This window comes from Asparagus officinalis, chromosome 1 (assembly GCF_001876935.1).
Source record: "Asparagus officinalis chromosome 1, Aspof.V1, whole genome shotgun sequence".
Lineage (NCBI taxonomy): Eukaryota > Viridiplantae > Streptophyta > Magnoliopsida > Asparagales > Asparagaceae > Asparagus > Asparagus officinalis.
This window is the reverse complement of record NC_033794.1, coordinates 39,176,626-39,248,714: the sequence shown is the minus strand read 5'-3', so window position 1 is coordinate 39,248,714 and position 72,089 is coordinate 39,176,626. Positions and strand designations below refer to the sequence as shown.

General features: G+C 37.3%; 2 protein-coding genes across 2 annotated transcripts; one reads left to right on the top strand and one right to left on the bottom strand.

Annotated features, from left to right (window-relative positions):
- Positions 16,600-22,050, top strand: LOC109833427. Its single transcript, XM_020401095.1, has 5 exons — positions 16,600-17,179; positions 17,273-18,514; positions 18,688-19,567; positions 19,703-21,235; positions 21,321-22,050. The coding sequence occupies exons 1-5, from the start codon at positions 16,600-16,602 to the stop codon at positions 22,048-22,050; spliced, it is 4,965 nt and encodes a 1,654-aa protein (XP_020256684.1).
- LOC109823079 (plant cysteine oxidase 4-like) lies at positions 45,674-60,634 on the bottom strand. The gene is made up of 6 exons (XM_020389377.1): positions 60,379-60,634; positions 57,207-57,590; positions 56,138-56,298; positions 55,810-55,957; positions 46,415-46,618; positions 45,674-46,047 (listed from the first exon to the last, which is right to left on the bottom strand). The coding sequence occupies exons 2-6, from the start codon at positions 57,304-57,306 to the stop codon at positions 45,908-45,910; spliced, it is 753 nt and encodes a 250-aa protein (XP_020244966.1). The 5' UTR covers positions 57,307-57,590; positions 60,379-60,634; the 3' UTR covers positions 45,674-45,907.

Here is a 72,089-nt window from a genome sequence, read left to right as displayed (position 1 = left end):
ATCCTGCATATTAAACCTATGAAGTACCATCTCAATGTATTCAACTTGGCTCAATCTCAACGTCCCTTCTGCTTTATCCCTATTGATTCGTATCCCTAGAATCTGCTTTGCTGCACCCAGATCCTTCATTACAAATTCCTTTGCTAGCTGCTTCTTCAAACTGTTTATATCTTCTAAATATGATCCTGCTACTAACATGTCATTAACATATAATAACAAGATAATGAAGCTGGACTCGAACCTTTTGAAATAACAGCATTGATCCGAATTGCATCATCTGTAGCCATTGTTTTGCATGAAATTATCAAACTTCTTATACCACTGTTTCGGAGCATGTTTCAAGCCATATAAGCTCTTCTTGAGCTTGCACACCATCTCTTCCTTTCATTCTTCAATGAAGTCAACAGGCTGATTCATGTAGATTTTTTCATCCAAGTCACCATGAAGAAAGGCAGTCTTCATATCTAACTATTCAAGAAAGAGATCTTCTATAGCGACCAAACTCAAAACCACTCTGATGATTGTGAGCTTCACAACAGGAGAAAATATCTCTGTATAGTCCACTCCTTCCCACTGTTAAAACCCCTTCAATACTAATCTGGCCTTGAATCTATTACTTCCATCACTCTCTTGCTTGACCCGGTAGACCCATTTATTATGTAAGACCTTTTTCTGTACAGGTAGCTGGGCTAACTCCTATATCTCATTAGTGAGTAGAGAATCCATCTCCTCCTGCATTGTATACTCCTACTATTGAGATTCACTCACTTGCATTGCCTCTTCATAGCACTTCAGCTCACTGCTATCTGTCAATAATAAGTAGTTAAGAGATGAAAGATATCTAGGATTTAGTTTGGGTACCCTGGATGACCTCCTAAGCTCTATGCCCTAGGTAGTTTCTTCTGCACCCGGAGCCTCCTATGTTCTGTGATCAGAACAAATATCATCACCCCTATCTGGAAGTTCCTCTATATCCATGTACTCGGATCCACCTGCATCCGAAGTACTGCTCCCACTGTTTTTGCTATCATTGGTATTTTCCATGTTCTTGTACATCACCTTCTCATTGAATATCATGTCACTGCTTCTGATGATCTTCCTGTTCTTCTCATCCCAAGGATGATACCCGAACTCATCAATATCGTATCCAATGAATGTGCACTTTTGTGACTTAGCCTCTAGCTTATCTCTGACGTGGTCACTGATATGAACATAAGCCATACAATCAAATACTCACAGGTGTGAGAGATTGACCTTCTTGCCACTCCAAACCTCTTCTGGAATTCTAAAATCTAATGGAACTGATGGGTCGTGATTAATAAGATAGGCTGTCGTATGCACCGCATCCGCCCAAAAATATCTTAGGCAGACCTACATGTAACCGCATGCTCCTGGCACGCTTTATCAAGGTTCTGTTCATCCTCTCTGCAATGTCGTTCTATTGCGGCGTCCCTGGAGTAGTCCTTTCTAATCGAATCTCATTCGTAGCATAGAACCTCTTGAACTTCTCTAGTTCATATTCTCCACCATTGTCTGATTTCAGACACTTCACCTTCAGATCTGTCTCTTTCTCCACCATGACCTTCCACTTCTTGAAGACTCCGAACACCTCTAACTTGTGCTTCATGAAGTAGACCCACACCTTCCTTCAGTGATCGTCGATGAAGGTGACATAATATCTCGAACTGCCAAAAGAAAACACACTGGCTGGACCTCATACATCTGTATAAATCAACTCTAGCTTCTGAGCCTTAGGTGGCCTTCCACACTTCTGGAAACTAACCCTCTTCTGCTTCCTAAAGATGCAGTCTTCACAAACCCTGACTTTCACAGAGTTAATCTCGGCCAGTTTTCCCTGCGAATGTAAGATCTTCATCCCCTTCTCGCTCATGTGCACTAGCATGTTGTGCCACAGATCTATACTCTCTTTGCTAGCTGCAATTGCGAGGGTGTCACTCGCATGTAAGGTGAGGTAGAGAGTCCCGAGTTTGTTGCCTCGATGAACTATCATCGTACCATTGGAGATTCTCCACGAATCCCCTGTGAATGTCAAAACATAGTCTTCTGCTCCAAGCTGTCCTACCGAAACAAGATTCCTCTTTAGCTTCGGCACGTGTCTCACGTTCTTCAAGGTCCACTTAGAGCCCTTCATCTAAATCTGCACTCACCCTTTCCAACAATATTACATGGCTCGTTATTCCCCAAATACACTTTTCCAAAGTCCCCTGCTACATAATTCTGAAGAAGCTTTCTGTTAGCAGTGGCGTGGAAAGAGGCTCCCGAGTCAATGACCCAAGAATCCGAGTCACTGTCCATAGCAAGAATCAAGGCATTCTGCACGATATGAGCCTGCTGCTCACCCGCATCCTTCTTTGGACTCTTGCAGACTGAAAACATATGGCCCTCCTGGTTGTAGTTCTAACACTTCCCTTTGATAGGCCTAATCTTCGAGTTTGACCTCTTCTTGTTTGACTTTGACTGATTCTCGTTCTAGTTTCCTTTCTTCTGGCTTGTGCCTCTCTGCTTGAAACTTAGAGCCAAATCTTAACCTTTTGATTCCGATGATTTCCTTCTAACCTCCTCGGATAAAATCATGCTAACCACCTCACTCAGTTTTAACTTTTCCTTCCCTGCTGAATTACTGATTGTCGTCACACAACCTGCCTAACTATCTGGCAACTGAGATAGTAACAATAAGGCCTGCACTTCGTCATCAAACGTGATGTCTAAGGAGATAAGCTTATCAACAATCGTGTTGAACTCACTGAGGTGCATCGTGAAGGACCATCCTTCTGCCATCTTGAGGTTGAAAAGAGTTTTGACAAGATGCACCTTGTTTGCTACCGATGGTTGCTCGTACATCTTCGCGAGCGCTTCCATAAGCCCCACCATCATCTTCTCCTTTAATATGTTATGGGCTACTAATTTGGCGAGCGACAACCGGATTTGTCCTAGATCCTTCCTATCCAGTATCTTCCCATCACCATTTGACTCCTCTTTCTTCTGTCCCTTCTCATTGCCCGTCAACGGGCGATACAAGTCCTTCTGGTACAGATAGTCCTCCATCTATGACTTTCAATAGGTGAAGTTTGAACCGTCAAACTTTTCGATCTTTGATTTGTTTTCCTCTGCTATGACTTTCACACAAATTGCTAAACGAAGCTCTGATACCAGTTATTGGAGATTCAAAATAATCAATCGAACCATTGTCCTTCCGGACCTTGTGTTGAAAGTAGGAAAGTAGGAAATTCACAACAAATTAGATTAAAACTTGTAAAATTGTAAAGGAGATGAACACACCAGATTTAACGAGCTTCGGCAAACGTGCCTACATCCTCGGGAGCCACACCACATAATTCTTTTATTAATTAAAGAAGATGTACAAGCTCTTAAATTAGGGTTTTATCTCTCTGATATTCTCTCTCTTTTCTATAGTCAAAAAGCTCTTTTTTCTGTGTTCTTTTAAGCCCTAAAAATATTTAGGTATATATAGAGTTCTGGAAGAAACAGAATCCAAAACAGATAAGGAAACTGGCTGACTGCGTCGCGGTCAACCACACAGGTATCGCGGTCAACCGCGATGATCGACCGTATCAAACGATAGAGCCTAAAAATCCTACAGGGTATCCACGTTCGACCACGACGGTCGACCGAACCAAAAACCCGAGACCAAAATCTATTACAGAGATTTGTGCGGTCGACCACCGTGGTCGACCGCCTTCAACTCTAGGCTCTAACCAGCTCTGTGCACGTTCGCGGTCGATCGCTGTGGTCGACCGTGTAGGCCTCCTTCTGTTTTCTTGATTATTTCATCGTCTTCTTGATTCCAGCTTTTGCTTTGACTTTGGGTCTACACTTTAGACTAACATTATGCTATATCCACTTGCACGGAGATGCTCGCAATGTTCATGGTGGATACCACATGATAAGGGGAAAGATCATCATCGAATCAAGCACCACATTAACAAAACTCTGAATCAACATCTACAATACTCTGAAGGGGATGATGAGTTTAAGTGAGGCCGATGGAGGTTTTATGCCTGATTACATGCCACAATCTTATCTACATTCAAATCCAACCTTTATTGTTAAAGGAGAATGCTTAGATGACAGCAATAACAACAATATCATTTATTTCTAAAATACTGTTAAAATTTTATGTTCTCTTTTTCAGTTAATCTTTCTCTTACAATTCCTAAATCTACAAAAATCCAAACTAGAACTATCAATTTATTTTGTCTCATTGTCTAATTCTTTATTAATTAATACAGCGCGGAAATAATAAACCTTAGAGTCCACCAAGGATTATTCTCTGAATCCACAAAGAATGATATTCGAATCCATGAAGAACTTTGAATTCACCAAAAAATTATAATAAAGAGGAAATTTCATTGATGAATGTTTATGCCTCTAGAGCTTATAATCTTTTGCTTAAATAGAAAACAAACAAGACTCCCTCTAGTACCCGAACTTTACCAAAAATATAAATAATAAAACTTTCCTTAAAAGACTCTCTATGATTGAAAAAATCAGTTAATCAAATTTAGAATCAAATCGGATTTCTTTCCTAATCAAAACGGACTCCTAAAACATTACCTAAAATAGTAAAAAATTAACAAAAACTCTGATATCTGTCAATTCGGAGGGAATTTCCTAAAATGAACAGTGGCAAACCAAACATCAATTGGTTTAGTTGACAGTGTCTCAAAAGAAATATGTGATATTCACATATAATTCTTCCAATTCTGATATATAGTTTGGGAGATATGACATGTTCTTCGTTACAAGTTATTTTCTTCTACTAGTCCCGCATTTTGGTTTCTGGTGATCTAGTTGCTTCATGAATATATACATAGTATATTCTACATCACTAATCTAGATTAATTTTAAGATTAGCAAAGCGATAACGGGAGCTCGAAATTTGTGAAGTGGTGGTGGAGATGGATCTCGAAGCTACAAACTTAGTAAAATGGTGGCGGAAAAGGGCTTTCGAGGTCAACAAAGGGATCTTGATATTGTGCATGTCGACAGTAGGGCAAGTTTTTTTTTTGGTAAATGAAAATTTTTATTCATCTTCTAAAATATAGAAATTTAGCTCTTCAAGATCTCAGTTAACTGAGACTACATAAAGCTACAAGCTACTCAAATCCTCAAAAATTACAAAAAATAACAAATCCAATCTTTATCTTTAGCCGAGAAGGAGGATCCATTGAGGATGATAGTTAGAATGTTGTATTTTATCTCTTTAAACAATTGAGATACAGTCTTCTCTTCTTGTCTAAAAATTCGAGAGTTCCTCTCACACCAAATGCTATAGATTGATGAGGTGAGAGCCAATTTCTTAACTTTTTCCTTGAATCCATTTCCCCTCAAACAAGAACAGTACCAGTTTATAATCTGGTTCCAAGTGCAAGACCTCCATCTAAATTGTAACCAATGCATAACCATGTTCCAAACATCCCTTGAGTAGTAACAATCAAAGAAAAGATGGTCTCTACTCTCAGAACCAGTGCACCATCAACATTTGTTGACAATCACAATGCTTCTCTTGAGTAATCTATCTTAAGTGAGCAATCGATCTTGAACTGCTAAACAAGTGACAAAGGAATGCCTGGGTAGGTTTGAATTTGCCCATACAGTATTGTACCATGGCACAGTTGCAGCAACAGAAGATGATAATGCATTATACAGCACAGATAAACGGATTTTTGAGTGCCTGATACAAATTTGAATCATCCGCAATAGATTATCAACACCCTCATATGTTCTCAGAACCTTATCTCTGACTCTCAACATCTTTTTCCATATCCACGAATCACTGCTTTTAGCTTGAATATGCCAAATATTCCTGTTCTTTAAGTATGAGCCATGTATCCACTTAATCCAAAGACTTTCTTTATCAATATGAATTAGCCAAAGATTTTCAATTGCTTTGAAAAATTCTGCAGTGTATCAGGACTTCAAGCTAATCTGGCCAAATGCTCTGTTTACTTTGGAGGAATTGATGAGAACCTGAAATCTCAACTATGTGCACACCTAAAATTCACAGAGGGGACTTTGCCTGTGAGATACTTAGGATTACCTCTCATCTCGAAAAGACTATCTTGTCTAGAATGCTCACCATTAATAAACAAGATCACAGAGCAGTTCTCTAACTGGCAGAAGAAAAATACCCTGTCTTATGCTGGTAGGCTACAGCTTATCAAATCAGTTATCTTTGGTATACAGACTTTTTGGACAAGTAATTTCATTTTGCCTCTGAAGGTTTTGGAAAAGATTGATAGCTTATGTTCATCTTTCTTATGGAATCAAAAAATTCATCTTATATCATGGGCAAACATCTGTCAAGATAAGGAATCTGGAGGATTGGGATTATTCTCTGCCAAGGCCTGGAATCTGTCTGCAGCATTTAAACTTTTGTGGATGATTTATCTCAAAAAGGATTTACTCTGGATTAGATGGGTCCATGGCAATTATCTGCATCAGTCTAATATTTGGCAAGTTCAAGCTAAATCAACCGATTCATGGATGTGGAAACAACTACTAAGAGTTAGAGATATGGTGATAAGCAAATTTGCCAACATGGCCGACCTGACCAACATTATAAACAGCTGCCAAATCAATGGTAAACTTCAAATTTCCCACATTTACAGGTGCTTAAATATCTCAGCTCCTCAGGTTCCTTGGGCTGAAACTGTTTGGGAGGGTTTGAATTATCCTAAGCACTCGTTCATCATGTGGTTAGTGTCTCATTCAAGGCTCCTAACTCAAGATAGATTGTGTAGAATGAGGCTCCTCAACACTAACCTTTGTGTTCTATGTCAAACACACTCTGAAACCTGTCATCACCTTTTCTTCGAGTGTCAATTCACTGCATATATTTGGAATGAAGTCATGGAGTGGCTGAATTTTACTAGGAGATTTTGCAATTGGGACCATATACTAGACTGGTACTGTGGGAGCCTCAAAGGTAAAAGTTGGTTGAAAAAGATTAAGAGATTGGCCCTGTCTTCAACTGTGTATATAATCTGGAGATAGAGGAACCTCCGTATTTTTCAAAGTAAAGCTTCAACCCAAGCATCTCTGCTTCGAGCTGTGAAACTTTCCATTTTTACTAAGATCCTGAATGTCAATACACCTCCTCAGTTGATAGAAAGATTAGTGTAGTTGTAGTTTGATAACTGTAAATTGTTACTGTTTTTTGTTTTGAGATTTTCCAATATTGTTCTGGAAATCATGCTGTATATATGACTATATTGCTCATTTGGTGATGAATAAAATTCATTTCATTATTGTTCTGGAAATCATGCTGTATATATGACTATATTGCTCATTTGGTGATGAATAAAATTCATTTCATTGACCAAAAAAAAAAATGCTGTATATATGACTATATTGCTCATTTGGTGATGAATAAAATTCATTTCATTGACCAAAAAAAAAAAGTAGCAGCTACATTCCATATAGAGGCTGAATAGATACCGAGACCACCCTGTTTCCTGCTCATACATACTTTATCCCAAGAGACAAGAGACGTTTTATGAGTGTCTTCAGAGTTACAACACAGGTAGTATCTGCACAAATCATCAATTTTCCTAAGGACCTTTACTGGCAGGACATAATTTGATAACCAATATATTTGCACAGCAGGGCAAGTTGCCGCGGATAGGTGCAGGTGCAGGTGAAGGTGAGGTTATTGGGTGAAGAAAAGAGAAGAAGATGAAGGGAGAAGAAGAAGAAGATAGAAGTGGGTACAAAGGAAATTAGAAAATGAGTGATGATGTGTAAAGTTATGTAAAGGGTTAGAAGAACTATCTTTTGAGCCCAAGGAGTTTAGGGGATTTGACCTGTGGTGGAGGATGCATAACTTTTAGATATCAAGTTGTTTCAAGCAATTTTCCCTTAAAATTATGGGGGATCTTTGACGTTGGTAAGGAGCCATGCATGCATGACAAAGTCCCAGGACAATGGATTCTTTTAGATGCAAGAATAGACATTTAAGAAAATATTAATGTGAAAATGAGAGGTATGAAGTATAGTAAACAACTATAACGATTCTCTAACTTATATTAATTTCCAAATTGTTGGTCAAAGACTAATGGAACTATTTAGTGGTCAACTTGTGTGCGTGGGAAAACTTGGTGACTGAGACTGGTTAAGCTCTGACTTCAAACTTTCAAGACCTTAGCTAGTGTTATTGCCAGAAGAAAAGTAGTAGTTTGCCTTCTATTGTTCTTAGACTCTTGGCAAATAATAATAAGAATAATGTGGCTATTAATAAATAGTATTTGATTCTTTATTGCTTGTTGTAGCGAGATAACAATTATAAATGGTATATGTGTTGAAAGATGATGATGACCTTAAGTGGTACTATAGTGGAATGCTCTTTAAAATTTGTTTATATAATATCATCATTTCTCTTGAATCCTATTATTTAAGGCTCTTCGCTTCTAAGAACTTGCATACAAATGTCAGTATGACTGAGTTTTTGGTAGAAATTAGAGCAGATCCAAGATGCTACAAATTATATATGTCAATGTAATAGGTGCTTAATTTGCATCCTTTTGTGATGAACACCTTGTGCATTGTCATGTTTAAACAAATAGATATAACTTGTCAAATAATTAATATTGCATCTTTTGAATTCAAGAAAAGGTCATTTGTTTATTTAAGTATTTTAGATGCAAAAGTACTCATAGTTCTTTCTACTTCATGCAAGGAGAATGTCTCGTGCTGTTAGTTTAATATTTCCCTTCATCCACACACACTCTAAAAACGTTTTTTGAGATTATTAAGCTTTCTCTTCTCCATTTTCTAGATATGTAAGAGCAGTATAACCCATTTTTCTATTGAACAATATTGGAACATAAACCTATATTTTATCTATCACTTCCAATAATGGCATAATCTAGTGGCATCACTACATTAAGTTAGACTCATTAACAAATAGCCGCTTGAGCTACGTACACTTGCATTTAAAATTTTCATACTGACACAAACATTAGGTATCCTTGGGAATAAACATATTCCAACCCTAAGCAAGAGAATTCCCATTGAATGACACATGCAACTCTCTCATGTACACGTACAAACAAAGAAGAAGGAATACTTAGGTGAGGGTGTTGCGGAGATTGTAAACTAAAAAAATAAAAATAAAAAACTCAAAGGAACAAGAGAGAAGGTTTGTTTGCAATTAATTAAAAATTAACAAAACTAGTTTATTGTTAATCATTAGGGCTTTTTGTTTATAAGCCTAAAGTTTTGTCCAAATTTATTTTTAAGCCTACACACTTCTAAAATCATTCTTACACCCAAAATATATATACGCTTCAATTATTTTAAATCCAACTGTATGTAGCATTTTAAATCTAAAGGTAAATTACAATTAACCCCCAAGAACTTTCACCATTTTGTAGTAAATCACTAGTAACTTTCATAATTGTAACAAAGTAACTTTTTGAATAGCAGCTAATCCCCAATAAGTTTTTCATTTTTCAAATAATCTTCATAAATTAGAACAAAAAACTAGCATATAGAAATACATTTTGAACGTTATTGGGGATTTAATGTAATTTACTAAAAAGCAATTTGATTATTTGCAAAACTTATTGGGGTATAATGCGAGTTTGAAAGTTATCGGTGTTTACTGCAACATGCTGCAAGTTCATGGAGGTTAATTTATTGTAATTTATCCTAAATCTCAATGTAGATAATCATACGTCAAATATAGAAACTTTTTAGATATAGCTTCTAAATTCTAATTGACCACATGTAGCAACTCACATTAGCTCCTAGAGTATAAAACTATCGCCCTCATGATAAGTTCAAAGTTTCAGTGTAAAAGAAGAGTTATTTAACATTGTATCACTGCAACCTAGATACAATCTTTGCTAGACACGAATTTAAGGCAGATTGAAAAAAGCATAGTCGCATGTGTCTATATTTTGGCTCATAGTAGGGGTGAGCAACAGTGAGCCATGCTACAATATAAAATTGTAAGCTTTAACCATATTCATAATTGTAAAGTTTTGACATAATGGAAGGGTCCTTTAAAATTAAACTAACAGTAATTGAAAAAAAAAATTCTGAAAATGTAAGAATCCAGTAATTGAAAAAGAATTCTGAAAATGTAAGAATGAGTTTAAAACTGATTTTAGAAATGAGTGGATTAATAATTAAGTCAAAGTAAAACTTTGGGTTTATAACAAAAAGAAACCCTAATTATTATTTTTCACTTCCCATCGTTATCCTAGTCGTCCAGCCATTCACTTTTTCTTGAGAGTAAAAGAGAATTTGAGGGAGTATGTCGTGTTATGAACAAAATTGATCTACTCTTAGTTTTATATACAAGTTTGCGTAGTAATCTAGATTAATTATTATTATTGTTAATAATTAAATAGTTTGTATGTATTTGCCTCGGGAGAAGAAGAAGTCAACTATAGTTTGGAATCAATCAGGGATTAGGTTACAGGCTAAAGACAGCATTAATCCTTTTTAATTAGAGAAGCAAAACCGTCAGAAAATGTACTCAACCACTATTTAATTTGAGCCATTTTTATGCGACTGTTATGTAACAGACAAATCCGGTTGAAAGTTGAAACTTGGATGAATCAATAAGACTGTTTTTCCCCCCTTACTCATTACAGTGAGAGCTTCGGTTGAGAAGATAGAGATAACTAGTGTACTTCCATTTGTTCTTCTTTCGGGGATAGTGTATAGATTTCAAATTTGTCTTGCATAATTGATTAAAAGACAATGTACCAGGGACTAGTTTGGTATTTTCTAGATTGCTGAAAGTAGCAGTTTGGCAATCATATATTATAAGACGCTTCAAAATCTGTTATGGTGTTAAGTAAATGATAAGGACCCTAATTTGATTCCACACTCATTGATAAAGCCTAAGAAATCCAAGACCGACTCCTAGAATCTGATGAAATTCAATAACTTCAAGATTAATGTATTCTACAATGTTTTTCACCAAAATAAAGATAAAAAACCCTAGCTAGGGCCGACCACATATGTTGCCTAAAGAGATTTTGAAATACAATGTTTCCTAATCAAGGTTTCCACATAAAAACAATTTTCTAATGGACTCAAACTTACCATATAAAATGATAATTCTAATAGACTTCTACTTTGACTCAAATTCCTCTCTTGTGCGTACTCTTTTAATCATGAATCACCCTATCTCTGGTACTTTTGTGCAATGTAGCCTCGGGAATCATATCATTCTGTTGGAAATTTATCAAATAATTAAGATTATAGCATGCAGATAAATTCGAAAAATTACAAACAATTAAAACTAGCCTGAACGGGAGCAGTCGTGTATTCACTGCCCTAGAAGATTGAGAACCCGCCTATCGCCCTGGCGCAGATGGTTCCCTCCCCCTAGCGGTAAAAACCCCCGGAAACGGCCGGCCTCTACACTCAGGCGAGAGTGCAGAGCTTCAGCTCAGATGAAGAAAGTTGCCCATAAGATAAAACTAAGATATAATAAAAATAATATATGTAGGGGAGAGAAGAGAAAACAAGAGAGACTTCTTGTTATTTTTCTTATCCTTTTGAGCTCAACATATGGATATATATATATAGGACGTTACAAAACCCGTAATTAATTCCATAACGTTCGTCATAAATTTTATAACGTTCCCCATAATTATATATCTGTTACACATATTTTTAATTACATGTTTTAATTACAATATTTATTATAATTCATGAAGGCAAAATTGCCTTTTGTTAACAAAAAATCTAACAGTCCCCCCCCCCGTTAGTAATCCCTGAAGATTGTTGGATTTGCGAAATAAATATAGGTTGGGCAACCTTTCGTATCGTGAATTCGGGATAGGTAGCTTTCGGCTTTGAACCTTTCCTTAGTGAGTTCATCGCCACCTGAGGGACATAATGGACTAGGCCTTGAATTAGGCCCCGTTAATCAGGTATTGATGAAAACACACACAATATGCTTCATCTATTGAGCAAAGCGGGTTGAGCGTTAAAGGCCATGCTCACAATAAACCGACTCATGAGAGTTTCTAGGGGTTAACCCAGCCCCCCCTAACCGCGGCCATCACGGTTCCTCTCACGTAGGTAAGCCCTCAAAGGGTACTACAGCTGTTTATTTAATACCCCCCACAATACACGCGTTGGACTTATTAAGAGTAAAACTCAGCCTAGCCAGCTGTATCATAAGAGCATCGTCATCATAGAGAAGGGGTAGTAGCAAATGCTACATAATGATATATAAATATATCTAGGTCGATGCTCCACACGAGAGTCACTTGTCCAGCTTGTTTCTACCACATTGAACCGACATTGGGACTACGTCTCCAAATAAGGGTTGGGTTGCCGCTGTCAGTGACCTCATCTATGGGCTTAACCCCATCTCCCTCGATGAATCCAGGACCACACTCCTGGATAATCCCTTAGTCAAAGGGTCATCAAGATTCTTTTCACAGACTTTACAAAGTCTAGAATCATAACTTTGCCTAGCAGGCGTTGTATTTATTTATCAAGTTCTTATTTTGTAATTAGTCCATCATATTGTTTGAAATTGACATTAGGTCATGATCTATGATCATAAAAGATCATAGTCTATGTCTGAAGAGATTGACCTTAATATCTGAACATTTCAAACTAATGTGGAACTAAAAATTCTGCAGTTATGCATAAAACTAATGTGGAACTAAAATTCTGCAGTTATGCATATGCACATACATGAATGAAATTAAAAATAGATACATGCAGAGCATAATAGGATTTCGTATCTTAAAAAATATTTTCGTAGCTTAAAATATATTTCATACTTCATAATTCAAATGCATAAAATTTTTAAATTATTCTATTATAAGAGGTTACAAATTGGTTGCCTACAAAGGAGACCGTCCAAATTTAAATCGGTTGCCTACAAATGAGACCTTCCAAATTTAAATTGGTTGTCTACAAAGGAGACCTTCCAAATTTATGTTGCCATTTTCTAGTACCACCTCTTATACAAATAATAATAATAATAATATTTGTACATACGTGCTTTAAATTTTACAAGTGCATTCTTGCATAAAACCTTGTAATTAATCATGTAAAAAATGCAAGTTATCTAAAAAGATATATGAGCATTTATTGCAATATTCATCAAAATGCAATAAAAATGATGAACTTTACATTTGAATAATATAATTCACCATATAAAATAGAATTTTAAAAGATGCACCTCTTTGATTTGGTTCGCTCATATATTGATCATTTATCATTAGGCAATATATGATGCAAGAAGCGTAATTAAATAAATGCATATGAATTATTCTTATAATTCCGGTCCTCTTATTCCAAAAACTCCTAAAGTGAAAAGATTAAAGTTTTACCCGGGTAGTTAGCCAGGTAAGGATAGTAATAGAGGTTGATCAAAGATCAATTAAGTACCTCGTTCCTTGCAGAGCGCGTTACGCAACCCTTAAACCTTGCCTTAGACACCAACTAATCCAAGAAAACTTGAATCGGTTCACTCAATGAGTTTTTGTTCCTTAACAGTATATAGAAACTTTAAATTATTTCCTGCAATCATTTAAATTGCCTAGCAATTATACTGCAAACATATGATGGATAAGGCCGAGGAGGGGTTTACCTATTGATGTTCGAACCTCATGATTTTCATGTCTTGAGAGTAAAAACTCATCTGCTGCAGACAACTGCCACAGAAGTTGCTGAACAAATTTGCATTCACTTTTACCACCTTCTGTACTAAGCTTATTAGATGCATAAATACACTAAAGTATGGAATTATTAATAATAGAAGGTACCATATTGATAGGTTAAAGAAATGAAAGCATTAAACCATGAAAAAATCCAGATATTTCAAATCGTCTATGCATCCAGAGTTTGTTCACTTTATTCTTGTCAAAACCATGCATATGAAATTTTTAAGAATAAAAATGTGCATTGCTGCAAATTTATAGCATGTTTCAAATGCGTGCATATTCACTAACACAAGGGGATAAGGGTAGGTTTTAGATGATTCTAACAAATATAAACTAGGCTTTTAGAAACCAATAAAGGTTCTTTGATATTCGTAACTTACAATAATTATTGATTATAAAAAAACTATAAGAAAAATGTAATTAACTGTTAAATTAAATTAACAGAAATATTTAGCTATAATTTTTTAATTATTAAATATATTTTTTTATTTAAAAAAAAAACCAAAACTGTTTACATGAACAATAACTTTTTAAATAAAATGAACAGTAACCTTTTTTTTTAATAACTGTTTTCCCGAATTTTAATCAACAACTAATTAATCCTTTGAACATTTATATCTCGGGTGAACAGTAACTGATTTGGATGAACGGTAACCATTATCCTTTTTTAATATATAAAACTGCAACAAATTAATAATAAGCAAATAAATTCTCTAGAAAAAAAATAATTGCATATAAATTCTCTGTAATGTGGTTTAAAAAATAAGAATATTCAACAAAATATGCTCTCTTATTTTAACCACGCGGTTTACAAGAAACAGTTTTGAAATTGTGGAAACTAGATTTATAATATGAGAGCATGTTGTACTAGACTGGTTTTCAAGTTGATGCTTTCCCTGATTTCTTTCTCAATGAAGAGGGTAAATCATCATCGTCTCAGAGACAGGGATTTTTTTTTTTTTAAGGATTCAAAATCAGAATACAAAACTTAAAGCAGGAAATAAGCTCAAAGATATCATCAAATGAATTCTTTCACCACAGAAAGGTATAACTCATGCAAGAAAATTCAACATAGAATAAATAATTAAATAAGCAACAAATAATTAAAGTAATTAGCAGTTTTATGAACAGTAATATAGAATTTTCTGATGAACAGTACTTTCGAACTAATTCTTAGTAACTATTTTCTCAATCTTCTAGATTGTTGGAAATTTACCAATAATTAAGATTATAGCATGCAGATAAATTCGAAAAATTACAAACAATTAAAACTAGCCTGAACGGGAGCAGTCGTGTATTCACTGCCCTAGAAGATTGAGAACCCGCCTATCGCCCTGGCGCAGATGGTTCCCTCCCCCTAGCGGTAAAAACCTCCGGAAACGGCCGGCCTCTACACTCAGGCGAGAGTGCAGAGCTTCAGCTCAGATGAAGAAAGTTACCCATAAGATAAAACTAAGATATAATGAAAATAATATATGTAGGGGAGAGAAGAGAAAACAAGAGAGACTTCTTGTTATTTTTCTTATCCTTTTGAGCTCAACATACGGATATATATATATAGGGTTGGAAAAGACGTTACAAAACCCGTAATTAATTCCGTAACGTTCGTCATAAATTTTGTAACGTTCCCCATAATTATATATCAGTTACACATATTTTTAATTACATGTTTTAATTACAATATTTATTATAATTCATGAAGGCAAAATTGCCTTTTGTTAACAAAAAATCTAACACATTCTCCCCTCCTTCGAGACAGCATTTGTCCTCAAGTGGAAATTTTGAAAACCACTCCTTGATCTCATTATAATCCTGCCAAGTGGCTTCGTCCTTCACTAAGCCTTGCCAGTGCACCAACACCCACCATACCCAATCCCTAATGCGTTGCTTCTTCCAGTTCCGATACAAAATCACCTTTTTAGGAATTAATTACATGTTTCTCCTTGAATCAAATGTAGGTAATTTTTTCATAATCAATTTAGAATCCGTGCAATCAAAATCTCCATTTATTCAAAAATTTTGAATGACAATTTTCCTCCTCAAATAAAGGAAAAGCTTGAAAGAATGTAACTCTTTTCTTCTTCTTGTATACTGCCAGTTATTATTCTGGTGTTAGTGATGTACAAAAACGCTCATACTTGGTTTGATGAATAAAGTTTATTTTCATTGACCAAAAAAAAAATTTAGAATCCCCCCCCTCACCACCCCCTTTCTTTTTCAGTACTGATACATATAAAAGTGACAACTCTTGCAACTCCAACCTATAGGCAACCTCACCAACCCACTACAATACCTTAAAAGGCCCATAATGTCTCTGTGAGAGCTTCACATTAAACCTTTTCTTCAACAATTTCTGACAATATGGTTATAGCTTCAAGTGCCAAAATTCTTTCCCTCAAATATCACATCTTGTTGGCCTTCGTCATAGTACTTCTTCATCCACTTCTAAGCTTTTGCTAATTTCTTCTTCACACCTCATAGAATCTCTTTGCTAGCTAGTAAATCTTGCTCCACTTCAACATTCTTCGTTGTTCCCCCACTCATAAGACTGTAACTTAGGTAGCATTTGACCGTACATCAACTCAAATTGAGTCTTCTAGATTAATGAATGCAAAGTGATGTTGTACCAAAAATCAACCCTGGTAAGGTTAAAGAGTCAATAAAAAACCTTATGAATAACTTCCCTCTATCAGTGACTATATATGCTCCTCGAAATGCCATGCAACTTGTGTAAGACCCTGGTAAGGTGAAAGACTCAATAAAAAATATGACTACTAATGCAGTGACGAGAATATACTAAGATGTACAGAAACAAGGGGCGGTCTGATAGCTAAGTTAGTGGGCGATTTTCGTCATGCTATCTTGCGCTCCCGCCGGGTAATTTGGAGAAAATTTTGAGTTTCTGATGGCTAGGAAGAAGAAAAGTAGTGGGAAAAAGATATTAGAGATTGGATTGAGAGCCTCAAATCTGATTTCTGAGGCATCTGATGATCATTCTGATGTCCGAAGTGATGATGATGATGAAGTTTTCATTGAGATGGGATCTACTGGTCCAAAAGGGGCAAAGAAATCTAGATCAATGGCTGACGTGCTGAATTCAAGCAATTTGCAGTGTGTTCGTGTTGATAGAGTTCCAGTGAATCAATCTGGAGTTCTTGATCTCTCTGCTGGCTCTAGTAAATCTTCTGGACCTAAAGGTGTTCTTGATCGAGTACCTGTGGATGTTCAACTAGGATTTCTTGATCTCAATGCTGGTTCTAGTAAGTTCCAATCTCCTAGATCTAAAGGTGTTCTTGATCTTAGTAAGCTTAAATCTCCTGGATCTAATGGCGATCTCAGCAAGCGTCAATTTTCTGGTTTTCTTGATTCTAATGGAGGTGTTCTTAAATCTCCTGGATCTAATGGCGATCTCAGCAAGCGTCAATTTTCTGGTTTTCTTGATTCTAATGGAGTTCTTGACCGAAATAATCAATCTACTGGGTCTAGTAGTTCGGTTAGAGTCTCCTGGGCAGATGAAGTGGATCTAAGAAAGGATAAGGAGGATTTCTAGTTGAATTCTCCTTTTTCTTTGAATACAGATCAAGCTGTAGAGGAAGCTTCTACTATATTGAATTCTGGTAAAAGAGATGTAGAAACGAGAGCCTCACCTAATGGAAAAGCTGATGGAGTCTTGATTTCAAATGAAACAAAGGATAAAATTGGAAAAAGCTGGATTAGTCTGTTCTCAGATAATAGGAAACTGGGTAGTGGGATGAATCTAAACTATATTCCATCTGAAAACAAAGATACGGTTTCTTTTGATGATAAAGAGTGGAATGAGGATATTTTAATTTGGCAATCTTCTCTAATTGGTCAAGTAATGGGACTGAATGTCAAATTTAAAGCAATGGAAAGTTATGTGCAGAAAACTTGGAAAAAATTGTTGCCAGAAATCTGTCTTCTCAAACCTGGACTGTTTCTGTTCAAATTCAAGAATGTTGATGAGATGAATGAGATTCTATGTAAAGGGCCATGGTTTTTTGGTTCAAGACCTTTGTTATTGAAGCAATGGTCCAATGGTGAGGAGATTGACAAAATTAAGGATTGTGTTTATCCTATGTGGATTCAACTCCCATCTTTAAGGCTTAACCTTTGGAATGCTAAGAGCATTTCTAAAATTGTTAGTACTATAGGTTGTCCTATTGCAACTGATAGACTTACTGCTAATAGACAGCGTTTGGCTTATGCGAGGGTGTTAGTTGAGGTTAAATTACCATCTCCCCTACCTGATCAGATCATCATTCAAGACCCAAAAGGGAAAAAATATTCTCAGAAGGTGATTTATGAGCTAAAACCTAAGTGGTGTGATACTTGCAAGCAGGTTGGGCATGACACAAAAACTTGTAGGAAACTTGTGAAAACACAGAGATGGATACCTAAGCAAAGTCAAAATCATAAACCTGGAAATATTGAGAAGGATGTGAATGCTACTCATGAACAGGGGAGTGTTTCTCAGAAGGGGAATTCTAGTCTGATTGGAGTTGCTGTGCATGATAGCAGTGTACAGGCTGAGCATGTGCACTTTGCTAATACTGGTGAACAAATATTTGGACATGTTAATAATTCACATCTGCTTTCCAAGGAGATGATTGCTGAGGATGGGATAAGGACTGCAATTCAAGCCTCCAGTTCTGGACAGCAGGCTGTGCACAGGTCTGTGCATGTGGTGCATGTCAAAGAGAAATGTCCAGAAGATAATCTGAGTCCAGGTTACTCTACAAAAGGGAATACTCCATGGATTCAAGTTCAAAATGGTAAAAAGAATAAGGATATTATACATGGTAACTCCTTCTCTTATCTAAATACTTTGAATATTGATCCTTCTACATTAGATAGAGGGGGAGGGGGTGATCAATGATGAATCTATCATTTTGGAATATTAGAGGATTAAACAAATCCTCTAAACAACACATGGTAAAGCAATTCTTATCTCAGTACCATCTTTCTTATATAGCCTTGCTTGAAACAAAAATTAAAAGTGATAGGATTCAGAGTGCAGTGCAGAGAATTGCTAGAAACTGGAATTGGATATCCAATGCCAGCAATCAAAGTAAAGCCAGAATTCTGATTATGTGGGATTCAAATGTGTTTGGAGTTCAAATCATCAATATATCTGATCAGAGTGTCACATGCAAAGTCAATTCCTTAGATGGCAGAATGGAATGTATTATTACATCAATCTATGCTTTTAACCAAATGGAGGCTAGGAAGGTGTTATGGGATGAATTGAAGTCTGCTCAACAGTCAATAAGGAATGAACCATGGCTACTATGTGGGGATTTCAACACTGTCATCAACAGTGAGGAGAAGATTGGAGGATCAATAGTCTCTGAATCTGATACTAAGGATTTCAGAGATTTCATTGATGATTGCCATCTAAATCAACTTAAAACTACAGGATGCTTTTATACTTGGAATAATAAGCAGGATCATGATTCTAGAGTGTGGTGTAAACTGGATAGGGCTTTGGTGAATGATACATGGCTTCTTAAGTACAATGCTAGTCAGGTTGAGTTCTTGCTCCCTAATTGCTCTGATCACTCACCTGCATTAGTAACAATTTTTGAGGATTGCTCAAAAGGAAAGAAACCTTTCAGGTATTTCAAAATGTGGTCTAAACATGACTCCTTTATTCCTGTTGTGTCTGCTATTTGGCAGACAAAAGTAGAGGGGTTTAAAATGTATACAGTATGTAAGAGGCTTCAGCTGCTGAGAGGAGCTCTTAAGGAATTAAACAAGAGGCATTATGCTAATATCAGTGAGCAGTTTTTGAGAGCTAGAAGGGCTCTTGAAGAAGCTCAGGGCAGGCTCCAAAATTCCCCTCTCAACCCAGAGTTAATTAAAAATGAAAGGGAATGCATTGCAAATTACAATAAACTTTTGGATTGTGAACTATCTTTTCTGCAGTAAAAAGCTAGAATTAATTGGAGTATTCAAGGAGATAGGTGCACTAATTTCTTTCATTCCAGGATCAAAGCTAATTTTCATCAGAATAAGGTGTTGACTCTATTCAATGCCTTAGGTCAGAGAATTTCTGATCAAGAGGAAATAGCTAAGGAAATGGTGTTATACTACAAGGACCTATTGGGGTCAGATACAGAAACTATCACTCCATACACTCATGTTATTCAGACAGGGCCATGTTTAACTGTTGCTCAAGTTGACATGCTTTCCAAGCCTGTTTCTAGAGAGGAAATAAAAAGTGCAATATTCTCAATGGATGAAAATAAAGCACCAGGACCTGATGGGTATGGGGTTGCCTTCTATAAGTCTGCCTGGTCTGTGATAGGACAGGAGGTGATTTTGGCTATTGAGGAATTCTTTAAAAATGGTAAAATGCTGGGAATGGTAAACTCTACCTCTATCACTCTTATTCCTAAGATAAAATGCCCAGTTTCTCCCTCTGATTATAGGCCTATTTCCTGCTGTAACTGCATCTATAAATTCATATCCAAAATTCTAGCTAACAGGATTAGACCAATCTTGGGGAGCATAGTGAATGATGCTCAAAGTGCTTTTGTCAAAGGTAGACAAATTTCCAGTAACATCTCCTTGGCACATGAGCTTGCTAAAAGCTACAGTAGGAAGGGGATTTCACCAAGAGTTATGTTGAGTATTGATATTAGAAAGGCCTTTGATACAGTTAACTGGAAATTTTTGAAGAAAATGCTTGAAGGTCTGGGTTTCCCTAGAGTGATGGTCAAATGGATTTTGGCTTGCATCTCTTCCCCTAGATTTTCTATTTCCCTAAATGGATCTCTTCATGGCTATTTTGAGGGTAAGAGGGGCTTAAGGCAGGGAGACCCCCTTTCTCCATATTTGTTCATCTTGGAAATGGAATACTTATCAAGGAAATTGGAGCTTTTAAAGGAAGATAAATTGTTCAGATATCATCCTATGTGTGGTAAGCTCAAAATATCCCACCTAATATTTGCGGATGATCTGCTGCTTTTCGCCAAGGGAGACTTATATTCAGTCCAAAAACTTTATCATTGTGTGAAGGATTTTAGTGCTACTACTGGTCTGGAAGCTAATCTGAGCAAATGCTCAATTTACTTTGGAGGTGTGAATGAAAATACCAAAACAGCAATTACAAATATGCTGGGGTTTTCTGAAGGGACTCTTCCATTCAAGTATTTGGGTGTACCTCTCATCTGTAAGAGGTTAACATTCATAGATTGTAACCCATTATTGGATAAAATCTCTGGTCAGTTTCAGAAGTGGCTTAGACATAGTAATCTATCATATGCAGGAAGGCTTCAAGTGATCAAAAGTGAGATATTAGGAGTTCAAAATTACTGGACAACCAATTTTGTTCTTCCTGTCAAAGTCACTCAGAAGATAGATGAGCTGTGCAGGAAATTCTTATGGGGGAAGTCTGATACTACTTTCAGAATCCCATTGGTCTCATGGGATAAAGTTTGTTATCGGAAAAAACAGGGTGGGTTGGGAGTTTTCTCTGCTTCTGTTTGGAATCTGTCTTCAGCATTAAGGAGCCTATGGTATATACATGTTAACAAGGAAAGTTTATGGGTGAAATGGATCCATGGGAATTATTTAAAACATTGGGATATATGGCACGTAAAGGCTAAAAAAGAGAATTCTTGGATGTGGAAATTTAAAACATTGGGATATATGGCACGTAAAGGCTAAAAAAGAGAATTCTTGGATGTGGAAGCAGCTGATCAAGTGTAGGGACAGAGTTGTGGCTGCTACTGGAGGGATTGACAACTTGAAGAAGACTCTCAGTGCTTTCTATAAAGATTCTAAATTGCAGTTATCTGCAGTTTACTCTGTTTTCTCCCCTGGTTCACATATGGTTCCTTGGTACAACACAATATGGGGAAAGCTGAATTATCCGAAGCACACATTTGTACTGTGGCTTGCTGTGCAGAACAGATTACTCACACAGGATAGGTTGATGAGAAGAGGAACCATTAATTCAAATATATGCCTACTATGTGCAGGAACTGCCTCTGAAACAAGAAACCATTTGTTCTTTGATTGTCCATTTTCAAGAGAGGTGTGGTTAGCCATCATGGACTGGCTTAGAATGACTTGGCAATCTTGTGAATGGGAATTGCTCATGAATTGGTTCTACACCAGACAAAGGGGGAATGGATTCAAAACAAATGTTAGGAGGTTGGCTCTTGCGGCTACTGTGTACAGATTGTGGATAGAAAGGAATAACAGATTTTTTCAAAAAGGAGTTACAGGTGCTGCTCATTTGGTTAAGAATATCAAATTTGATATCTTAACTATTTGCCTAAATAGTTCTATCTTAGATGAATATAGGGATTGGATAATATCCTTGTAAGTAGATAGCTTTCTGTTAGAAGCTCTGTTTTCTCAATTGGAGACTGTGATGTACATAAATTCCATATATTTGGTAAATGAATAAAGCATTTTTTCATTGACCAAAAAAAAAGAGAATATACTAAAATCAAACGTATGTCACTATGTCAGTTCTATAGAACTATAGTGTAGAAAGTTTAGTGGAACTTTCAAGTTGTGCAATGCAAAACTCACATATGGTTAGATAAGAAGATATATATGCAATATATTAATAATGAAATGTGGAACAATGCGCACAAAGTTCAGAAAATTTTTTTAGGCAGAATGGTGCACACATTGATAAGAAAATGTAATGTTCAACGTATAAAAAATTCAATCAAACTTTCAGTCTATATGTCAACTACATAGATGAACTAATATATTATGGGGGTGGGGGGGTAGGGTGTAGACTCACATGATGCAGATGAACACAAGTATAATAGTGAGTATAAAAGAGCTATTTCTTAAATGGACACACACACATATTATACACAAACGTACAAGTATGTGTGTGTAGAACAAATGGGTATACTTGGTAGCGATGTGGCCACTTTCTCTCCACTCATTTAATGGGTGGGTAAATAAATAGGGACTATTTTTAAATGAAAACCTACGGAATGTGTGGATAAGAAACAACCATATCACTACCAAACATACCCATTATGTTAACACACACACACATACATACATTCATATACATATACATATATTAAAGCTCTTATAAACTTAAGTAGATAGGAATCTTTTGTCCATTAACTTTTGTATTCATTGATTTTTCATTGACATTTTATGCTAGGATATGTTACAAAGAAAGACACAAATCTCAAAGATAGCATTAATTTGTAGCAGAAATCTAAAAGGTGTGTAAAAAGTGTGTTGGACACACACACACACACACATAGACATACGTACATACATACATACACACACACAAACACACACATACATATGCATATACATATACATATACATATACATATATATGCATATTTATATGTATATGTGTATGTATATGCATATGTATATGTATATGTGTATGTGTGTGTGTATATATACATATAAATATACATATACAAATATATATCTATGTATATCCTTATATGTAGATGATTAAAATATACTCTCTCTTGGGCCAATGCTCAATAGGAGTCTAAGAAGTGAATGCCCATAGACTAAACACTTCAGATAGGCTCAAATATAAGCTATAGAGAAGTTCCCTCGGGTCACATGCGAAAATGACTGCAAGCTAAACCCTGGCCCAGCTCATCCAAGTCAAATAAGACATGAGCCAGAGTTAATCCTCAAGTTAGATTCTGGGCCTAGTCGAAATGTGTCTTCCAATTAGACTCTAGATCGAGTTGATAGGTATTCTCAAATTGGACTCTAGGCCGAGTCCAAGTGTAGTAGTGAAGTTCACTCAAAGTCTAATGCGAACTTCGCCAAAAAGGCATATGTAGGCCAGTCATCCATATTCAAAGGATTGTAGATAAACAATTGATCTCTCAAGTTACGAGAGGTCTAGATCGACACTCGGCACAAGTCTGATACTTGAGCCCAATACATACTCAAGAATTCGATGCCCAGATCGAAGCGGCCCAAGCACATGCCCATAGCAGAGCTCGCCTAAGCGGAACTCGCTCTCAAGACCAAGTCAACCTAAAGCTACTAGTGGGGTTCACCTAAAATGAGTTTTGTCTAATAGTCAACATGGGACATATAGTAAAGTTCACTTATGTCATAGCGAAGTTTGCTGAAGCCGAACCGAAGCGAAGCTCACCCAAGCAGCAGTGATCTTCATCCAATAGCCCACGTGGGCTGTGTCACTCATTCTGTCGAAGTTAGCTCATGATCATTATTGATGAACTTCACTTGTGGTCATTATTGACAAACCTCACCTATGACCGTTATTGTCGAACCTAGCCCATAATTGTTTTTAGAAACAACTTTTAAGAAAATGGTTAATAACCACTAACTTACCCATGTAAGGAGAGTTGATGATCACTAACTTACCTATTTAAAGAGGAGTTAATGATCACTAACTAACCCATTTTAGGAGAGTTAAGACCTGCTAACTCACTCACTTAATTCTTTGAAGCCTATAAATAGGCATGATCAAGATGAGGCAAGCGGGAAAACAGATGCAAAGGAAAGGTCTTGGGATAACATTATCCTTTGCCATTGAGAAGAGAGAGAGGGAGAGAGAGAGAGAGAGAGAGAGAGAGAGAGAGAGAGAGAGAGGGGGGGGGGGAGAGAGAGAGAGAGAGAGAGAGAGAGAGAGAGAGAGAGAGAGAGAGAGAGAGAGAGAGAGAGAGAGAGAGAGAGAGAGAGAGAGAGAGAGAGAGAGAGAGAGAGAGAGAGAGAGAGAGAGAGAGAGAGAGAGAGAGAGAGAGAGAGAGAGAGAGAGAGAGAGAGAGAGGGGGGGGGAGATTCAAATGCTACATTCATAAAAATCCTATATTTCCTCCATTCTCATTGATCAGAAGAGAGAGAGAGAGAGAGAGAGAGAGAGAGAGAGAGAGAGAGAGAGAGAGAGAGGGGGGGGGAGATTCAAATGCTACATTCATAAAAATCCTATATTTCCTCCATTCTCATTGATCATTAATATCGGTTAATCATTTGGCCCAAACAACAATCCTTGTAAGAAAGAATCTGTTCTCTTCAGCTAGTCATCTAACTTAATCAACAGTCCTTGTGAGAAAAAATTTGTTAATATCTCATCATCTATAGAAGATTGTGCTATCTTCTAAGAGATTAGAACTCATCTATCAATAAAAGACCTATTGTCTTAGTTGGGCCATCAATAGAGTATTAGATCGACGCTCCATCGGCACGCGGGAAAGAACCCCAGATAATATAATTTTCTTGTTTCTCTTTCTATTGTAATCTATGTCAATTACAGTATAAAAAAACTCAAAACAGGATGGTGACTATGCTAGAGACTTTCTTCTCAACTGACGACAAGATCTAGTCACAGTCTGATACTAAGGCCTAGGGTCTTTCATTGAATTGCTGGTCATTGAACTTGACTAAGCAAAGTTCAAGAAATTCATCTCCTCTTACCAATCATCCACGGATACCTCCAGAAACTTCTATAGGATTCATCACTACGCAAAAATAGGGTTAAAATTGACCCTCGTATATGTCAAGGTGAACTTCGCCAGGATAGTTTGAGCTTCGTCGGAAGCCAAACCAGTGAAGACAACTCAAGTTTTGCCTACAACAAGGTGAGCCTCACTAAAGATAGGCCTAATCTCACTGAAGGTGGAATAATCTTCGCCATGAGCAAGAGAAGCCTCTCTAGAATAGCCCCAGTCTCGCCGAAGACAGTCCTAACTTCACTGGAGACAGAGCAAACTTCGTCCAGAGCGAAGGCAACCCTAATTTCACCCAAAGCGAAGCAAACCATGCCAAAAGTAGCCTCAGTGTCGCTGGAGGTAAAATAAGCTTCACCCCGAGCAAGGTCTTGGTGACCCTCACCCTAAACGAAAGTCAGGCCTCTCAAACATCCCTCGAATTTGGACTTTAGTCAACAACCTATTTGAGGGTTTTTCTTAAAGCGTCTCACGATGCTCATCATGTTTTCTTAAGGAAGCTAAAAATAAGGATTATTCTCTAATCAAAATTTCCCTTGGCAATTCTAAGTCTCCATCACAAGTTTAGACTTATGATGAAGTTACAATTGACCACGTCATTTGTAGGTCAAAGCAACATCATCTCAGGCGATGTTCTAATGTCAAAAGCCAGCCAAGTGAATCTGCTTTCAAGAAGAGAGATTGCCACATCAAGAAGATATGTACATCTTTATCTATCCAAGAGTCATTATTTACCTATCTAAGCACTTTCCCAAACCCTCAAAGTTTAGGGGAAAACGACGAGAGTGATATCACTAGAATGCTTTCGACCTTGATCTCCAAGAATTCATGGTTAATATGACTTGTGTAACCCAACAAGATAATGATAGCACGTTAAATCTAGAGGCCAATGGTGTCTACCGCCATTCTAGAAGAGACGGGAGGGTAGCTGTGCCCTTTGACTATTCTATTTTGGGTCGCTTGTCCGACGAACTCCTTTATAAGCGGATCATCCTTTTGCTAGCGGCACTGAATTGGTCATAGCATCAAACACAACTCCTAGCTCAAGCCAAGATGGAAGAACGGGAGTAGGCTGCCAAGATGGCGTATAAAGATGCCATCGACAATCTTATTTGTCTGTTTGAGGTCTTAAAAAAGGCATTAGATGAATGCTTCAAGCGACTTGAAAATATGCTTCAACAAATGTTGCTTACTTATTAGCCCCCTACGATGCTTCAAAAGAGAAGAAGACAGTCAACATCTTAATCAATAAGGAGTCACTACAACAACAACTTATCTTCTCCTCTCGATCATGTTAGCCCTTATGTTTTGATGATGTTCTTACAACCACCATTATTGGTACTAATGGCTTATTGAGTGAAATTGTAGTAAATCTATTTGTCAAGCTCGTTAGTGCCATCAATGGAGGATGGATGGAATATATGCTACAAAGATAATATCCAAAGGAGGAGGAGGCCAAGAGATGAAGCAACGTTAATTCAAGAACGAAAAACTCGAATAAAAGCTTCATCCGATTCAAGCTAATCAAAGCTCAAGTATTGCTTTAAATATGAGGATATTAGCTTTCTTTTATGTTTCTCTCTAGTGCTAGAATGTAGGCAAAGAGTCACTATGTTTACATGAAGCTATTGGGACTTACACACATGTTTTCTTTCTTAAACTTTTAAGCCGTTTTCACAAAACCTTATTTTTCACAAATACGAGAACCTATCTGCATAATTCTTTCTTCAAACAGTTTGTTTTTAGTATCAAAAACATTTTACAAAGATTCAGATTTTTCAGAGGTCAAATAAATATTCTACAAATATTTTAACTTGGTCAAAAACATGTTTTCCAGCATATGTCAGAAAGCGGTCGACCGGATCGGTCGACCGCACATATCATCTTTTCTTACTGGTTTCCAGAGAGGTTGTCGGTCGACCGGGCCGGTCGACCGAATTCTCGATTTTTTATCGGTCGACCGATCCGGTCGACCGACAGTGTTTCTGCTGGTTTTCTTATTTTTCTGAAGCAGCTCACGGTCGACCGAAATTTTCGGTCGGTCGACCGACGTGATTTTCGGTCGATCGAACGATATTTCGGCCGACCGCTTTTTTCCCTTCAGTCAACACGAGATTTTTTAAAACGGTCATTTTTATTTTCGATTGTCGTGCTTTCACTCTTTTGTGCTTGGCTCAGTCTGAGCTAAGACTCTGTAAAGGGGATTATCTTCCTAAACAGGAAGATTGGGTTTGGTTTTTAAAATTGTTTTAATCTATTCTATAAAAACCCTACTGCTGCTTCTTCTTCCTTGAGCAAAACGTTTGAAAAACCAGAGAGAGTATTTTCTGTTTCTGCTGAGAAAATTTTCAAATCAGTCTTGCTTTCTTCTCTGTGGTTTTGTGTGAGCTCACCTCCCAGCTTCAGTAATTTGTTCTCTTTGCCATAGGGGCTTTGTAAGAGAGAGTTCTACATCTGTTATCTTGTGCTGTGTAGTTGAGATCTTGAGTAAGATCTACTGTGAGGGAGTGATCTGTTGAGATCAAACTGTGTAGTGAGAGAGATCGTGTGGGATCGCTGTGTAGACGAAGTTCCGGCTTCCAAACCGGCTGTGTAGTGGATTTCTCCTCGAGAGTGGGGAGCGGGGACGTAGGCCAGAGGGCCGAACCTCGTTAACACATCGCGCGTCAAGGATAACGATTCCTAACCCTCTCTTATTTACCTTGTTTGCATCTATTTACCGTGAATTGCTTGTTGTGTGTTTTAAACTGCATATTAGAGCCTTTTGACCCTAATCACCCCCCCTCTAGGGTCCAACAATTGGTATCAGAGCTTGGTCTCTATATTAATTTTTGGTTTAATCACCTTAGAGTAAAGATCTTATGGAGGCTTCTTTGAATATGCATATGTTAGAAGGACAATCCACAACTAGACCACCTTTTGACCCTAATCACCCCCCCTCTAGGGTCCAACAATTGGTATCAGAGCTTGGTCTCTATATTAATTTTTGGTTTAATCACCTTAGAGTAAAGATCTTATGGAGGCTTCTTTGAATATGCATATGTTAGAAGGACAATCCACAACTAGGCCACCTCTCTTCACCGGGAGCAATTTTGCTTATTGGAAGGCTAGGATGAGAATTTATCTTCGTTGTATTGACCTTGACATCCTAGGGCTTATTGAAAAGAAATATGTAGAGAAATCCAAAGTTGAGAACATGTCCGATGATGAAAGGCACCTTGCCAATCTCAATGCTAAGGCTATGAACGCCTTAATTTGTGGTCTTTCCCCTAATGAATACAATAGAGTCTCCACGTGTGCAACCGCATACGAAATTTGGGAAAAATTATGTGTCACACATGAGGGAACACCCCAAGTTAAGGAGTCTAAGATTAGTGGACTTATGCATGATTATGAGCTATTCAAAATGCTTCCAAATGAATCCATTGATGCTATGTTTTCCCGTTTTACTAATATCATCAATGAATTACATGGTTTAGATAAGCAACTATCTATTCAAGAGATGAACTACAAGATACTTCGTTCCTTAACTCCGGCATGGGAGCCCAAGGCTACGGCCATCGAGGAGGCTCATGACCTCACTACATTAGCTCTTGATAGTCTTATCGGAAAGCTCAAAGTGCATGAAAAGAAGCTCAAAGGGAAGGAGAAGGAGGAAGTGCCATCACGTGAAGTTGAGGAACCATCACCAAAGTTGAAGACTATAGCTCTCAAAGGAGCTAGTGACAACTCATCTTCGTCATCGGAGAGTGAAGTAGATTTTTCTAGAGAAGTGGCTCATCTCTCTAGAAGAATCTCTAGACTTATAAAAATGAACAAAAAATTCAATCCCCGATCTAATAACAAGTTTTCATCTCGTGTAGGAAAATGTTTTGAGTGCAATGAACCGGGTCACATCGCTAAGGATTGCCCCAAGCTCAAGGAGAAGTACATGAAGTACAAGAAGAAGAAGGCTATGTATGCCGGATGGGAAGAATCCGAACCAAGTGATTCGGATAGCGATGAGGAGGGAGCCAAACTTGCCCTTCATGACCCAAATGTTTGTTTCATGGCAAATGAACATGAGGTAATATCCGAGGCCGAAAGTGAATCTTTCTATATGCAATGTGATATAGCTATGGCATTAGAGGAGTTGAACTTTGAATTTAAACGAATGTCTAAAGAATACTCCTCTTTCAAAAAGTTGCATGTCTCTTGTGATATTAAGCTTGAACAACTAACAACCTCTCTTGCTCTAAAAGATGAATTGCTAGGAGATCTCGATTTCGAAAATAAACAATTAAGATCAAAAATTGAAAGATTAGAAATTGAAGGTTGTAGGACTAGACCCACTCATGTCTATGCCAATCACCATGGTAGAAATAGGTCTTATGGCTCTCACACTCGTGCATACAAAAGAAACTTTGTATGTACTTATTGCATGAGACATGGACACATTTCTACTCATTGTAGAGTTAAAGACAATGAAGATTTTTATGGTTTAATATGGGTACCCAAAGGCACCAAAACTACTAACCACCAAGGACCCAAGACATGGGTACCTAAAGCTACAACACCTTCGTCTTCTTCTTTTGTAGGGGACGTCACGGCAACGACGTAAGGAAATTTGGTACCTTGATAGTGGTTGCTCACATCATATGACGGGCAACAAAGAGTTATTTGCAACCCTATCAAGGATTGAAGGAGGCAACGTCTCCTTCGGTGGTGGTGAGAAAGGTAAAATCATTGGTATAGGTTCTATTGGTAAGAAACCCTCACCCATTATTGAAGATGTCTATTTAGTAAGTGGTTTGAATCATAATCTTCTTAGTATTAGTCAACTAAGTGACAAAGGTTTCGATATTTCTTTTAAACCGGATAAATGCATCATTAGTATGAATGGAGAAATTGTTTTTGTTGCATATCGCAAGTCTAATGTTTATATCTTTGAGATGAATGAGTTATTGAATCAAGATGTGAAGTGTCTTGCGGCCATTGATGAAAACCCTTGGATTTGGCACAAGAGACTTGGACATGCAAATATGGAGTTGATATCAAAATTGTCTAAGAAGAATCTTGTGAAAGGGCTACCTAACTTGCACTTCATAAAAGATACAATTTGTGAGGATTGTGCCAAAGGTAAACAAACAAAATCCTCTTTCAAATCCATCCATGAGGTATCAACTTCTAAACCTTTGCAACTATTACATCTTGATTTATTTGGTCCTATGCGTGTCACTTCTCTTGGAGGAAAACACTATGTTTTTGTGATTATTGATGATTTTTCTCGTTTTACATGGACAATTTTTCTTGCAAAGAAAAATGATTGTTTTGAAGAATTTGCTAATCATATTAAGAGAATTGAAAATGAAAAAGAGTTGAAAGTTGTTAAAATTAGAAGTGATCATGGTGGTGAATTTCAAAATGAATTCTTCTATGATTTTTGTGCTCATCATGGTATAACTCATATGTTTTCCGCTCCGAGAACACCACAACAAAATGGTGTTGTTGAAAGGAAAAATCGCACCATACAAGAGATGGCACGCACTATGTTAAACTCTTTTGATTTACCAAAATATTTTTGGGCGGAAGCCGTTAATACGGCTTGCCATGTTTTGAATCGTGTTTTGATTAGACCAAAGCTTAAGAAAACTCCTTATGAACTTTATTATGGGAAAACTCCTTTCATTGGCTATTTTCGTGTTTTTGGTTGCAAATGTTTCATTTTAAATACGAAAGACCACCATGATAAATTTGATTCCAAAATTGATGTTGGTATTTTCTTGGGATATGCACCTCGAAGTAAGGCTTATAGGGTCTTCAATAAACGAAGCCTCGTTGTTGAAGAATCTATAAACGTTACTTTTGATGAGACTAATGTTTGCTCTCGAGTTATTTTGCCTAGAAAAGATGATGATGAGGATATTGAGGGAGGATTGGACTTCTTGCAAATAAATGACACTCCCTCCATAGAAGCTCATAAAGATATAGATAGCTCTCAAGATCAAGTTGAACCTCGAAAAGCTTGGAAATTCACATCAAATCATCCAAAGGAGCAAATCATTGGGAGTCCTTCAAAAGGAGTTATTACTCGCTCAAAAGCCTTGAGTGAGTGTGGTAACATTGCATTCTTATCTCACATAGAACCTAAAAGAATTAATGATGCTTTAAATGATGAATTTTGGGTTTTAGCTATGCATGAAGAATTAAACAATTTTCAAAGAAATGAAGTTTGGAAGTTAGTTCCTAGACCAAATAATGCTAGTGTTATTGGTACAAAATGGGTTTTTAGAAACAAACTTGATGAACATGGCATTGTTACTAGGAATAAAGCTCGTTTGGTTGCCCAAGGATACAATCAAGAGGAGGGCATAGACTATGATGAAACCTTTGCACCGGTTGCAAGGTTGGAATCTATTAGGATGTTTTTGGCATTTGCTAGTTTCAAAAATTTTAAACTCTTTCAAATGGATGTTAAAAGTGCCTTCTTAAATGGTTTTATAGAAGAGGAAGTGTATGTTGAGCAACCCCCCGGTTTTATTGATCATGATTTTCCAAACCATGTTTACCGGGTACACAAAGCTTTATATGGGTTGAAACAAGCTCCTAGAGCTTGGTATGCTCGCCTCTCTAGTTTTCTTGTTGAAAATGGTTTTTCAAAAGGAACAATTGATAACACTCTTTTTGTAAGAAAAAGAAAAAATGATTTCATTTTAGTTCAAATATATGTGGATGACATTATTTTCGGTGCTACTAATGAATCCTTGTGCAAGGAATTTTCTAAAGTTATGCAGGATCACTTTGAGATGAGTATGATGGGAGAGCTTACATTCTTTCTCGGGCTCCAAGTCAAGCAAACTAAGGATGGGATTTTCATTTCACAAAGCAAGTATGCAAAGGAATTGGTGAAGAAATTCAAGTTGGAGAATTCCAAGCATGCGCCTACTCCCATGAGCACTAGTGTTAAGCTTGATGCGGATGAAAGTGGTGAAGACGTGGACCAAAAATTATACCGAGGTATGATAGGTAGTCTTCTTTATCTTACTGCTAGTAGACCCGATATTATGTTTAGTGTGTGTGCATGTGCACGTTTTCAAGCATCTCCTAAAGCATCTCATTTAATTGCCGTTAAAAGAATCATTAAATATGTTAATGGTACTTTTAATCTTGGCTTGTTTTATCCCAGAAGCACTTCTTTTGATTTATATGGTTTTTGTGATGCCGACTTTGCCGGGTGTAAAGTAGATCGCAAGAGTACTAGTGGAACATGCCAATTCTTAGGAAATTCACTTGTTTCTTGGGCTTCCAAGAAACAAAATTGTGTTGCATTGTCCACTACGGAAGCGGAATACATTGCCGCCGGCTTATGTTGTGCTCAAGTTTTATGGATGAAACAAAGTCTAGTTGACTATGATTTGCATTTCCAAAATATTAAAATCTTTTGTGATAACACAAGTGCCATAAATATTTCAAAAAATTCGGTTTTGCATTCTAGAACCAAACATATTGATGTACGCCATCATTTCCTACGCGATCATGTAGAGAAACTAAATGTATCCCTAGTATTTGTTGACACAAAATCTCAACTAGCGGATATATTCACTAAGCCTCTTGGAGAGGATGATTTTTGTCGCATAAGAAATGGTTTGGGCCTATGCACTATGTGAGCGTTCTACATTGTGTGCTTGTTTAGTTGTCGTTTATATTTCTTTTTACCCCATTTTTTTTGATGTTGCCAAAGGGGGAGAAACCTCTCCTCTTTTGTTGCACATCCTTAGGGGGAGCTCATAGATAGGGGGAGCATCTATCTATAAGTTATTTTATTTTTGCTCTTAAAATGGTTGGTTGTCATCATCAAAAAGGGGGAGATTGTTAGCCCTTATGTTTTGATGATGTTCTTACAACCACCATTATTGGTACTAATGGCTTATTGAGTGAAATTGTAGTAAATCTATTTATCAAGCTCGTTAGTGCCATAAATGGAGGATGGATGGAATATATGCTACAAAGATAATATCCAAAGGAGGAGGAGGCCAAGAGATGAAGCAACGTTAATTCAAGAACGACAAACTCATATAAAAGCTTCATCCGATTCAAGCTAATCAAAGCTCAAGTATTGCTTTAAATATGAGGATATTAGCTTTCCTTTATGTTTCTCTCTAGTGCTAGATTGTAGGCAAAGAGTCACTATGTTTACATGAAGCTATTGGGACTTACACACATGTTTTCTTTCTTAAACTTTTAAGCCGTTTTCACAAAACCTTATTTTTCACAAATACGAGAACCTATCTGCAAAATTCTTTCTTCAAACAGTTTGTTTTTAGTATCAAAAACATTTTACAAAGTTTCAGATTTTTCAGAGGTCAAATAAATATTCTACAAATATTTTAACTTGGTCAAAAACATGTTTTCCAGCATATGTCAGAAAGCGGTCGACCGGATCGGTCGACCGCACATATCATCTTTTCTTACTGGTTTCCAGAGAGGTCGTCGGTCGACCGGGCCGGTCGACCGAATTCTCGATTTTTATATCGGTCGACCGATCCGGTCGACCGACAGTGTTTCTGCTGGTTTTCTTATTTTTCTGAAGCAGCTCACGGTCGACCGAAATTTTCGGTCGGTCGACCGACGTGATTTTCGGTCGACCGAACGATATTTCGGCCGACCGCTTTTTTCCCTTCAGTCAACACGAGATTTCTTTTTAAACGGTCTTTTATTTTCGATTGTTGTGCTTTCACTCTTTCGTGCTTGGCTCAGTCTGAGCTAAAACTCTGTAAAGGGGATTATCTTCCTAAATAGGAAGATTGTGTTTGGTTTTAAAATTGTTTTAATCTATTCTATAAAAACCCTACAGCTGCTTCTTCTTCTTCTTCTTCCTTGAGCCAAACGTTTGAAAACCAGAGAGAGTATTTTCTGTTTCTGCTGAGAAAATTTTCAAATCAGTCCTGCTTTCTTCTCTGTGGTTTTGTGTGAGCTCACCTCCCAGCTTCAGAAATTTGTTCTCTTTGCCATAGGAGCTTTGTAAGAGAGAGTTCTACATCTGTTATCTTGTGCTGTGTAGTTGAGATCTTGAGTAAGATCTACTGTGAGGGAGTGATCTGTTGAGATCAAACTGTGTAGTGAGAGAGATCGTGTGGGATCGCTGTGTAGACGAAGTTCCGGCTTCCAAACCGGCTGTGTAGTGGATTTCTCCTCGAGAGTGGGGAGCGGGGACGTAGGCCAGAGGGCCGAACCTCGTTAACACATCGCGCGTCAAGGATAACGATTCCTAACCCTCTCTTATTTACCTTGTTTGCATCTATTTACCGTGAATTGCTTGTTGTGTGTTTTAAACTGCATATTAGAGCCTTTTGACCCTAATCACCCCCCCTCTAGGGTCCAACAGATCAGAGTCTGAGACATCTAGTCCATTGAAGATGAGGCGTAAATTGAAAACACTCAAAGTCTCCAAAACCAGCTTAACGCTCTTACTGAGAAGGTTGAGATCACTTGACCTTATCCAGTTGAATGTGATTTTGTTCCCTATCTGTTGATGGCTATGATCACACAGTCAGTTGGATCCAGGATAGGATTGTATCCGCTTAGGCCCTCACTGGGATGAGGTAGAGATGATTGATAAAGGGGCCGCTTCATTATCCAACTTTATGTCTAGTTCTTGAATTAGAGAACTAAAAAATTTACACAAGAAGAAACTCATGAGTGGGCGAGGACCGGTTTCCCCATGATTCCTCCGATGATCAAGTCAGCTGGTGAACTTGAGTGGGAAAAGTGAAGAGCTGCATGAGTTCTTGTGTGTAATGAATTTTGCAGAACTGGAGATCTCTGAAAAAGAGAAGAAGAAGATGCCCTCCTCTTTTTTTAGGTTAGAATAGTACTTGTATTTATACTCGGAGCATAAAGGGCAGTGTAGTAACTTCAGCCGAGCACAAAAGGGCGGTGGTGAAGTGCGGGCTAGTAGCTGAGTCAACCTTTGGTTTACAGAAGTTGGTTGGTGACTGGAGGGCAGATCACTTCAGTATGGGAGAGAACGTCTCCGCATTGTCCAAGAAGTGATTGATGGCGTGGCAAAGCCCAGGTGGTATGACAAGTCATGTAGGCTCTCAGAGCTATAAGTAGCCTAGAGAGAGGGGAGGGAGTGAATAGGGTATTTGCTAACCTAATCTAATTTTTATGCTAAATAAAAACTTCTAATATCCTAGCAATTATGATCTACAACAAGATATGTGCAAGGATATGTAATTAAACAACGAGTGATATAAACATGAACACGCAAATAAGAGAGATAGTGTGCAAATTGACAAACGCAAACACAAGACACATGATCACAGAGTTCGGTCGACCCATGACCTACGTCTCCGCTCCTCACTCTCAAGGAGAATCTTCACTATCTCAAAAATAACTACACTATAGGTTTTCCAAGTTTACCGAAAACTTTTACAACTCTCACAATTGCAACTTCTAGTCAGGTTTAATTCCTTCAACCATCTTTCTCATATCACTCGCTAGGTGTAGTATCTATTTGGAAAGATACTACTACTAAGAAGTCGTTTAAATTCTTCGAAATGTGGACTAAACACCCTGATTATATTTCTGTTATCCAATCTATCTGACAGACGACGCCTATGAGAAGATGTATAATGTATGTCTTCTGCTAAAAGCTTAAACTTCAAAAAGTAGCTTAAACTTCTATTGTTTATGAGTTTTTATCATTCTATCAAAATTTACTAGGAGTAACTTGGGGATGCCTTTAAATGGCAAAATATAGTCACACTTACAGTGTGGTTCCCTGCTCAACAAGATAAGTAATCAATTTCAAATATGGATGAAGAAGGGACAGCTCTCCTAGGCAGGTAAATTGTAGGGTATTAAAACTGTAATTTAGGCATACAAATTTTCAAGGCTATTTGTCATATATTGCCTCGGAAAGTCTTACACAAAATTGACGAGTTATGCAAAGCTTAATTTCCTTCGGGAGAACTATGGCCATTCTAAGAAAATGCATTTTGTTGCATGGGAGGAGGGATGTTTGAATAAGAAACAAGGAGGTCTTGGATGTTCTTTGCAGTTACTTGGAACTCGGTATCTGTCATCAGGTTGATTTGGTTCATAAACCTTAATAAAGACATGCTACGTATCAAATAGATTCATGAACACTGTCTCAAAAATAAAGACATCTAGAGTGTGCAATCAAGAGTGGGTGACTCTTAGACTTGGAAGCAATTGATCAAAGTTAAGCTGATCAAACTATCTATGTTCTATACTAAATTTGCTTCTGCATCTGGAAATCAACTATGGTATAAATGCCAGCCTAACAAAACAAAAGTGGGGCCCACAAAGGTGGGCCCCACAAGAAGAAAAATTCTGTGGCAGTCATTGTTGAGAATTTATAAAGGATGTAGGTCCCACAAATATTTTATTATTAGGGACGGGTCCCACTGATAATATTTTATTTATGCATAGTATTTCCCAAATACTATAAATAGGGCCTAAACTCTTCAGGAAAATTTATCCCGAAAACAATTCCTCTCATAGAAGAGTAGGAGAGAAAACACAGAGAGATTGTGAGAGTTCTTAGAGTGTATCTAATCAAGAGAGGGTGTTCTCTTTGATCTATTCTTTTAGGATATAAAAGAATTTGGCATCGTCGTTGCACCGTGGAGTAGCTCCGAATGAGTGAACCACGTATATCTATGAGTACTGTGATTGATTTTTGTGCTTTTATTCTGTGTATTACGTCTCCGTTCGAGGCGTTATTGTTTGTGTGTACTCTAACAACTGGTATCAGAGCCTAACTTAGAGTATATATATTTCCTTATCGTATGCTCAGTGGCTGCCACTAAAAGTGGATCATCCACATCAAGAAATAAGTTAGATTATTATTTACTTTTTTAAGGCACTAAACACTATTCATGAATACGATACTATTCACAAATACGAGAAAGACGTAATCTTTCACCATAGGATCTACAGTTAAAGACAACAAGCTTCGAATTGAGAAGTTCGGCGGCCAAAATTTTAGGTATTGGAGGATGCAAATAGAAGACTATTTATACCAGAAGAATATCTTCCTACCCTTCCAAGGAGAGGCAAAGAAACCTGAGAAGATGGACGATGATAAGTGGAAAATGCTCAATCATGAAGCACTTACCACCATCAGGTCAATCTTCACCAGCATGTGACTTACAACATCTCGCATGCGACCACCACCAAGGAGTTGATGGAGGTCTTGGAGGCGCTGTATGAGAAGCTGTCTGCTTCAAATAAGGTATTCCTGATGAAGAAGCTATTCAACTTAAAGATGCAGCAAGGAGCTCGTGTAGCTGACTTCTTGAACGAATTTTAGGCTGTGGTGCAACAGCTTACTGCAGTAGATCTCAAGTTCGACAATGAGATCCAAACTCTTCTGCTACTTTCTTTTCTATCAGATTCGTGGGAGAATATAGTGATGATGGTGAGAAACACCAATGGCAATGACAAGATGAAGCTCGACACGGTGATTGGGGTAATTCTGGATGAAGAATCTCACCGCAAAGTCTCAGGAGCTAAGGCCTCTAGCAGTGGGAGTGCTCTGCATGTCTAGGTACGAGGGCATGCGCAGAAGAAGGGTGGGGAATGACGAGACATATCGAAATACAGAGGGAAGTCTAAAGGGCTGAACCTGAATGGTTATGGTGAAGGAAAGTGCTTCAGATGTGAAAAGAAGGGTCACTTTGTACGGAACTATAGAGTTTCTGTTCCAGCACTAGCATGGGATGATCGAGATGACGGTGCAGCCAATCTCATGCACGAGGCGGATTCAGATGCGCTTCTCCTATCTCTTGAAGACAAAAGTGATGTGTGGATCATCGACTCTGGCGCATCTTTCCATACAACCTCACAACAAAGGCTGCTTTTATCGTTCGTGAAGAAGGACTTAGGGATAGTCTATCTTGGTGACGATCAACCTTACAAAATTTTCAGAAAGAGAAATTGTACCCTCAAGATAGAAGGCGGGACCACCTTGATGCTAAAAAATATTCGGCATGTACCGGATCTTAGATGAAATTTTATATCAGTCTGGCAACTGACTGATTCCGGTTACAAAGTGTCCTTCGAGCAGGAAAGCTGGAAGGTGTCCAATGGTGCCCTAGTGGTGACACACGACAAACGTGAGGGGTCTCTCTACATCGTCAATGGGAAAATCGATCGTTTTCTTGCCGCAAGACAAGCATCATCATCATCATCCGTCAAGTGCATGACGTGGCATCAATGACTTGGCCACATGAGCGAGAAGGGGATGCAGATTATGACCACGAAGAGAGTCTTCTGGGTCTGAATAAGATCGATCTGACTTTTTGTGAGGATTGCATCCTAGGTAAACAAAAGAAGGTAAGCTTCAACAAGACCGAACCGGTTCCAAAACTACAGAAATTAGAGTTGGTGCACACCGACGTGTGGGGACCTACACAAGTTCCATCTGTTAGAAATTCTCTTTACTTTGTCACTTTTATTGATGATGCTACTAAAAAATTGTGGGTGTTCTTATTAAAGCACAAGTCAGATGTTTTCATCATCTTCAAGAAGTGACTTGCTTGTGTGGAGAACGAAACAGGCAATAAGCTAAAGTGCCTACAGTCTGATAATGAAGGTGAGTATTACAGCCAGAAGTTTTAGAACTTTTGCTCGTCCCACGGGATTAGGATACTAAAGATCATCCCAGGAACACCTCAGCATAATGGAGTGGCGGAGCGTATGAATCGCACTATCTTAAAGCGCGCCAGAAGTAAGAGAATTCACTCCTGATTGCCCAAGAGTTTTTGGACCGAATCTGTCAATACTGCTGCATACTTGATCAATCACGGGTCATCCGCGGCTCTCAGTTATGGGATATCTGAGGAGGCTTGGACCGAAAAGAAGCTGAAGGTAGAGCACTTACGAGTATTAGGTTATGACACCTATGTCATGACCAATCCTGTAGACCGGTCAAAGCTTGATCCAAAATCAAAGAAGCTCTTTTTCATCGGCTATGGAGAAGATGAGTATGGGTACCGTTTTTAGGATCACGATACGCGTAAGGTGGTGCGTAGTCATGACGTTGTGTTCTATGAGAATGCAGTGTACAAGACCAAAGAAGTGAGTGGGAGTCAGCTATCACCCCCTCTTTTCCTAGATATTGCTGATAGTGAGGACAGCAATGAAGTACCAATCAGCATAGAAGACGGAGACCAAGAAGACATGCCAGATGCACAGCAGCAGGATCCAGCAGAGCTACCGATAGCAATTCGCAAAGCTCCAAGAAATTCGATGGTGCCAGAGAGGTACCTTTCCACCATGAATTATCTTCGCCTGACTGATAATGGTGAGCCAGAGAACTATGAGGAGGTACAGCAGACTGGCAAAGCTCGGGGCGAGTGGAAGTCTACCATGGAGGAAAAAATAAATTCATTGATGAAGAATGGGACTTAGAAGCTCGTAAAGCTTTTAAGAGGGAGAAAGGCACTTCACAATCGGTGGATTTATAGGGTCAAGGAAGAAGCCGATGGACGGAGACGCTACAAGGCGAGGCTTACAATCGGTGGATTTATAGGGTCAAGGAAGAAGCCGATGGACGGAGACGCTACAAGGCGAGGCTTGTAGTAAAGGGCTATGAGCAGAAAGTAGGGATAGACTATTCTGACGTTTTTACTCCTATTGTCAAGTTGACCATGATTCGGACTATGTTGAGCATTATGGCAGTTCGAGATCTCCATCTAGAGTAGATGGATGTAAAGACGGTATTCGTTCATGGACATTTGGAGGAAGAGATCTATATGCATCAACCAGTGGGCTTTAAGGAATGAGGTAGGGAGGACCTCGTGTGTCGCCTGCGCAAGAGCTTGTATGGCCTGAAGCAAGCTCCGCGACAGTGGTACATGAAGTTTGAGAACTTTATGGAGGAGAACGGTTTTCTCAAATGCGACATAGACCATTGTTGCTTTATCAAGAGAAATGGTGAATCCTAAGTGATACTCTTGATTTATGTTGATGACATGTTGATTGTAAGGCCCGACTTGGCCCGCATTAAGGAACTCAAGGGGCGTCTCTCCAAGTACTTCGAGATGAAGGATCTGGGTCCAGCAAACCAGATTCTTGGGTTGAGGATCATCAGAGATAGATCGGCACGGAGGCTGAGGTTGTCTCAGAAGGCCTACATTGAGAATATTCTTAAAAATTTTGGCATAAAGAAAGCTAAACCGGTGGGCTCACTGTTTGAAAGCCATTTCAAGCTATCAAAGACCCAAGCACCGGATACTGCTGAAGAGCATGAGTTTATGGCTAACATACCATACGCATCTGTCATCGGGAGTTTGATATATGCGATGGTGTGCACGAGGCTAGATATTGCACAAGGAGTGTGAGTCGGACCAAGCAGGTTAACGTGAAACACCATGTCATACGGAGATGGAAAAGCATGAACGAGTTCAACCTTGTGAAGATTGATATAAGGTATAATCCAGCCGATATGCTGACCAAGCCAGTTCTGCTCGAGAAGGTAAGGCTGTGTACAGCCTCATATGGCCTCCGTTGAGAATATTGAGGGTCGTGCAAGACACCAAAGATACAAGACATCCTGATGATGCAACCAAGAAGGATGTTAAGATATGATTGATATCCAATCAAATCTTCAAGTGGGAGATTATGAGCCTAACAAAACAAAAGTGGGGCCCACAAAGACGGGCCCCACAAGAAGAAAACTCAAATTCGATGGCAGTCATTGTTAAGAATTTATAAAAAATGTGGGTCCCACAAATATTTTATTATTAGTGGTGGGTCACACTGATAATATTTTATTTGTACATAGTATTTCCCAAATAATATAAATAGGGCCTAAACTCTTCAGAAAAATTCATCCAAGAAACAACTCCTCTCATAGAAGAGTAAGAGAGAAAACACAGAGAGAGATTGTGAGAGTTCTTGGACTGTATCTGATCAAGAGAGGGTGTTCTCTTTAATCTATTCTTTTGGGATATAAAAGAATTTGGCGTCGTCGTTGCACTGTGGAGTAGCTATGAAGGAGTGAACCACATATATCTGTGAGTACTGTGATTAATTTTTTGTGCCTTTATTCTGTGTATATGTCTCTGTTCGAGGCGTTATTGTTGGTGTGTAACCTAACAATAAAATAGTGTGAACATCTATGAACATCTGTAAAGTCTCTTTTATGGCTTGCCTTTCAAGCTAATTAAACTTCTTACTCAAGACATGGGCTATGTAAAATGACGATTAAATCTACTAACACCTGCGTGCTTTGCTCCAGTAATGAGGAGGAATCTTATCTTCATTTGTTTTTAAGCTGTCCTTATTGTATGTTTATTTGCAATGCAGTGATGGATTGGCTTCAATTTAAAATGGAAAGCTTGTGAATGGCTTCTAATCTCCTACTGATTTACCACGAAGCTCACTAGCAATTAACGGTCTCAAGCAAAGGGTAAAGAGGATGGGCACTCTCTTCTACTTCTACTATATATGGGCATACTTCTAAAAGATATCAAATTCTCGATGTTAACTTCCACTCTTAATATTTCTACTGATAGGCAATTGTCAGGCTGGTTGAGTTCTTTGTAGTTAGAATGTTTTCCAACTTGATCTTTTATTTTGATTCTCAGTTTCATCGAGTCTTGATGTACTTAACTTCACATTTGGTAAATGAAATAAAGTTTTTCTTTTTTATTGACAAAAAATAAATAAATAAATAACAACTCTTGTAAATTTAAGCAGATGGAGAGCTCTCTCCGCTAACTTTTTTATCTCTTAGATTTTGTTCACTTTTGAAGTGCAACACATCCACAAGCATCTCAAAACAAATCCAATAGATCAAGAAGTAGGGAAACAACCCATCTATCAACTTTAAGTTTACTAGAGCTATGAGCCGTACGTTTGAATCACTCAAATAATTTTGAACCATTTTCATATATTTGGAAATGAAATTAGCCGTATTTATATATGATGGGCCATATTGATGGGTACAACATATCCCAATATTGTTTTGCATCTTGATCATCTCTAAAACCTAGCTTACGATGCTATGCGTACAAAAGAATGTATTAAACAAATATAAGCTAAATACACAAGGGATTAAAGAATATCCCTATACTTAGTGCCGACAAGCTAGAGCTTTCCCCACGCAAAGAGATTCCAAGTGGCAAGATGACAAGACATTCTTGGGCAAAAGCCAATATGATTGCATTATCTATTGAACTATAGTACAACTTCTAAACTAATGTAAGAGATTGAGTCTCGTGTATTTAGGAAAACTAAATGACAAAAAAATTAAAGAAATAAAAAGAGGGCTTCTTAACAATTCTCCGATTTTGTTTGGACGTCTGCATGTAGTTGACATTTTAGGGTTTGTTTATTGTGGCTGAGAGAGAATCTCTGCAGGGAATTTGGTGGGAAATTTTTTTTTAATTAATTATTTTATCTTCCAAATGCATGTTCGTGGATAGCAAAGTGATCAGTGATCACTGCCCTCGTGAAGGTTCCCGCTCATTTGACTCGCCAAATACTTTCAGCAAATAGGTAATAATCACAGTTCATGATGATCGATATTGCATAAGGAGGGGGAAAGAAAGAACACACAAGTATATACCGACACTTCCACTACTTAATTAGCACTTGTCCTAATCTCATTCATTATGCCTATGAAATAGGGTTTCTACATTAGTACCACCTTTACTTTTATCAAAATTAATATTTACCATCTTTAAAGTTTTTTGGGTCAATCCCACTTTTACAGGCTAACATTTTTACAATGTTACGCTTATTTGAGTTTTTAGCCTAAAAACACATGAATTGACAAAAATACCCGCACCCCAAACACGTGCAAAGCACATGCATCTAATTAATCATTAAAAAAAGATTTTTTTTTTAATATTGGCCCCCAAATTTTTCATGTTTTGTCATTAGACCCCAATATATTATCATATTTTAAAATTAGTCCTCGAAGCGATGTCCTCTTCAACCGATCAGCGTTGTCCTCATCGGAGAGGGTTATAGGGAGCCCTATTTGTCGATCTTTTATTCCTTTTCTGGGTTTTCAAGAGGATTTTTTTTTCCCTTAGATTGAAGGGGGAAGAGAGGGAAGATTGGTGAGAGGTGAGATTAAGGGTTGGGGGAGGTTTTCTCTTTTTTTTTTTTTCCTTTCTTGAATCGGAGGGAGGGAGGGATGGAGGAGGATTGAGGGGAGATGAGATTAGAATTTAGGGATGGGGAATTAGCGTTTGGGGATTGTGCTAGGGTTTGGAGATCCATGGTTGTTTGAGAGAGAGAGAGAGAGAGAGAGAGAGAGAGAGAGAGAGATATTAAGTTCAAAATATGAACGATTTGGAGGACTAATATTGAAAAAATCCCTTAAGATTATACTTAAATAGGACACATGTGAAAAGCACATGCCTTTGTTAGGGGGTAAAATGGTCAGTTCACGTGTTTTTTAGGTTGAAAATTAAAATAGATGTGACATTGCAAAGATGTTAACAAGTAAAGATGGCACTGACAAAAAAACTTTAAAGAAGAAAAGTATCAATTTTGATAAAAGTAAGGTGATTTTCAAGTAAAAACCCTATAAAATAGAAGAGAGTATTGTCTGCAAGACCAACTCTGGTTACAATATACACAAATGATTTTAGAGCAACTTTAGAATGCACAGAACTTGAAATTGAAGAAATAAATGAGTGGTGTCTCTCTGTGTGTGTGTGTATATATATACACACACACACCAGAGTATATAAAAACAAGCTTGAATTGGATTTTTTTTTTTTTCTATCAAAAATTGTAATTGAGAGACCATTCTTATTAAATTACAATCATTTGCTCTCATTTGTACTGAAATATGCGAATATATATGTAGTACATTGAGGACATGATTAGTGCTAAATTTTGAATTTGCTAATGTACGTATACTTGACGTAGATGATTAATATTAAAAGTAATGATTGTTAAGTTTTTTAATAGTGAAGAAGATCCAAACACATATTAAAGGCCCCTGTCGCAAACTGTAATAGAAACTGTATAGTACTAGATGATTTGACTAAATTAGATGCAATGCCACTTACATTGGTTATATTTTCGGTGAACTGAACTAATTAAACAACTCATTTTAACATATAAGCTCCACCCGTAAAGTTCTAGCTAGCTCTATATAATCAAGTTTTCTTATGTTCAACAGACAGACACCTATGTTTTGGAAAAATGACTTGGATAATATGAGTTGGGACTGAAGATTGCGGAATAAAGTTGTTATACAAATCAAAATACTTGATCATTATCAATGCCAAGAAAATATTCATAACATAAAACAAGAGGACAGTAGGTAGATCTCTAAGTATCTAACTGACCACTGTGCCTCTCATCATCTCATACAGGAACTTTCATATTCCCAATGCTAATGTTTGTCCTAATTAATTAATAAATAAATACTTGATAGTTAATTAATTGATTAATTAATTAATTAATTAATGTGACTGACAAAATAGGATGATGCTGAATCAAGAAACAAGTATGTGATGCATGCTGAACAAGCGCCGCGAAGCTTGGCATTTGATCCGATCGAACTGTTGTCTCACATGCAAATTTTTTTGTATACTGTGGATTTTGAAGAAAATGTATACGGTTGATATTTGTGCTAAGTTTCTTGGCATTTTGTGGACGTATGATTTTATCTTCTAGTTCCAAAAAATTCTTGGCTTTTCTATGATTGCGAAGATGAAGAAAAAGTTTTGGATTTTAGGTAGGAGTCTGGCTCATTTCCCTGTTGTTAGAATGTACGATGGAAACAAGGACTTTTTTGGACAGTGAGGATAGGTTAAAATTATGCACACGGATCAAGCATACTTCCCACTTTCCTTGACACAAGAACATCAGAAATGGGTTAATTTTGTTATCCCAGTAGCTTGATGAACTCAATTTACGAAAACATAATTATGCAAGGCCAATAGTGTTTTAAAGTAAGAACAAACATTTTAGCGAAATAGTCCTTACATTTTAATCTAAGTTCAAAAATTTTCAAACATAATTCGGGTTAGGTCTAGGGTAGATTTTTTTTCTTTTTTCCTTTTTTTCTTTTTTTAGTGCCACGTTATGGAGAGGATACTTCCACCTCATCACCTGGCTAACTTTGCATTCAACTCCCTCGAATTTGAAGGTAATTGGTTTCGACGTCAACGAAATGGGTGACGCATCACCTATTTTCTTCGTCAGCCAAACAATACCGACTACTCTTATTGGGCCAGGCCTCAGCTCTTTAGGGCCTAGCAGACCCTCTAACAGCTAAATACAGAGACATCGACTCACCTTATCCGCAAACGAGCATCCGTGCGAGCCACCAAGATCTCTATTGCTTGCCGTTGCCGCATAAAAAGATCCAAATAAATGATGGACGATACCTACCGGGCAACCGAGGGTAACAGATGATACGAACGTGAACGAACGGGTAGTCACCAATAACCAATCAGGACGTGAAATTTCAAGTCTTTATTATGACAAAAGTCTACCAACAGCAGAGATATCACAACAGGAGGATCCATTGCCAACACACGACCAAACCCTAATATTATTCCTCGTCAGTTGTTGACGATAAAAGTGAACAAATTGTGATTTATACTGACAAATGCCCTGCTGCTGCATATAATGAAACTAATTATTCTAATAAATTATTCACAGCTCATATGACAGCCCAATTATGACGGGGCCGAAACTCTATGTTACCACTGGGAACCAATCTAACTAATGGAAGTTTACACCAACTTTATATCTCTAAATTTTAAGAGCAGGGCCTTTATACAACCCTCTCCTGATCACAAAACTATCTGGAGGCTGATACTCTTCCAACCAACCCACTTCAGAAGCCTTCATCCCATCCGGTAAAATACTTTCTGCGTATTCTATATAGTCATCTGAAGATGATAAGAACGAGTCAGAAACAACCACCGAATAAGAGTTAATTGCACACAGATCCCCTGTAGTATTGCGCTTCGGAACTTATTATCACTTAAAAGTTTCATTCCGGCAGATAGACCCTCCGGGTAACAATTTTTTTTTTTTAAATCTTTTACCCTGGGTGAAATTTTGGCGGATATTGCTCCTTTGCTCCTGGTGAAATTAGTGAGTCTATCTTAGGGTTAAACGGTCAAAAAGTTTCATCTAGATGCATCTGCCAAAATCAAACTACTGGGGTAATAAGTTCCAATGCGAGATACTACAGTCCATTTGCAATTAACCCATCAAGTAGCTGAGAACCTTGAGACAGCTATAAAAGATTACCAGATAGATCCTTTTTTGGTAACTTCCGGAAATATGAGCAATGTCGCCCATCCTCTGATGAATAAGGGGGCGTTAAAATGTCGAAGAGCGCACACGGGGTTATAGCTTTAAAGCAGTGGATATTACCACCAGTAGTAGGATAAAGAACTGTTGTTCCACATGGTGCTGACATTTCGCCATCTCTAACAAGCTTTGCAGGTCTTGCTACAAATTCAAGAAGAAATGCATCAGAGACTAAAGATTTTCTAATAAGAAGTTATGCATGAAGAAGATAATGACAACGATCAATAACCACTTATATGGATCCGCAAAAGCACAACACGGGTATTTGTAGTGTAATCTAATAAAGTTTAAATTAAGATATGAGAATGCTAGTGAATACTGATGCACAACACGGGTATTTGTAGTGTAATCTAATAAAGTTTAAATTAAGATATGAGAATGCTAGTGAATACTGATAAGTCTTAAGTATCAATTGTACCATACCAGATTCGAAGCATGTCAATCAAGTTCTAATCAGAAAATAACACTGCTTTTGCCTGATAACTACCATCACAAAAGAAGTTATGAAGTTTAAAGTATCAGACATTGATTAAATGAAGTTATACTTAGAATAAAAAAAGTCCAGAAAACTTGTGATTAAAATGTTGATTTATAGATTTAAAGTCAAATAATCATCATTCAACAATCAACATTTTCAAACAGAACCGCAACCGCCAAAAGTTACAAATAGTTCTGCTTTAGCCTCACAGTGAAAACTTGTTAATTAGAAAAGACCTAAAAATAGATAGATAGTGTTTGGATTCATCTGTTTTTGGTCTAATCCAATATGATAAATCATCAAAACTCATAGCTTGTTAGTTTTAATTCATCAAGAATTATGACATAGAAGATTACAAAATAAATCATCACATAACCGCTTTATCTCCACAATTGTTATATTAGTCTTAACTCATAAGCCATAACTAGGAATCCAGCTTAACTATTCAATTGGATTGACTCTACCCCAGACTATGTAGCCTGGAAAATTCTAATCAGAAGTCATACCTGTACCGGACATGTTCCTGTACCCGTACGTACCATACCGAAACCTTTTGGACGCTTCTTGAATGTATGCATACTTTTATTCCAGCGTATACTCAATTATATAATATGTCAGATATTGCCTACTATATTCACTAGGCTTTGTAATTTTAACATATTTTTTTAAATCTTTGTTTTGCATTAATACCGACAACATGATAATCCAGTCTAACAGTTTGCAACCACGAAAAATCCCGTCAATGAACGTGAATTTCAATAAAGGAATGCCACAATATCAAACCTCAAAGAAAGGATTTGGCTCCAAATCCTTCCAAAAAGTTTAAATGATACGGGTGTATCTTCTCTTCAGGAGCTTAGTGATCCTCATGGGAGCTTGAGGATAGGAGATTCTCATATCTTGGGAATAGGAGCATGGATGGAGCCAAAGAAGACGGCGAAAGAAGTCAACAGGAGCGAAACGCAAAAGAAACAGGGTAAACTGGCAGATCTCTGGCCGGTCGACCGCAGCACACATGTCGGTCGACCGGAAAACCTGCACGCTGCAGGGTTTAAGAAAACTCTCTGGCCGGTCGACCGGACCAAGCCTGGCGGTCGACCGGATCGCGATTTCTGGGTTTCCTGTTTCGTTTTGGATTCTGTTTTGGCAGGGATTCCTGATTCTTTTGGGCTTGTTTATTTACAAGATTGCCATCCACGTTTGCACACATATAAATAGGATTGTTTTAGGGTTCTAAACAATCAGATCTCAGATAGAAGTGATCAAGAGAAATTCTAATAATTGTATTAGGGTTTAGAGAGAGAATTGAGAGGTTGTTCTCGATTCTAGTGAGATTGTGAGGGAGAGATTGTAATCTTTTGTTCTTCATAATCTAGAGAAGGTATTTTCCTTCGCCTTATACTGAGTTGTTCTTGTGTTTTGGTCATCCTCTTCTCAACCCACCTTTTGGTAATTCCGCGACCAAAGGGTGCTCGCACGGCGACTCGTATCATTAAAGCATAAAATATGTTCATGTGCATGTGTCGGTAGAATAAGCCACCAACACAAGAAATTTTCTTCCCTCAAAAATCATGACAGATGAGCAGTCTAACTAAACATCATGATTTTTATCCCTAAAGTGATTATCCATACCCAAAAACAATCTTGATGAAAAAAATTAAAAGCGATTTAAGGACTTTTTACCCATTCATCCAAAGGTTATAAAATTAACAGTATGTCAATAATACAACACATGATACACTTGATTTATGGATAGATGTTCATCCGGCAATCGCCAATCACCTTTTGAAGGTAAAAAAAACTTAAGAAAACTCGATCACCACGAAAAATAGCATTTCACGAAGAAGGTAATTCCTTTTTAATTGAAGGATTGAACAATGCCTAAGAAATTGACAGTAGATAATCCAAAAAGAATCACAAGTAATTCAAAAATGTTCTATCTTCTACTAGTTAGGCATAACAAAAAGATTAAAATAACTAAAAAATCTAATATAAAAAGTACGGTCCATTGCATGAGCCTCCCACCATTGTGGGTGGGATGATCAGATGTACCCAACCTCAGCCCATATGCGGAGAGGCTATTTTCCGAGCCACGGTCTCCAGAAAGGCAGCAACCAATATAGTTGCACCAAATCTCACCCTCAACTAAAAGATCGTGCATATGCCTCACAAATCACGAACCCTTACTAAGTCATTACCCTTACATAAAAACTAAACATAATCAGCTCATAAAACATCCTAAAATGATGAAATGATCTACCAACGAAGGTGATGTTTTGACCAACTTGCTGTTAATATCCAAACTACCTACTTTAATGTTAACAAGTCTCTGGCCGGTCGACCGAACACTCAGCACCGGTCGACCGGATAAGTGCACACTACAAGACGAGAAACGTGTTCTCTGGTCGGTTGACCGAGACACACTTGTCAGTCGACCGATAGTGGGAGACCGATCGACCGGTATTGGTACATCAGTCGGCCGGATCAGTTTCCTAGACCTAGTTGGACTCTGTTTTGAGACGAATCCTGGTTGAGTTTTGACTTGGTTATTTACGATTTTGTCATCCACGTTGCTTACCCTATAAATAGGGATTGTTTAGGGTTTCTAAACATAAGAAGAGAGATTCTAATCATTAGATTGGATTAAAAAGAGAATAGAAAGGTTATTCTTTATTCTAGCGAGATTGTGAGGGAGAAATTTTGTTATCTTTGAAATTCTTCATAATCTAGAGAAGGTATTTTCCTTCGTCAATTGAATTGTCATGTGTGTTCCTGCTGTTTTCTTCTCAACCCCACATTTGATAATTCCGCGATCAAATGTGCTCGCTCGGCAACTCGTATCAAGTTGGTATCAGAGCAAATCAGATCCTACAAAGGAGTATCCTGTGTATGATCCTTACTCAATCGCAATACAAGAAGCTAGGCAAGATCCTTGTGTTTTTAGAAGAAGTTCAGAAATCAAGGAAGAAGAAGATGACGGAAAGTGACAATTCAACAAGGCTTGATGCGTTGGAGAAACATATCGAAACAATCGGGTCGACTCTCACGCAACTCGTTGATCTCATCTATGGAAGGGACAAAAAGGACGAATCTTTTTCCAGGTCCAAGAATAAACCTGTAAAGTCCGATGGAGACAGTGAGAATTCAGATTCCGATGAGGAGGTCGGGGCCGTCAAGACTGCTCCGTATCATGGGGTTAAGGGGCCTTACCAAAATCTGAATATTGATTTCAGAGTAAAGATTCATGTTTATGATGAGAGTGTTAACGTCGAAAGGATTGATGATTGGATCGAGCGTATGGAGACTTATTTTACTCCTTATGGCTATTCGTCAAAAAAAAGATCGTTTTTGCGACATTGAAGCTTACAAATCACGCATTGACATGGTGAAAATCCTATTGCAAGCAGGAGAAGAAAGCGATGTCGTGGAACAAATTCAAGGAGTTGCTAAGAAAGCAGTTCTACCCGGTGGGATTCATTGAAGAGCGCTGGTACAAATGGTACGGCTTGCGCCAAAAGATTCAAACCGTTCAAGAATACACGATTGAGTTTCAACAAGTGATGGTCCTCAACATTGCGATGGAGTACTCGGTCTTTATGAAGTATTGAACGAATACCTCCGGAAGGAGATGAAGCTATTCATGGTTGAGTCAATTGCAGAGGCGAGCGTGAAAGTTATTGCCATTAAAGGCAAGCAAAAGAAGGGCAACGAGCCGAAAGGGATGCCAAACAAGCAGGAGGTAAGTCTAGTGGCTCCCAACCTGAGGAGAAGAAGAAGAGCGACCCAGGGAAGGCAGGATTGGCTTGTAATCACTGCAAGTAGACAGGGCTCATCTGAAACCGAAGTATCCTCCTCTGAAATCGATGCTAGGAGAAGTATCCTCATCTGAAACCGAAGAGATTAAAGGAGGAGAAAAAGACATACGTGATAGCACAGGATCCTCATCTGATACTGAAGGGATTAAAGGAGGAGAAAAAGGTAGGATTAAAGAAGGATTAAAGGAAGAGAAAAACTCAATAAAGGCAGGATTGACTTGTAATCGATGCTAGGAGAAGTATCCTCATCTGAAACCGAAGGAATTAAAGGAGGAGAAAAAGACATACGTGATAGCACAGGGTCCGAAGAAAGTCCCCGGGATGACAGAGCATAACAGCAGTATCAACCTTATAGCAGAAAAACAGATCACGAAGGAAGACGGAGACCCCAGAGAGCAGCTTTTTGTTCTTAAATTGCAGGTGAAGACTAGCTTGGTTAATGTTATCATTGATCCAAGGAGCTAGAAGAATTTAATATCTGAAGCATTGGTTCAGAAGCTAGGTCTGAAAACTGTCAAGCATCCGAAGCCCTATCCTTTAGGGTGGATTCAGAAGGAGTCGGGTTGAGTGTGATCAATCAATGCACTTTCATATTTGCACTCCACGAGTTGTATATTGATGAGGTCACGTGTGATATCGTTCAGGTTATACTGGGCAATCCTTATTTGTGGGATAGGTACGCGGTCTACGACAAACGGGCCCAGAAATATACGTTCACCAAGGATGACGAGCAGTTCATATTTTGTTTCGCATCTCTTCCGTAGAAGACGAGTTTGATGGTGACTCAGGCAAAAAAGCTAGTGAATGTAAGCAAGAAGTTTGTTTTATTATTCATTAGGCCTTATAAGGAGCAGCTGAGTAGAGTATGTTTGACTATCTTGAGCAAGCTTCAGAAGGGAGATCTTAACAGGTTGAAGGCCAAGTATGTAGATTTATTTTCGGAGATCATTGGGCTACCGCCGAGACAGAATGTGGAGCACGAGATTATGTTGACGGGAGAGAGTTCTTTGCCGAATATAGCCTTTTACCGCACATCTGTACAAGAGTCCGAGGAGATCAAGAAGCAAGTTCAGGAACTTCTAGAGACGGGAGTGATAGTGCCTAGTTGTTTACCTTGTGGGTTGCTAGTGTTGTTAGTGCCCAAGAAAGATGGAGGCTAGCGTATGTGCGTGGATCTCACTATCACAGAATCGTTACCCACTATCACCGGGCGCTCAACGAGATAACAGTCAAGAATCGTTACCCACTATCACAGATCGATGATCTTATGGATCAGTTAGAAGGAGCAAGGTTCTTCACAAAGTTTGATCTCAAGTCTGGTTACCATCAGGTGAGGATTCGATAGGATGCCACTTGGAAGACTGCGTTCAAGACTAAACAGGACATGTTCGAGTGGTTGGTGATGTCGTTCGGGTTATGCAACGCTTCAGTGACCTTTATGAGGCTCATGAATGATTTGTTGCGACCTTTTATAGAGGATTTTATGATAGTTTATCTCGATGATATCTTGATGTATAGCAGGACCTGGGAGGAGCATCTTGTTCATGTAGAGAAGGTTTTTAAAATGCTGCAGGACAGACAGCTGAAGCTTAACGGGAAAAAGTACGAATTTGAGAAGGACGACCTAGTGTATCTCGGTTTCATCGTGGGGAAGAGCCAGTGGAGAATAGATCCAAGCAAGATGGAGGTGATCACGAAGTGGCCGGCGCCTAGGATAGTAACGGATGTGAGAAGCTTCATGGGGGGCTTGCCAATATTTGCGCAAATTTATTCGATATTTTTCTACTTATGCGACACCTTTACATGGTCTTACAAAGGCGAAGGTTCAGTTTGAGTGGGGACGAACGCATGAGGCTTTTCAGTTACTGAAGAGGAAGATATTGGAGGTACTGGTGTTAGCGTTGCCTAATTTACAGAGGACCTCCGAGGTAGAGACTGACGCTTTTAGTTATGCTATGGACGCTGTGTTGACACAGGATAGGAAGCCGGTGGAATACCATTCTGGATGTTTACGGGTGCTATTCTGAACTATCCTACCTACGATAAGAAGTTTTATGCACTCTATTAGGCGATCAAGCATTGGAGGGTGTATTTTTTGGGTAAGGAGGTGGTTGTGCACTCAGATCACAAGTCATTGGAGTTTCTACATACCCAAACCAAGCTGCAACAGGCACGACACATGAAGTGGATGTCCTATTTGATGGCGTTCAACATCATCATTAGGTACAAAAAAAAGACAACGAACAAGTTGGTCGATATGTTATCTCGACCGCCAGTTAGAGCTTTATTGGTGACGATGCGTATTCCGCCCTTGGTTCTTTTAGAATATGTACAGATGTACACATCTAGCAGAGACTTCGATAGTGTGTTCGAGCAGACGAAGGTTGGTCGAAGGGGGGAGTATGAGATTGGAGCAAATGGTTTGTTGTATCGTGGGACGTTACTTTGCATTCCGAAGGACGACGATCGATTACAGTGGATTCGAGAGGCACATATATCACGTGTGCAAGGTCATTTGGGATTCATAAGACGCTTCTCAATCTATGACGCCATGTCTTTTGGCAAAAGATGTTGGAGGACGTTACCAAGTATGTTGGAGGGTGTAAGCTATGTTGCATATCAAAGCCTTCTAACAGCAAGAGGGGATTGTATCTATCATTGTCGGTATCTTCGAGACCGTGGGAGAGTTTCTATGGATTTCTTAGAAGGTTTGCCGACGACCAAACATAGACATGATTACTTGTTTGTTGTGGTGAACCGGTTTAGCAAGATGATGATCTTGATTCCTTACAAGAAGATCATGACGAAAGCGGGTGCAATGCAGTTGTTCTTTGAACATGTGTGGAAACACTTTGGGTTGTCGAGTTCGATTATTTCGGATCGGGATAGCCGGTTTCTCAGGCACTTTTAGGATTCTTTGTGGAGTTTAATGGACACTAAATTGAAGAAGAACACGGCCTTTCATCCATGATAAACAGAAGTAGTCAACCGGACTATGATTCACGTGTTGCGGGGTATAATTTCAGGCATCCCAAGACTTGGGATGAGAGCTTACCGTACCTTCAGTTTGCTTTCAACAGGGCTATTCATAGATCTTCGAAAAAATCACCGTTTGAGACGTGTTATGGGTTTTTACCTCCAAGTCCATTCGACTTAGTATTCTCTAGTGAAACTACGGCCGACGGCAAAAAAGGGAGCGAAAGACAACGAGCTCAACGATTTCTAGAGAAGATTGCACAGATTCACGCTACGGTTGAAGCTCAGTTAAAGAAATCATAAACAAAATACAAGGCAAAACATGATCAACATCGAGCTCTTTGTAATTTTGACAAAAGTCACATGGTGTGGCTAAAGTTAAGGAGTGGCTAAAAAGAGAAGGGGAGAACTTAAAACCTATACGATATGATCCGTTTCGGATTCTTGATCAGATTGGTGACGACGCCTTCAAGCTAGATTTGCCACCTTACTTAGGCATGTATTCGGTGATTAATGTCGAGTACTTTAAATTATTTGAGCCTCCATTGTTGGACAATGAGGGTGACGACAAAGTGATCTTACCGCACGTTGAAAATTTGTGGTTTGATAGAGAATAACCGCTGAAAGAGGATTGCATTTTGGAGCAGAATATGACTACGACGAGACGCGAGACGAAGGAGTCGTTTCTGATCAGACGTCAAGATCAGGTTCCTAGCAAGACCAGATGGTTCAATAGGAAAGGAGGGGCTCGCGAGTTCCCTCAGGTAAAGTTCTAACTTGAACGGGACTTCAAGTTCCTAAAGGGGGAGCCATGATACGGGTGTATCTTTTTCTATGCTTCGAGAACTTAACGATCATCATGAGAGCTTGAGGATAGATGATTCTCATGGGAGTTCGAGAATAGAGACGTGGGTAGAGCCATTGGTGGTGGCAAAAACGGTCAAAAGTAGGAAAAACGATGAAATCAGGAATCTGGCGACAAGTCTTTGGCCGGTCGACCGAATACTCAGCACCAGTCGACCGGATAAGTACACACTACAGGACGAGAAACGTGTTCTCTGGTCGGTCAACCGAGACACTTATCAGTCGACCGATAGTGGGAGAATGGTCGACCGATAGTGGGAGAATGGTCGATCGGTATTGGTACATCGATCGATCGGATCGGTCTCTTAGACCGAGATGGACTCTGTTTTGAGACGAGACGAATCCTGATTGAGTTTTGACTTGGTTATTTATGATTTTGCCATCCACGTTGTTTACCCTATAAATAGTGATTGTTTAGGGTTTCTAAACATAAAAGAAGAGATTCTAATCATCAAATTGGATTAAAAGGAGAATAGAGAGGTTCCTTATTCTAGTGAGATTGTGAGGGAGAAATTTTATAATCTTTGAAATTCTTCATAATCTAGAGAATGCATTTTCCTTCGTCAATTGAATTGTCTTGTGTGTTCCTATTGTTTTCTTCTCAACCCCACCTTTGATACTTCCGCGATCAAAGGTGCTCGCTTGGCGACTCGTATCATATCTTGGGGGCGAAAACTCAAGATTAAGTTTAAAATGGAAAAATGAAGAGCCTTGAACTAATAATAGGTTGGGTTGATGTTGCATGAGTAGCGAAGAAGACAACATAGGTTTATATAAGCCTAACAAATCAAGACTTCTAACTCAATTAATCAGCACCACAAAGGTATCCACAACAGCTGCAGCAACAAAGCTTTTATCCTAAATTTAGAGTATACTACATGAATCCTATTCTTCCGTTTGGTACCAGTTTGAGTCATCTCCTCTGTTAACTTTTATTATATCCTTTTTAATTGCTTCTTACCAGGTGCTTTTGATCAATTCCTCCGTTACCTATAATATTATCACTTCCTAGCTGATATGCTAAGAATCAACCAGCTATTTAAGATGTTAAAATTGATCTCACCGTAGTGATGACGTTAACCAATATGTTTTATGTCCTAATTAATCCTTTCTTATTGAATTCAAGAAGTTGTTATGCATCCCTATTTAGGCACCAATATCAAAGTAAACTAATAAAGTAAAACGAGAGAAACACACACCTTTGGATGGATCAAGTGATCCTTCTGTACCAATCCAGTCATATGACTTGACATGCAAAGTGCCATACAGAAGCTTGCTCAAGACAGTCATTCCAGGATGATTATGAAGAGGTATAATGGAAGAAGGAGGCATGCAAAATATTCCGATCTGCATAAATGTTTAGATTAACATCATATAAATCACCAATTCTCATCATGATATTGGTCAAAGATGTCTAGTAATTTATTCACCAGTATCACATAATACAAACCCTTAGTAGCCTAAGAGTTACTATTATTGCATGACAAAAAGAACTAGCTGTTTCAAAATAGAAACATTAATGCTTACAGAGAAGCTTTCACACTCGTGTATGTGCAAATACTGAATCGGAGGCAAATACTGACTGCTCCCATTTCGGCTTTTTTTCCCATTCAAAGGATTTGTAGGTTTCCACCCTCGTACTAGTTGAGCATCCTGTTCAAGACCCACGTGGGCTGGCTTTATGTCATCTGCATAAATATAGAAGATATTGTATATTTTATGTCCGTCCATGTAAAAGAAGACATGCATATCCACCACTGCCACTTTGGAACTTAATATAGTGCTCATTGTTATCGAGGTAAAGAAAACGGATAAAATGTACATAAAGTTGTTATCTACCAGTTAGCAAAAATAACAAGGATTTACTAAACCTTCCAGTTTTCCTTAATCTCCAACATTTAAGCAAACGAAAAATAGAAGTTTAGGCTTTAGAGTGAGATTTGGTGTAGTAGCAGTAGTAATAAGAGTGAGAATATTGACTTCCATAATCTAATCTTCTTCTTCTTCTTCTTTTCCCTTTTTTTCTTTTCGCAATAACTCGGGATCAACTCTCCTCTAGAGGTGCATTGATATTGAAAAACGCACTTCTAAGATTTGTTCCATAAAAGTCTCCATTTTATATTTGAAATAATATTGAAATTGAGACCTTCACCTATATCTTGATTGGAAAATTTGCACATTCAGAAAGTTTTAATATCTAATATGGTATTTGCCTTTTCTTACAAATAAAACCCCAAAATTTATGCTATATGTAGCTCGTTGTGTATTTTCTTTTGTGGTTATCATATGCCGTGCCACAAATGGCTGGTATTTAATAGCACTACATACTAAATATGACCATCAAAATACACTAATGATGCAAAAGTAGTGCATAATAACAAAATCAACACATGCCAACCCCGATGTTACAACGATGCACAATGAAGGATAGTTAAGCAAATAAAAAACAGGCTTCCTTTAGTTGCCAATGGCCAATACTTATACATCAAAAGATTTTTTTTAACTTTCTTCTTTTTGTTTCAGATTAGATATATATAAATAGCATATTTGACTTCCAAGACATTTTTTATAACATGTAAAGAAAACCTCATCTCACCTAAACGAGCTCGAACTTTTTCAAGAGCTTCAGCTGATATAGGTCCATTGGGAGAAAATGATGCTTTACATGCTTCATATAGCTTTCGTATCACGGGCATCGTGCAAGAACGAACGGACCAATGAAAAGATGCAACCAAATACAAAGATCAAGCTAAAAAAAACTCCAAAACCACTTATGAAGCTTCACTTGTATAAATGACTTGCCAAATAAATGGGCTCCCAGGATGTCCTAATTTAAATTAAACACCTTGCTTCTCTTTGAGGACATGATACTAGAGCGAAGGAGAACTCTAAATTCACAGTTAGATAGAAGGAAAGTAGAAATATGCTCATGCTATGATATACGGTCCCTCCAATCAAGCTCTGCCAGCACAATATATACCTGCACAATTCCATAATTACAAAATAAAAATAAAAATAAAAATATATCATATATAAATGACTAAATTGGCTGCAGAAACAGTGTGGCACATGGTGTCAGTGTGTAGATGTAAGATGGGGTGAGTTGGACAGAACTGAGACAATTGACAAGATAAATTTCCATAGAATCAAAATAGAAGTTAAATCTAATAATCCTTCCCTCAATCAACTCTGAAAGCCTATGACACAAAGATTAGGCACTAGGCCCTTTTCATCAATGATTTACTTGTTCCAGATTACAAAACAATATGTAAATAGGTAGTATGCTACAGTGTGTTTGTACTCATCAGATAGTGTGTGTTTCAATGTCTTAAATGTGTCACGCTTTAAAGCCTCACGCGCTCAGGCGAGGCAGTTTTGTACCTCAGTGCCGCACATATCGCCAAGCTATGAAGGTGACTAAGGCAAAGCCTTTTGGCTCATCAAAGCTCGCCTAAGAAAGGTGCAATAAGGCATGAAAGGTATTTGATGCTGTTAGAATTTCTAAGGGCGTGAAAAGTGTTTCACAAAGGAAAGTTTGTTTTTGTTTTTAATTTTTTTGTTTCTTCTCTCTTGGTTTATTTTTTGTTATTTTTAATCATGATGTACCCAATTATCAATATTATTTTGAGGTCATGCCACAACAAGAATCTTGAAAATTCAAACTTTTCACTTAATTATTTATAATAGTAGTTACTATTTCGTATTATTATTTAGTATTTAGTATTTATAACTTTATTTAGGTAGTTTATGTCTTGTACTGACTTTGAAAATTCGGTTGTGATTTATTTAGATCTTGTTCAATTGCATATTATTTGAACCATTTTTGAATTGTTTGAAGATTTGTCGTCTTGGTTTACTCAAGCAGTCACCTCTTCTAGCGTTCCTCACCTCAGACGACATAGGACCTCATTGCCTTTTACCTTGTCATTCACTTTTAAAATAATGTTGTGTTTGTAAGGAAGATGATATATGAATATTTTACTTGTTAAATGTGCATGATCCTAATCGATTTATATAATGAGTTAACAAGCCAAGATTTAAATTTGAGAATCTCCTTAAAGAAGTCTCGTAGAGTAGAAGGGGTTTAATTCCCTTTCATAAAGTAAAAAACAACTAAGGAAAACATTAGCAAATGGTCATTATTGACCTAACATAGTTCCACTTTCGAATAATTGGAAGAACAAGATCAGAAGGAGACATACACCATGCATAAAAGTGAGATTAAGGAAATTATCAGTTAAATATGACAATTTCCAGCTTGAGATTCCAGATGATCAGGTAGCTAATAGCATATTGAACCCATGTTTAGCGCTTCATTCGATTCTAGAGGAATCCACAAACAGATGAAATATGTTTGTGTAACTAAGGTTTACATGAAAACGGAAAAGACTGAGATCTCACAAATAAGTATTAAGATAAGGATGAAGATGGGTACAGCTAGGGTCCTAGCTATAATTGTCTTAGATAGAATAGAAATAGACAAATAGACATGGAAAATTAGACTAAGAAAATACAGTACAGGATGCAAAAGAGAAATATAACCTCCATATACTTCAAGCCCTTTTACAATTACACATGAGCACAACAGCTAGACAACAGAGCCACATTACCTGATATATGTATTTGGTTGTAGAACACTATTTGTCAGAAAGAGGGAAGCATAGAAGATAAGCAAGAAGACCAACGCACTAGATTGAATCAGTAAATCAGATATAGCACAAGTACTTGAAACCTGGAACTAACATTGATCTTAATGTGTAACAACAACAATTTACCCCATTTACTTTACAATTCATGTTAAGAGTGAGCTGGGTCTAAGAAACCGGGCAACTTAAAACACTTTGTTCTGAGTTTGAATGCCATGACCATTCCAGAAAAATAAGAGTAATGGCATGAACCCAAAGCAACAAAATTGACTAAAATCAGTACAAGATACGATCAAATATGCCAAATGCATGGATCTTTCGTAAAGGGCTAACTCAACACGATACATATTAACTTATTAAGTACTTGTGAAATGCTTGATAGATGCATACCAATCCATCTCTTTTGATACCCTAAAGTCTATTGCTTTCCAACATCTATTGATGATATGCAACAAGAATAATAACAACAAGAATAATAACAATAATCATCATCATCATCAAATTGATAAGGTATTCAAATGTGGCTTCATAAATGTATTCAGTTTGACCCTATGGACAAGTATCCTTTTGATCAATTGCCTACTATTTTCCCCCTTGCTCACGCACAATAAAGGCCAATCATCAAAGGATAGACTTAAAATGGTCATTTATTGTGAGGCTGACTTACCAAACATCAACAAGGTCATGGTTATGATCATGTCTAAGTTAATTGGTGTCTTTATCTTTACAAACTCGGCCGAGTTTGTAAAGGCAACATCATAAACAAGATTCAAATAAAACTAATCTTTGCGATTCTACAGAAATAAATATGAGACTTCCTAATATATAACCATACGTGCTCCATAAGACCATGATCTATGATAAATTTTTAAATTAACTTACTTGATCTAGCTAAAAATTAAAATTAAAATAAAAAGGAAACTACCAAAGGGTACTCCATAGTAATAAGAATTCCAATTCAGATACACAGATTCAATTCGGCTGGGGAAAAGGATAAAATCTCCCCAGTAAAGGCGTGACTCGTGTAGAAATTCTCCAAGAACTAACTTAATCTAACTCAAGACTGCAATAAAATGAGAGAAAATGGTGGATAAATAATATGACTTCACAACTAAGACTTACTTGAGCGTAGAATAGGGTCGAAATTGTTGGGGGGGTCGGAGCGAGATTTCTAGGGTTTTGAGATTGGGGCTTTTGAGGAGAGAGGGATCGATGCCCTCGATCGAAACGAGAGAGAGGGCGACAGTGGAGGGGGTATTTAGGGATTAAAAGGACATGTGAAAGTGAAGAATCTAGACGGAGAGAGAGAGAGAGCAGTGCTTTTGCTGGAGAAATCAGCTGAGGTCGGTCAAATGGGCAGAAGCTCCAACCAAAAAACACAGTAGCTTTTTCCCTTATTTTTGGTATATTTGCCCTTTGATACCCCAAGTTAAACACCATTTGTGACTTGGAGACCCTCAAGTTTGCAAATTTTTTAACATTGGTACCCCAAAGGTTTTTTTCTACAGAACTTCATAACCTAATGTTTACACACTTCTAGCTTTGATACCTCAGAATTTGTACAAATTTTCTGCTTTTGTACCCTAATTTTTTGGCATCAAAGTGGTAAAAATAAATTAGATGTGAACTTTAGGATAGTAAACTATAAGGGAAAATCTTTAAAATATCAACATTAAAGAATATGTAAACTTTAAAGTATAAAAGTATCAGGAAACCTTTGGGCAACCAAAACTAAAAATGGTGTGATGTTAAAGTACCAAATTGCAAATGACCCTTTTTTCCCTCTCTCTCTCTTTTGGATTATTTCCTGAGATACAAGTTTTTTTTTTTTTGTCCATCTAATCATTTTAATAACTATTCTAAATTCTGATTTCTTTTGTCCCATTTTCAGTCTTCAACCTAATTGCTAATGAAAAATGGATAGATAAGAAAAAAAAAATTCAACCAATTAATAAATAAAAAATTAGAAAAATAAAGAGGAATGACGTCAATGATGATAGGAAGGTGTTAGAGACCAAGAAGAAGAATTTCAAATGGTAGAGAGAGACGGTGATGAGAGAGTGAAGAAAAAATGGGCACTGATGACATTCGACATTGCTAGTGAGACAGGTGGCAGAAGAACCATCACTATTAGCGATGATGAGGAGTCCTATTTCAAGGATATACTACTACAATAAAGTAGTTTCCAATTATGTGATGAGTATTAATTATTTTTAAGCTTTCTCTTTTACAAACAAACAGTAATCATATATGCCTTTTAGCTAACCACAAGCAAGATTGACCCATACAATGCTGCGACATTATTGAAAAATTAATAAAAAATGATTTAAAAACACTGTACCCGATCACTTAGAATAAAAAAAAGTGATATCAAAATGTAATGACTCGCCTTATATACCAAACTTTTATATTACAAAATAGATTTAGAAGTAATTTGTTTGAGTATTTTGTGTGTTAGGGTAGTATTTGTTATGGGGTACAACTGTTTTCAGATATATGATCTAATGAATCAACATCTCGACTGTCGGGAGAGATAGCCAGAGATCAGCTAGCAGTCCAACTCAGCTGACCAGACGAGTCGACATTCATCAATGTCGACTCGAAAGGCTGTACCAGTCGGCCCTCTCACAGCAGGCAACTCACCAAGAACCTAGTAGACTCAGTGAGCCGTCACTCCTCTCAACGAGTCGTCACTCCTCTCAACGAGTCAACTCCCATCATGAGGGACATTGCTTCTCAGCGAAGCTAAAAGATTACTTTGCCAAAGCTTATCCATCCTGACAACAAGTCACATCATGTCTACTCATAGACCATGCGTCATCACGCCGCTTATCAGCTCACGTCCCATCGATCGCTCCTCAAATCGAGGTCAAAGTGATCTTCCTCTTATCGCCAGCCGACACGTATAGAGTAAAGGATGACTCACCTTCCAGCTCACACCTTGTTACCGTCATTTACATGGCCAAAGTGACTAATCTGCCCTTGGAATCCTCTATATATGCAGATGTTATTCGCTATAGCCAAGGGGTTCGAAATCTAAAAGGTTCGCAATCTAAACTCTCCTCCTGACCTTAATCTCAGAGATCATCATCTCTAATGCACATAGCATAAGAACACATAGTTCCATTACTCCATTCAAATTCAAGTTCATCAACTGACTTGATCGTCGAAGGTACCACGGGGGAATCATCACCACTCCCTCTCATGACTTCTTCTGTGCAGATCACAAACTCTAACTCAGTGGCCAGACATAAAGTTGGGAAAGGAAGAGATCCCCTTCATCATCCTCTATCACGCCTCAACCGCAACCATCCTATTCTGGATTATATTGTGTGATCTTTAGCATCAACACTTGGCGCCCACCGTAGGGCCTTCTTTCTTTTTTGAGAGAACATGTCTAGTTTTGAAGATAGAAGTGAGCAATCTTGTCCTAGAGGACCTCATCAGAGTTATGCTACTCAAGCCCAGCTTGAAGCAACAGCTCATATGATTTCTCAATCCTGCCAAGAGCAATTTGTTGCCTTCTCCAATGAGCTTCTCAGCCGGCTTCCACAGCCGCAAGAAGCAGTCTTTATGACTCTCCGCCACCGTGCCTCTCCAGTCCCATCGGCTACCATTAGAGCTTCTAGATACGATCGAGTCAACAGACTAATTGCAAGCATCTTCGGGAGTAACAACCCTCTTTCAGATGACCTTATGAATGTCCCTTGTGAGAAGTTCAAAATGCCTCGTATAGAGACATACAAGGGCGAGGGAGACCCCTCCGAGCACGTTCAGAATTATTATGATGTGATGAGTATGCTCCAAGCCTCAAAAGCAATTCTCTGTCGGTATTTTCCTATCACTCTTTCAGAGAGTGCTAAGCTCTGGTGGAACACTCTCGAGAAGAGATCCATCAGAAACTTTCGACAGCTTAGCTAAAATTTCATCCACCATTTCTGACATGGAAGATGCCCATCCTACAAGGTCCTTTTCAGCCGCGCCTTAGGCACTCTGGAGAAAGCTCTTGGTTTCTTATCAGGAATAAACTCAAGGCACAACCCTTTAGCCGACTCCCACAGTCGTCTCTCGGCTATAGGGGAGTTGAAGCCCCAGTCAACTCTCCTCACAGTTCTAGACATTCGACTTCTCAGTCGGATTCCAAGCCCTCGGCTCTTTATCAGGGTAAGCCCAAAGGTACAACATGTGGTTGGATCCTCTAATTCTCATCAACTATCATGGTGAAGCCCTAGGCACCAAAATAAGTCCTAGGTGACCCAACCTCCGGGCTGGCGTGTCAAAAGCCTTTGGCTTTTTATCAGGGTACGTAAGCTCAATGCACAACATATGGTCGATTTCTTCAGCTCTCATCGATCATCATGGACAAGCCCTTGGTACCTCACTAGGAATAAATCCAAGGCACAACCCTTTGGCCGACTCCCAATTTCGCTCATGAATGTAAAAATGTCAAACTTGGGCTATCTAGCGATGGATTCAATCCGTTCGGGGTTATGAGTTCAGGTTGGTCTACATGGTTAGTTTTCTTAATGACATATAATTTACCACCCTTGCTTTATATGAAACAATCGTATATGATACTCTCCTTGCTGATACCTGGTAAGCATAGGACCAGGTGATGATATTAATGTCTACTTAGAGCCTTTAATTGATGAGCTAAATAAAATAGTTATGGTCGGAGGGTATGTTGATCTATGATGCCCATGCTAAAGAGTCTTTTAGACTTCATGTTATTCTAATGTGGACAATTAATGATTTTCCAGCTTATGCTAATCTTTCAGGTTGGTCTACAAAAGACAAGTTTGCTTGTCCATTATGTGGTCAAAAATTTGAAGGCTTTCACTTATCATATAGTCAAAAGTGTTATTAGTTCAACAGGAGATGGTTGCCCTTGGGCTACAGATACAGAAAATTGAGCAATAAGTATGACGACACTGTTGAGACTAGGAATAAACCACGTCAATTGACCAGAGCTGATATTGTAAAGTTGCTTCAACATCTTCCAAAAATAAGATTTGGAAAGAACCGATATTCTGAGGACGGTTCACTCAAAGTTAGAGGCTCGGACAAAAAGAAAAAGACACTGAAGAGGAAGAGAGCAATCCAACAAGTATATGTTGATAATGGAGTCAATAAATTACCTAAATGATGGAGTAAATTCAGTATCTTTTTCTAGCTACCATATTTGCAAAAGCTTAAAATCAGGCATAACTTGGATATCATGCATATTGAGAAAAATGTTTGTGACAACATAGTTTTAACTCTCCTTTAAGATCCTAATACGTCAAAGGACGACCTAAGGGCTCTTTAAGACTTAGCTGCATTGAATATCCGTATTGTAAGCACAAGATGTTGGACTTAAGAAAAAACATAAGCCTTCCTCTCGTGTTACAATGTCGACAAAGCAGATGCAGAGATTTTGTGAGGTCCTCAATCAGTAAAGTCCCCAAATGTGTATTCTGCTAATATATCAAATAATGTTCAGGTGCAAGAGAGGAAACTATTAGGCCTAAAGACCCATGATTATCACATTCTTCTATATCAATTGCTCCCGGTTGCATTATGTAATAATATGGAGAAAGAAGCATCAAAAATTATTATGGAGTACTGTGGATTCTTTAGAAAATTATGCTCTAAAGTTATAGACCTAAATGAATTTAAAAAACTTGGAGCAGAAGTATCATTAATTTTATGTAACCTAGAATTAATATTTCCTCCTTCCTTTTTCACGGTCATGGTCCATGTTACTCAACATCTAGTAAGAGAGGCTATAATTGTGGGTCCTGTATCGTATCGTTGGATGTACCCAATTGAGAGGTTAAGGACTTTACCTAGTCCATTAATTTTATATGCAGTGTATACATCTTTAATTTGTCCTAGCTGAAGTTTTACTTATTTTAGATATTTGAAGTGCATAAAGCTTTTATTATTATAGATATTCGGGGTTTATGAAGTGCCTAGTTCACAATCGAGCTCATCCGGAGGGTTCTTTGGTTGAAGGTTACGTGAACAATGAATGCCATATATTTGTATCACGTTACATGCGTAATCGTGTAACAACTGATCAGACCCTAACTAAGGAGAAGAAACTCGTAAAATATCCCAGATCTAACTTGGAGTAGGTTCATACATTTGTATTGAATAATCTTGAAATTTTAAGTGATTATCGAAGGTAATATATAATAATTTAAGAATAGGATCACCCATGAATAATTTACTTTTATTATACCAATACAATCTCATTATTGTATAAATAAGCGACATCTGGAGAAGCTTAAGAATAATATATCAGGTAGGAATGCAGCACATGATATTCAAACAAAACATATCAAAGATTTTCTCGATTGGTTTAGAATTGGTGTAAGTAGCGTAGCATTAGTATTGTATTTTTTATTTTTAAAATTTTAAGCAAACTTGAATATCATTATTTTCGATTGATGTTTGATTTAGGTTGATAAAGACCTTGTCGTTGGTACCATAATATCTAAAGAAATTTTAGTTCACACACAACGTCCTTACTATGAGGTGAGACGATATAGTGAACACATCATTAATGTGTATAAGTTTAAAATAGTGGCGACCAATGATAAGATGGTAACACAAAATAGTGGGGTCATGGGTTGTTTTGCTCAGGAATGTTTTTCTAGCAAAAAAGATCAGAACCCAGTTGTGCTGATATATTATATTATGGCCAGTTGGAAGATATTATAGTGATAATTTATGGATATGATAAAAAAACTCTAACATGGCATAAATGATGTTCAAAAGTTGCAAGTGCACAACCAATCAAGTTATAGTATAAAAAGTTATCGATCCCGTGAGAAAGGTGTTTGTAAGAGACAATTAGAATCGGTTCTTATGTTATGTGCGTGACAATTAGGGATGATGATTGAGTATGATTGTGGAGAGATATGTTGAGTGTTATGAATATATGCAAAACAAAAAAAATGAAATTGAGAGGAGAGAAAGGAATCAAAGAAAATAAGAGGAAAGAAAATGAAAAAATAAGAATAAAAAAATTCAAGAAAGCAAAGATGGAGGATTCAATTAAAGATATGAGGAAACTAGAATTGAATCCACTAGCTAATTTCAATTATAAATTATGAATCATTCTCTTTTTATTATATTTTACTTTAGATTTATTAGGCATAGACTTTCAAACAATTTAAGGAAAGTATAACCTATCAAATTATCATCTAAGCAAAGTTACTATTCATAAAAGAAAAACTATTAGATAGTAATTCTAGAATTCATAAGCATAACCTATCAAACCATTCAAGATAAGTATATATTATCAAATTCTTTTCTACCAATTAGTTCTCTAGTTGATTATCCTATACACAATCAGTTTAAGTGCAAGAGAATGATTAATAAACTATAAAGGAAATTAGGCTAGTTTCATATAATTCTAGGATTTCTACAATGATTAGTTCCACATCTTAAGAATGAAAAAAAATAAAAACTAATTACAAAGAAGAGAAATGAAAACAAAGAAATTTATACTATGAACAAAGAAATAAATCTAACTAAATTGCAAAAGAAAAGAAAATAAATGAAAAAGCTACATTATATGAGAAAATAAATCTACTTTACAAATTAAAAGTGCAAAATAAAATAAAGAAAATAAATCTACTCTATCAGACATTAATGTAAATCTAAACTACTAAACAATAAGAAAAGAAATTACTATACAAAAATAAAAAATAAAAGAGAAAATTAACAATAAAAGAGGGGTTAGCCTCATAAAAGCAAACCTTCAAATTAATCTTCATCTTTATCATCATCATCCAACAAAGAGAAGAAAATATGAAGAGGTGAAAAAAAACTCTTTTATTAATTATAACAAAAGTTATAAATTTGGAAGGTCTTTTTAATTAAAAGTAACACTTCTCTCCAAATGGAGTTATAAAATTTTTCACACCCTCAACCACTCACACTCTACTCCTATTTAAAGCCTACAACAATGAATGTGAGCCATTGGATTAAGCTTGAGTCCTAAGACATGTAATTTCAGCCTTTAATCTTGCTACAGAAACATGGCATCGATGCTGGCATCGATAGCTTCATCTTTTGATATTTGATGCGGCATAAACATGTACCAAAAAGGTTGCAAGTGCACAACCGTGTCAAGTTATAGCATTTAAGATATCGATCCCACGAGGAAGGTGTTTTGTATGAGAAAATATAAAATCGGTTCTTATGTTGTGTGCGTAACAAATAAGATTGGTGAATGAATGTGATTGTGAAGAGATTGAGATAGTGAAAATGGTGTGTAAATAGGTGCAAGTGTAAGTGAGAGTGAATTTGAAAAAGAATGAGTATGATTAATAAGGTGAGAAGGAAAAAATGAATAAAATCAAGAAACAAATAAAAAATCAAGAATGAAGAACAAAATTCTAGAATAAAAGAAAATGCAAGAAATTAAAGATGATGGATTCAATTATAGATATGGATAATCTAAAATTGAACCTACTTCTTAGAAAAGGGTGATTCCCTAGAGGGTTCTAGCCTAAAGGCGAATCAAAAAAAAAAAAATAAACAAAAAGAAAAACTAAATCCAAGAGGGTTCTAGCCTCAAGGTGAATAGTATAAGAAATTAAAATCTAACTACAAAATAAATTGCAAAATCTAAACTACAAAATAAAATTGTAAGAATTAAATACACGAAAATAAATCTACTCTATAAGCATAAAATAAATCTAAGGCAAGAGGGTTCTAGCCTCTTGGCTATTTAACAAGAAAATAAAATCTAACTACAAGCATAGAAATAAATCTAAACTAATAAGCAATAAAAGAGAAAAAGAAAAGAAATGCAAACCTTCAAATAATTCTCCATCTTCATCTTTATCTTCATCATCCAACAAAGAGAAGAAGAGAAAAATTTAAAGTGGTGAAAAAATTATTATTATTAATTACAATAAAAAGTTATAATTTTGGAAGGCCTTCTCAATTAAGAGTAGCCCTCCTCTCCAAAAGGAGTTACAAAAATTTTCACACCCTTAACCCCTCACTCTCTACCCCTATTTATAGTAAACATCAGTGAATGAGAGCCATTGGATCAAACTTGAGCCCCAAGACAAGCACAAATCCAATTTTGCAACAATCAATTTTCGGCCCATGCACACATTAATTCTCTGCAGCAGGTCCAATGATTCATTTTGATTTTCAAAGTTAAAAGTTGCAACCCACATCCGGTCTTCATTTGATCAAAAGCCAAGCAAGCCCAATCATCCGTCTTCATTTGATCAAAATTAGCAACCGGCCCATAGCAAGTGGCACATTCACATAAATCAAGTCCAAATCAGCAAGTGGCCTATTGGCATTTGGAAATTTGCAGCATTCAAGAGATTCACATAAATCAAGTCCAAATCAGCAAGTGGCCTATTGGCATTTGGAAATTTGCAGCATTCAAGAGAATTTTGAAGTCCGGCCCAAGTGGAGAGTTCATTTGAATTCACAAATTTCTTGTGAAAATCAGGCCCAATCCTTGCATCCAAGTCCAGCAGTCTAGTCCAATTGCTTTTGAATTTCAAAATTAAATACCAACTCTGCAGCAGTGGTCCGGTCACATGATTGGAGATTTTTTTTTGCAATCAAGTCCATTTCATTCCCATTCTTTGCATCCAAGTCCAAGCATAGCTTCCTTGGTGTATTTTTTTATGGGCTTTGCTCTTTGGGCTTCAATCATTTTCCTCTTTTAAGCTTTTGCTTCATGGGCTTCTAAGATGCTACAAAATAGAGAAGAGAGATTTTTAAGGGGTTTTTATATTTACTAATATTTATTTATATTTTCATTCATTTATGTGCAAACTAATCTAATAACAATTATTAATGGTATATTTATTCATATAAAATAGATAATGAGGGTATAAAATTGTAATAAAATATGACTATCAAATACCCCCACTCCTAAACTTTTGCTAGTCCTCTAGCAAAGAAAATAAAAAGAAAATCCTAACTCACTTTCGCAGGAATCGCGGTTGTACTTAGCGCATACAACAAGCCTTTAAACCCCTAGGTTACCCTAGTGGACGAGTTGTAGTCTCGTGAGGGTTTGCAGTGAATATACCCACAAAATTCAGTCAACTTGCCAAGTTAAATAAATCAGTAAATAATAGATTTTCCTTGATATATTTAGTCATTCTAATTGAAGCTAGTTAATAATCAAGAAAATGTTTTTATATATAACTCCAATGTAAATCCCCTAGAAAATCTTTTTCACTATAGCAATACAAAACCAAGTCAAATCTTAGAAATTTAATTAAAAAGTTTTGAAAAGAACATGCCAACTCTTTGTTTTAAATAACTTTCAAGTCTCTTGATCAAAAATTGTTTTTCAAGACCATATATACAAAACAACAATATATATATAAAAACAATGATTAGTGTTATATATATTTTTTTTCACTCTCTAATTCTTGGTGATTGTTTTCTATTTTAACGGGCTTTCTAAGTGACCATTTAACGAGTTTTGGGCCAATGAATCCCAACCCAATTGGGTTTAGGTCATTAAGTATAGAGATACTCCTTGGGCTTAATTGCTCAGTCAACTTAGGCTTTATAAGATAGAATCACCTTGAGAATTTAAGAGTTTTTTTTTGTGGTGCCCATTTTTCGCACTCTTCTTTATAAGGTTAGTTTTTTTTAAATATATATATATGTGTAAGTATATATAGTCTTTTAAAAAAATTGTGTAAATCAAGATAACTTGAAAAAAATATTTTCAACTCTAAGTTAAGCATGCAAAAATTTTATTATTTTTAATTAAAAATCTAAGGTAAGACTTAAGTAAAGTATACTATTTGAAAAATCATTTCTTAAGAATTTTATTTGGAGTTATCATAAAATGTGAACTTGAATATGTCACTAACTAAGAATTAGAAAATTTAAAATCTATCAATTTGATCAATTATTACTTAACTCTATTAATTTGGCAAGTGACAATATTTTTATAATTTTTTAACAAAAAGAAAGAAAAATACAACTAAAAAGGTAAAATAAAGAGGAAAATATGTATTTCTCACCCCCACACCTAAATTTTACATTGTCCTCAATGCAAACTCTATGATGCATAAAGTAAAGCAGATAAGAAGTAAAGCACTTACATTTGGTCCGCTGATAAATCTGTAAGTACCTTTGGTTTGAGGAGGATGAAAACAAAAATTTATTCTTCTTTTTTTTCTTTTTTTTTTCTTTTCTTTTTTTTTCTTTTTTTTTTGAAAACTGAACAAGAAACTCTCACATGAGAGAAGAATACATTCTTTTTATTATTCTAAAATAAACAAAATAAACAATGTAGAATTAAGTATTCAACATGAAGAGTTCATGTTCTACATTGAATCATACCTTACTGTTGAAAATTCTTCCCCGGATTTTAAACAAATTCAGAATGATATAATTAATAATGTGAATTTCCAAGCATTTCGGGGTGTTCAGTAATTTATGCAACAAGGTAAGGTAGGTATTATTGGTGTCATGCATTTTGTATTTTTTAATGAACTTAGACTCTTGTACTGTGAAGTTTTGCTTTCCAACAACCAATTCTTCTGTGAAGTTCTGAAAACTTGGTTGTTGATTATTCTCCAAAAATCTAAGTTCATCAAGAAAGAGTTCTTCAAAATTTAATTCAAAGCAGCACATGTTTAACACAGTTTTATTATTCTCAAGGACCTGATCTGCTTCTTCTAAAACCTCTAACTCTTCATCAAAAATTTCCTCAAAACTCAAATCAGACTCTTCTTCTTCTTCTTCTTCTTCTCCTGATCTTTCCTAAATTTAATTTATTTCTAGAGGCTGATTATTTGGTTGGTCTCCTGGATTAAAAATGTTGAGATCAGGAGTCAAATTCCTAAAGGACAGCTTCATTTGACTAGTTCTACAGTTGATGAGAGCATTAGAAATGGCCAAGAACGGTCATCCTAAGATGACAGGTATCTGTCCTTTGGGATTGAAAACAGGCTGTGTTTCCAAGACTACAAAATCTACTGGAAAAATAAAATCTCCAACCTTAATCAGAACATCCTCTAACTCACCCATAGGGACCTTAACAGATCTATCAGCCAACTGTATGGTGTATTTGGTTGGGTTCAGTACACCTAGACCCAATTGCTGATAAACTGAATATGGAAGCAAATTGACACTGGCCCCTAAGTCTAAAAGCGCCTTATCAATGTGAGTATTCCCAATGATACATGAAATGATGGGGAATCTGGATCTTTACGTTTCAAAGGTATGGGATTTGATAGCATTTCACTGATATTGGCAGCTAAAAAGACTTTCTTTGGAACATTTATTCGCCTCTTCTTAGTGCACAATTCTTTTAAAAATTTAGCATAAGATGGAATTTGTTCAATTACAACTAAGAGAGGAATGTTGATCTTAACCTGCCAGAATGTTTCTAGGACCTTCTCCTCCTGAGGAGAGTGTTTCCTAGACCTGAGTCTATCTGAAAAGGGAGCAACCGGTCTAAATCTATCAAAAGCAGGCTCAGGTTCGGGTTCAGGTTCTTAGTCATCTGAGGGGAGTGATTGTTGAATAGATTCATCAGAAGGAGAAGAACAAGGATTTTGTATTGGATCAAAAGTTTGACTTGGAGGAGTTCTTACTTGATTATCGACCTGTCTACCTGACCGAAGTGAATGGATTGCATTCACTTGAGCTTCATAGGATGCACTACATCTTGTGTTATTAGGGTTAACCACGGGTTGACTCGGAAATTTTCCTTTCTCTCTTTCACTCACGGCACTAGCTAGTTGACCAAGTTGAGATTCTAATCTAGCTATAGCTTGAGTGTTGGAGTTGAGTATTTGTCCGGTTGATTGCATGAAGGAATTCAG

What these genes read in the sequence shown, in the direction of transcription:
- LOC109833427 (XM_020401095.1), top strand. Translation starts at nt 16,600, where the DNA reads ATGGCTAGGAAGAAGAAAAGTAGTGGGAAAAAGATATTAGAGATTGGA. An exon ending in AATTCCCCTCTCAACCCAGA is followed by an intron (nt 19,568 to 19,702) that starts GTTAATTAAAAA and finishes CTTTCATTCCAG; the next exon opens with GATCAAAGCTAATTTTCATC. An exon ending in TCAGCATTAAGGAGCCTATG is followed by an intron (nt 21,236 to 21,320) that starts GTATATACATGT and finishes TGGCACGTAAAG; the next exon opens with GCTAAAAAAGAGAATTCTTG.
- LOC109823079 (XM_020389377.1), bottom strand. Translation starts at nt 57,306, where the DNA reads ATGCCCGTGATACGAAAGCTATATGAAGCATGTAAAGCATCATTTTCT. An exon ending in ATCACTTGATCCATCCAAAG is followed by an intron (nt 46,619 to 55,809) that starts GTGTGTGTTTCT and finishes TTGAATTTGTAG; the next exon opens with CAAGACCTGCAAAGCTTGTT. An exon ending in ACCAAAAAAGGATCTATCTG is followed by an intron (nt 46,048 to 46,414) that starts GTAATCTTTTAT and finishes TATCATCTTCAG; the next exon opens with ATGACTATATAGAATACGCA.